This window comes from Ictalurus punctatus, chromosome 10 (assembly GCF_001660625.3).
Source record: "Ictalurus punctatus breed USDA103 chromosome 10, Coco_2.0, whole genome shotgun sequence".
Lineage (NCBI taxonomy): Eukaryota > Metazoa > Chordata > Actinopteri > Siluriformes > Ictaluridae > Ictalurus > Ictalurus punctatus.
The window spans coordinates 13,030,610-13,091,557 of NC_030425.2; the positions used below are offsets into that span (position 1 = coordinate 13,030,610).

The window sequence follows — 60,948 nt, forward strand, 5'->3', positions numbered from 1 at the left end:
CATATGCCATATCAGGCCTGCAGAGCATGTGGCTTGTCCTTCAGTGACAGTCTGCATACTTGTAACACATGCTAATTGCTTTAGTGTACTAGCTCAATGGACCAGTCCAAATAACCAAGGTTATGCCCAAGTCTCACCTTTTCTTCAGTGGATAATCTCACCTGGATGCTGTTAAACTTCTGCTAAACTAATAAAGACTGTGATGCTCATACTGAACATCATTTTAACACACTTACTCTTTGATATCACAGATACATTTGTGGAAGAGTAATGATTTACAATCTCACTATCTGATATACCCCAAAGGTTCCCTTTTGAGTCTCTCTTTTTTTTTTAGGTAAATGTACTAGCACTAAATGCTCTAATACAAGCCCTCTTTAGTATTTCAGGTTATGATTCTCCATGTACTTCAACTGTCTGTGCATTTTCGAAGTCATTCTGGACAAGAGTGTCTAACGAGTGACTAAATGCAAATGTTATTTATTCATACACTGAATATATTCTGGATCCATAACACTCAAGAAAAATGAGTAGATCCAAATCATTAGGTCCTGATGGGGGAAAAAAGTTTAATTGAAATCACGGATTCAATTACCATTATGAAATTATTTGTCCATGGTCCTATAAACTGTACCGCTGCATTTGCAGTTGGAGCATTATACTTACTGTGAACAGATGAAGTTCACTTCTGATCTACATTCAAGGAGACTGGATTCTTCTAGGATAGATGTCATTTTACTTTAATTGCATGGCATGTGGTAAATATATCCCTCTAGATAGTTCTTCTTTGGATGGTTCATAAGCTGAGACCAAATCTTCAACTCTTTCTATCAGATTACATTATAATCTCATGTTTACAGCTTAAAGTTGAAGTTACCATTTTGGTGTTCTTAAATTTCTATGTATGACATGAGAATGTGAGAAAACTCTCTCAATGTACTGATGCTTGAAAAGGAGGGTTTGAGTTCAATCGATGAATTCTCAGTGTCACTCAGACAAAGAGCTTGAAGCAGTCGTGAGAACTGCAGAGGAAAGCAACAGGCCCACAAAACAACAGGGAGGCACTACAGAAAACAACTTTTTTGGTACGAAATTGTTATGGTCTGTTTGAACAAACATTTAATTCTAGTCCCACCGTTATAAAATGATGCTTGGATTGGAATATAAACATCTTCCAAAGTTAAACCAGATGCGGCATGCAGCCGAGAGTGCCTCTTTCCTCTCCGGGCTGATGGATTTTTTAAAACAAAAAACAAATGAGCTATTTCATACAGGAAAATGAGTCAGTGGTCCTCTGGTGTCTCACCTCACCCACAGGGAACCTCAAAGGGTCATGGCATTTTACTGCACTGTCACTGGACTGTGTATAGCATCACTGAATTCCATTTGGTCAGAACCAAGGCTCAATGTCCTTAAGCCAAAACCTCAGGGGAAATCCCTGCGGTTTGCCTTTGTTGATGCTGAAAGCTGTAAACGATGCATTAACTCCCAGCTGGAGCACTGTGGCTTTCAGAGTGCGATGGACTGCAGTGGATCATGCCATGAAAACATTTAATTAGTAGTCTCCATTATGTTTAAGTGTCATTTAGTCTCTGTGTCTATCAGTAGGAAAACTGAAAATTGGCTGTAGTCACGTTAAAGTGCCATCGTATAGCCTTGGTTTAATACAAACCTTTCTTAAATGTCACTGGCAATTCTGTTTTCATCATGAACCACAAAGACAGATTACAACATAACAAGCGAATCAAGATGTCTCTTTTAATCAGAGTTAAAATGTCAGTTTTAAAATACAAAAATAAGTCGATACATTAAGAAATCTCACAGTAGATACACCACAAAGATTGCAAAAAGAAAAATATATTTACAAGGATATATGTGTGGTTCATAATTTTTTTTAATGAGTAGGCCTATATCGCTCTCCTGTCACTTATTCCCAAAGCATAACAGATTACCAAAGTACTTATGTAGAGGTTCACTAAATATCACTGTTCAAAAAAAAAAAAAAAAAAATGGTTCGCATTACGAAAATAATGCACTCAAGTACTTCACAAATGTGCACACTCATGCAACAGTAACGGCAGAACCATAAAACAGTACAATGGACTGAACATTTTTTGGACTGATCCAGCCTGCTCATAAAAAAAAACCCAAACAAACAAAAAAAACAAAAAAACAATGCCATTAGACTATAGCTGGAAATTTCATTGCTCAGCAGGCAGCTTGCTTCAGGTTTGTGGCATAGAATCAGGCCTGGAACCTCTGGTTCTATGTCTGCAAACTCTTTAACCTCCAGACGTGAGGGAGCAGAACTCAAACAGCACACACACTCCTCTTTGGCTTTATTTCTGTAATAAATAGTCTCCAGAGTGTGTAATAATGCTACCTCTCCTGGTGCATGGCTTTCTGAAAGAGGCACATCTGCGGATGTTTCTCGAAAACATTTTGGGACTTCTTTGTAATAGAAATTTTAATGCTAGAATATGATTTATCTTTGGAGTTAGCCGCATAGCAAGGCATAGCATTTCATTACATTAAAAAGTGTGACCTAATTTTTTTTACATGAGCTAGTATTATACTCTAACTGGTCTGTACATGAAAACACAATAAATATCAATTTGAAGGCAGTCGATCTGGGAATATGCAGTTCAAACGAAAAGAACTATAAATAAAAAAAAATGTTTGGAGAAGCAGATTTCTCCAATAAATAAAAGCAGTAATGTATTTACAGTATGCACATGGGCAGGTCCAAATTGAACAACAGTTTATCTCTTCAAATCTTTCATTTGTTAAAATACCATACCAGAGAGCAAGAGAGGTGCATGTACTGCATGCACCTAGCGCTTCATTTAACAGAACGGATGACTCTGCCAGGAGGTTACAACTCGCTCACATAAACTGTGCTGTCATCGGATGTACAAGCTGGTCTCATGCAAAGCCAAGATCCCTAAAAGAGCAAATTCTCCTCACTACCTTCTTTACCTGAAAGACAACACAAAACACAGTGGAACACTGATTATTACAGTAATGCCAATTGTTGACTTAAAACCATGCACAAAATGAAACCCGTCATCTCAAGATGCTCCATTTTGGAAGTAGAGGTAAGACCCAAAGGTGGAAGAGTATGTCAAATTCATGTACAAAGGTATGAAATTATTTGTTTAGGGAAGCTTCTAGAATTTCATTAATCAGATATTAGAGGATTGGTCTTAGGATTTATCTATCTAATAAAAACACAACACAAATCTGTTAAATCTGTTTATTCTTCATATGTCGAAAACCCTGTTTTAAATATCTTTGCACCCCTGATATGATCTGATCTACCGTATATGGAAGGTGTTTAATCCACAGGTGTTTAGTCCTTACTCCTGCAGTGGCCGTAATGGCGCACTCCTATGGAACGGCCGAAGAAGCAGGTGGCACGGCGCAAATGGCAGGCACTTGGGTAAGTGATGTTATTGTTGCCGCAGATGGTTTGACCACTGAGCATCGGCATCGGGCACTGAGCCGTGCGGCACATCACACAGTGGGCGCTGTTGGTCTGGTCTGTCACGCAGGTGTGGGTGCCCGGGCACACCACATTGGAGCATGACTCTGAGAACAAATGGGAGGAGTCCTAAGTTTAGTTTCTGCTAGACAATTCATTAAAAGTGAATTTAGTAAAGACTCCAAATCCTAAGACAAATGTTCAAAACAACTCACTTTTGCACTCTCCTTGGTACATGATCTCGAGGTCAGGGTGGCCTCTACAGCGGGACATCAGGAGGGCACACTCGTCTTTATATGTGGTGCCATCGCTCCCACAGACAGCATGCTTTCTGGAGATGTTAGAACAGTCTGGCGAGCAGATGCACTGAGGACGGCCGCCCTTCATCCTACACACCTTCCCCGAGCCACACTTGACCCCTTCACATGTCTCTATGAGAAACGGGGCATTAAGGTAGGCATTGAAAAAAAGATCCGCATTTCCTATAATATTAAAACACCTAGTACTCATTTAGATGGCATGACTACTGTGAAAGAATACTGCTCTGGATGATTCCAGATTGCCACCCTGAAGATTTGAAATTCCCCAGAAAAATGTGCTCAAAATTCCCCCTTTTCTGATTGGATTCCAGATGGATATTGTAGATTTGTACCCAAGACATGCTCCTGTAATCATAAATAATCATCTCAGAACACTTAGCACTGTTTGTCTTTACTCTTCTACACCTGGGTAATGATTTCTAATCGCATTATCCAGAGTCTCAAGGTTTCTTACTCATGTTGCCACTGGATTGCTTATTAGTGATCCAAATCCACATCCAGATTTCTGAGAAGCTGCTTTGGGACAATGTCTATTGTTAAAACTGTTAAACAAATAAAATAAATAATTCTCCCTGATCACATCACCATCTTAATCTCATCACAGTTACTGTCACTGGCTGGGAACACAAAGCTCCAATGGAGATACATCACAATATCTAACAATCTCACTCATGTCCTCTGGGAAATGAGTGTTGACACATGCCAAGGTCCTGAAATGCCTGGTCATCCAAAAAAAAAAACAAAAAAAAAAAACACCTCTTTAATATCCTCTATAGTTAGGAGTCACTAAATCACATACAGCAAGACCAGATACAGCTGCCTCCACTGGAAATCCCAGCATTCCTTCTCTTCATTGTTTAAGGCATGAATTCTGTTAGGTTAGGCATCCATTCTGGAATTGGATGCTCCAACAATCACCTCTGAGATTATAATGTAAGGAAATAGAGATTGAGTTAGTCAGAAAGTATGAGCTGGACCATCTGGAATACATAGAAGAAATGGTCCAGTAGTCCATACACTTTTATGGGAATGAAAGGGAAGAATTCTGGAACAGACAATAAAATCAACTTTCTCTTTTTCCTTTGGTTTTTTTTTTTTTTTTTGGACGTATCTAATGGCACTGATTGTGTTCTAAGCTTATGAGGACCAGACTCCTTGAGCATGTGGCAGCCATTTCTCTCTGTGGTGAGTTGGAATTTGGTCATTTCTGCAGGAGGAAGGCAAAACGAGGCTGTTTTCCAATAAGCACTTGGAAAGAGTGAGAAGGAGAGGGAAGGGTAGAAGGAGAGAACCTCTATTGTATCAAACACATTCCATTTAACTCGTGTAGTACATGTACAGCTGCAGTTTGGCACCTGTTGATCTTCAGCATGGGCTATGAAGCAAGGTACATAATATCAAAACTCCCTACTTTTTTGTCTGTTCTAAAGATTTATTCCTAGGAAGAAATTCCTGATCATCTTGGTGTCTTGACAATCCCTGAAGATACTTACTTACTTACAATGTCTTGAGTAACCTGCATACCTGGCCAAGGCTTACAATAGTGGACTATATTCAAACAGCTGGATGGAGTTAGAGAGAACATCTGGATTAAAACCATATGAAGTTTTTTTTTTTTTTTTTTTAAATTTAAAGAGCCCAGTCAACAGGCCCAGATTCACCTTAGACCATAGCATTTCTGAGGATAAAACGCTATCCTCTTTCCTTCAGTTTCCTCCATCTTCCTTCACTATAGCAGCACCTTTATCTAGCCTTTCTAATTCAATTCTTCATGGTGTTATGTGCAATGAAAAACAAATCTTCCTTGTTACAGTTCATAGTTTGCAATACCTGGTGAGCAAAGTCAGGGCCCATCTCTTATATCAAAGTTTATTGAGACTTATAAGAGGTTTAGGTGGTACTATTAAGTGTAATTGAATGTATATCTGTGTTCTTTAGACACAGTATTGAATTCTCAAGTGTTTGTCACTTTGGATTTAAAAAATGTCTGCTAATTGAACGAACGTACAATTAGACAATAGGTGAGAAATCAGGTCACATGGTCACATCCTCAGAAGAGTAAAAACATTTCACGGATTTACATGAAAAGTTTTAGGGCCTACCTTTGCAGGGTTTGCAGGACACGATGCCCAGGAAGCCCAGTAGACTGACCTCATTGATGGGCAGGCTGGTGTTGGACCAGGCCGTGTCCAAACGGCCTCCAGCGCAGCACTCCTCCCTGCTCACACCACGAATCAGCACCATGTCACAGCGCTGTTCTTGGCCCTGCTGCAGCCAGCATATACCCGCTATATACATGCACAACGAAACAGAGACACAGAGAGAGAGAGAGAGAGAGAGAGAGAGAGAGAGAGAGAGAGAGAGAGAGATTTACCCTGTCACTCCATGCTTCTATGCATTTCTCATTTCCATCTATGCAGTTAATTCATCATTGGCAATATCGCGATACGACACAGTTCACAGTATTGCTCTGAATGAGAAAAAGTCTGCATAACCTTACAACAAAACGTAAGACAGATGTTCCTTCAGTATCACAAGTAGCAAAAACTATCAAATCATCTCAGTTAGGATAGTAATAGTGAAAAACAAGATGCCATCAGTTCAAAAGTTTGCATTTCCCATTCTTAATGTGATATAAATATTCTTTAATAACTTTTATGTCCATACAATTTTGCTTTCGTAAATGCTTCCACCAGCTTTTGTATCCTCTGAGCAGAATCTGGATCATTTCAGTTGTACTAATCCCGCCTGACATATCTGTTATAACTGCTTGATTGCTTGGCCAGTCATTCTTTTTGATAATAACTCTGCCTTCTTCAAATCAGGTCTGGCGAGCTAAAGGGTGTTGGCAAATGTCTTTTTAAACTATTTTCTACAGAGTTTGCCAAATATTTTGGAGAGCTGTCCTCTTTAAATGTGTGTAGACAAATTGTAAAACAGATGTAAGAATCATACACATAATATGTCCTTGGATATCCAAGTGTACATATCCAAGTAATATGTCCTTCAAATAATGCATTTGGATTCGTAATGGATTGTTAAATTATTTAGTAATTTAGAAAACTGCATGTGTACTTGTTCAGAACTAGGGTTTCTTGTGCAGTGAGGTAATGATTACAGTGGTTATAGTAAGGACGTTGCCTCACAAGTACACATCAAATACAACCCGATAACTCGTATACAACCTTATAAAAACTTTATATATATATAAGCTTAATTAGCTGCTGAAAAAACCCCAATAGAAGCCATCATGGTTACCATTACAAATACCATTAAAAAACCATCAGCTAACTATTAAAACAATACCATTATTGGTCCTTAATGGTATCCAGTAGACATAACGTGCCACCAAGAGAAGACAAAAATTACCAGTAGAGACCCATAGGGACCATTAGAGTTTCCATTAAATACAATTCCCATTAGAACCATTATACATTATATGAGCAGTTCTATTGTTTTGTTTTGTTTTTCAGCAGGGGTTAGTTGTTTCATATAATGTTGGCTATGCTTCAGAGTCAGATTAAGAAAAGAACAAAATCGACCATCCTTCAGGACACAAATAAACACTGTAAAAGTTAAAATAAAACTTTGAGTTCAGTATTATTGGAGTTAACTGTAATAAATAAATAAATAAATAAATAAATAAATAAATAAATAAACAAACAAATAATAATAATAATAATAATAATAATAATAATAATAATAATAATAGTTTTAAAATAAATAAATAATAATAAAAAAGAGGCTACCTAACCGTTTTTCGCCCTTGCACCTGACAGGTTGTTCTATCTCTCAGTACATTGTACTGTTCGTTGCTTACGGTTTATTTTAGACTGATATAAATTAAATTACCGACATCACTTAAAATTTGTATTAAATTACCGACTTCTCTCACATTATTCCTGATAAAGACTTTCCTGACGATAAAAAAAACCGAAGTCTCCTAAACTTACCGTTGGCTCGGTGCTTTGCCAGAGTTCCACACAGCGAGATGAGCACCACACAGTGAAGCGCCGAAAACAAGTTCATGACGATGAGAAGTTAGTTACCTCAAACACTCAACACACAGATGTTTCGAGCAATGAGACTCCCTTTCAAATATTTACACAGATAAAGGGGGGTCTAGTCGAAGCGCTGCCCCCGTTTACGTGAATGGTTTGGGCTGGGAGTGAGTGACTGATGGCGGCCCGCCTCCGTATAAATACTTTTGCTTTGAGTCGGGCGGGCGATGGTTGTTCCAGGGTTGTTGTTGGTTGTTTTTTTTTTTTTTTTTTTTTTTTAAACCTCGCTGTTCGTGTAACTTCTCGGATATGAGGCAGAAAACTCCCACGCACTGTATCTCATTCACGCTGAAGTTAATGAAAACAGCATGTTAGACGATAAAAGCGGTTTCGAAAATATAACGGCGAAAAACCGTTTAGTCTAAAGCTACTTGGTTTGAATTCCCAACTCCCACGGTGTAAACATTCACCTCAGCAGCTGAAACCGGATAAAAGTGTGGTCCAGCAAAGAGGCTCACTCTCGTGATTTTAAATGAACTCAGGCTCCATCCTTATCCAGTACACATTCAAATAAGTGTCTAGTGGAACAGTTCACAACTCTCCTTGACAGATTTTGTGTGTGTGTGTGTGTGTGTGTGTGTGTGTGTGCTTTGGTGGTTTCAATGAAGAAGCACGGTAGTACACCTTAAAACACAATTAGGGATTATATATCCGGTCTGTAACCTATACAGCATGGTTTGCCCACTTATTGTCTTTCACTAACTTTCATTTGGTTGCCTTTGGGTTGCTGTGTCTGAGTGTAATTATATCTCCCGCTCCTGTGGTCACCAGCAATTTGCTTCCTAAACTTCTTCACGCCACATCCATGTCCTCTGAAAATATACAGCAGATGCTCCCAGATCATTACAAGTCAATGCCCACACAGTTACCCACAAAGTGACTGCGGCTTTTCCTACAGTGGTACTTAAATGGATACCTTGGGTGCCAAAGACCAAGAGAGCAATAGACACTGCGCTGAAATATTGTAATCACACTACAGTGATTTATGAGAAACATCCATCCATCCATCTATCCATCCTTTCATTCATTCATTCATTCGTCCTTCCTCACAGACCACTTCATACTATTCAGGGTCACAAGAACCCTGGGTGCAAGATTGTATCATTTCCTCCTCACAACCCCAGGGTCTCCAGTTCCTTCCCGAGTTTGGGTTACTGTCTTTGTGGAGTGTTATTTGTCCTCCCTGTATTTAAGTGTGTTTCTTCCAGGTCCTCTGGGAATGAATGTGTTTATAATGCAGTGCGAGGGGCTGGGGTCTGGTCTGGGGTTAAATCTCCCACCCAGTGTAGGTTTCAGATTTGCTGTGAACCTGACCAGCATGGAGTGGTTGTTGAAAAGGAATGAATGAATGGATAAAAAAGGAACATACATTCATACTTTAAACTGCCTAGTTCCCCTCACTTGTTTTTACTAAGTACACAATGTGTTTGGCTCCTGATTCCTAACCAGACTGGTTTGAACTGACAGGAAGACTATAGTAACTCAAATGAGCACTCTTTACAACCGTGGTGAGTAGAAAAGTATGTCAGAATTTTCTAATCTTCAACTGTCCAGATTGGGTGAGTCTGTGCTCATGATAGCCTCAGACTACTGCTCTTGGCTGACAGGAGTGGAACCCAATGTGGTCTTCTGCTGTTGTGTCCCATCCACCTAAAGGTTCAATGTTTTGTGCATACTGAGATGGTTTTCTGCTCACCATGGATGTAAAGAGTGCTTATATTTGAGTTACTATATCTTTCCTGCCTGCTCGAAACAATCTGGCCATTTTCCTCTGACCTCTCTTGTCAACAAAGTGTTTCCACTCACATAACTGTTGCTCACTCAGTGGTTTTTGTTTTTCACACCATTGAGTGTAAACTCTATAGACTGTTGTGTGTGAAATTCTCAGGAGATCAGCAGTTTATAAAATACTCAGACCAGCCTGTCTGCCTGTCTGCCATGGTTAAAGTCAAAGAGATTACATTTTTCCCCATTCTAATGTTTGATGTGAACATTAATGAAGCTCTTGACCTGTATCTGCATGATCTTTTGCATTGCACTGCTGCCACATGATTGGTTGATTAGATAACTGCATGAAATTGCAGGTTCAGGTGTTCCTAATAGTGGATGGAAAGTGTATATGTTTGCTTCATATTTTTCATGAGCAATGAGAAGGCTGAAACATTTGTGCTATTTGTCCTGTATTGACAGGTGATTCTAGTGAGCCTTTGATATGCAATGGTCTGACAGTGGGCATCATTTCCATCAACTATAACCGAAATTGCAATTATCCAGACGTGCACATGTACAGTGCTTATATACACATATATACAGTTGGATGAAATGTCAAGTTTTCAGGACTGAAATGCAACATGATATATGTACCTCACTACATTGGACTACATGCAGAGTAAATAGTTAAGACAAAACACAATACATACACAGGACAATCACAAAGCAGAACAAGAACAGCATTAGAATAAACCAGAAAGCATACAATCGCAAAGCTGAGCAGACAGTATAACTGACATAAGTAGCAGCATATGAGGGTGTAGCAGCATAAAGGACATAACATCTGGAAATACTGTCTGTACACTCACCATTGTGAGTCACAAAACCCAGTCAAAACAAATATACTTCATATAGACATTCTGTTACTAAGAAACATTTTGAATGTATTGTATTTGTGACCAAGAAAAGAATTTGACAGATCATGTTTTTATGGTCTGCGATGGACTGGTACCCTGTCCAGAGTGTACCCCGCCTTGTGCCCGATGCTCCCTGGGATAGGCTCCAGGTTCCCCCGCAACCCTGAAAAGGAGTAAGCAGTTGAAGATGGATGGATGGATGGATGGATGGATGTTTTTATGGTGATGTTGATCATAGAAAATAAATGGAAGCCATGTCACAGGCTAGTTAATAGCCCAATTCCCTAAGTGACTCTAAGTTATTCGGAGTCATTTCCATAGCCATACCATGCTGTGCTTCCTCAGTGCCAAACCTCGAGCTCCATCAATAGTTGTCATTTTTATCTGGTCATACATGGCAGAAGAAATGAGGTTGGACTAAAGTGGATGAAGCAGTAGACTCAATATACCAAACCATGACAAATGACTTAAGCATGTAAGGAATAAAACAAATTAAAAAAAAAAAAACTGTGGGGTTACCACCCCAAAACGAATAATTTTACAACAATTAAAGAAACACAGTTTTTACTTTAATCCATTTACACTGTGATTATGGAACATGTTTGTGGAAGTTGTGCAAAAGAAAAGTGTTCAGCCATTTGTGGCTGGAAGCCAAGAGAACAAACTTGGCTAGGCTCTCTGGGTGGGAGGGATGGCACACTGTCTTGTACCTGTCAATTGCAGTGACACTAGCTAATCATGGGCATATGTGAGATCATGTATTCGCCAGAGGGCAGATAGCACTTTCCACCGAGTGACGCAGCAAGAGCAGCACTTCAAAAAGAAGTGGAGAAAGCACGTGTTAGCCTTTATCCTGCCTGGTTGGTAGTTATCATTTGATGAAGGAGAGCTGGCTGGTGGGTGGGAATTGGAAGGTGACCAAATTGGGGAGAAAATGGTGAAAAATCCAAAAGAGAAAATGCAGCTTGTCATGTTACTAAGAAGCAATAAAATGCTGGAGTCTTCCATAAATGCTGTGCAAATGTCTAGAATACAGAAAACTTCTCCATATCAACAATTACACGTTATATCTGTTAAATAAACTTTAAACTTTACTATTATACTTAGATAGGGAGTGGCTTCCATACAAGTCCATGTGTAAGTTGTTATTATATTAACACAATCTTGTGATTTACTATCAGAGCAGCTGTTATAAAAATAATAATAATAATAATAATAATAATAATAATAATAATAATCAACACATCCGTCTGTGTAAAAGCAAACACAACTGCTGTTGTTTCTGATGGGCCTGAATCAGCCTGACATCAACACTGCCAACAGAACCACTGAGAATGTGAGCCAAAGTCTGACTCATCCATGTTATACAGTTTATAAGCTCACTCATGATATAGTAGCAGTTTAGTGATTTTAAATGACTGGAAATTTGTGAGGATTGTCAAAGAGCCATTGTTGATCCAGGAAGTAAGTTCAGCTCTGTGCTTGGACTGGATTATGCTTCACTTGCAAGTCACTTGGAATAAAATTGTCTGCCAAATGAATAAATAAAAATGTTTTGCAGATGCAGCTAAGACGTTGCAGCCCTGTGCATGGAATTCATCTTTTGTTTTTAAATCAAAGAACAGAACATTTTAATTTTTCTTATAGCACAGCACTATTGAATACTTGAAACTGACTGGTCAGAAGGTGTTGATTAATTTTTTTTTTTATAACAGCAGCTCTGACAGTAGATTCAGCTGCATGGAAAAGCACAGCACTCATTCTAATACATTAACATTTCTAAAGTAACAACTAGCACAGGGGCTTGTATGGTGGAGTCTCCAAATAAGTAGATTTTTAAAAGTGTGCAAATTATTGATATGGTAAAATTTTCTGTGAGGAGACGTTTATTTTGTATTTATGGAAGAAGTCTCCAGTGTCAGTGCATTTGTGACAGTCAGAGGTAAAGCTGAAACTTTAAGTTTTCCAACATGGAAAGTCTTCAGGAAAGAGGGCTTTGTGGCCTCTTGGTTACATGGCAAGTTGCATTTTTCTGAGAGGCTGGTGAGGGAATAACAGTTTATAGCTGCTATAAAGTGATAACTAACCTGCTAATATTTACTATAAACTGTAACTATAAATTGATTTTTAAAAAAAAGTATGACATCACTCTAATATATTAGTGTTGGCAAATTGCTGTACTATGAGGGGAATATAACTGCTTCACATCAGGCCACATCACACCTCACCACTGTTGATTATTTTCATATAACAGCATATCTTCTTTATATAAATGATGAAAAGTTTCAGGTGTCATCTGTTTGTTTGTTTGTTTTAAATATACACTCAGTGAACATTTTATTAGGAACACCTCTACACCTATTCATTCATGCAATTATCTAATCAGCCAATTGTTTGGCAGCTATGCACTGCATAAAATCAGGCAGATACGGGCCAGCAGCTTCAGGTAATGTACACATCAACCATCGGAATGGGAAAGAAAAAAAAACTCCCCATTCCAGAGAATGCCAGACTGGTTTGAGAATGGCCAGACTGGTTCAAGTTGATGGAGAATGGCCAGACTGGTTCGAGAAAGGCCAGACTGGTTCGAGTAGATGGAGAATGGCCAGACTGGGTCGAGTTGACAGAAAGGCTACAGTAACTCAGATAACCACTCGTGTGTTATTAAATGTGGTGAAAAGAAAAGCATTTCAGAATGCTCAACATGTTCAACCTTAAGGCAGATGGGCAACAAAAGCAGAAGACCACGTCGGGTTCCACTTCTGTCAGCCAAGAACAGAAAGCTGAGGCTGCAGTGAGCACATGCTCACCTAAACTAGACAGATGAAGAGCGGAAAAACGTAGCTTGGTCTGATGAATCTCGATTTCTGCTGAGGCACACAGATGGTAGGGTTAGAATTTGGTGCCAACAACATGAACCCATTAACACAATCTGCCTTGTGTCAACAATCCAGGCTGGTGGAGGTGGTGTAAATGTGTGGTGAATGTTTTCTTGGCACACTTTGGGCACATTAATACCAATCAATCATTGCTTGAATGACACAGCCTGTTTGAGTATTTATTGTTGATCATGTGCATCCCTTCATGGCCACAATTTACCCATATTCTTATGTTTATTTCCGGCATGATAATGCACCATGTCACAAAGCAAAAGTCATCTCAAACTGAAAGTCTAAAATTTATAATGGAGCCCTGATCATTGGTGTTTCATATTTTTTTTAAAAACATTTATGTGTTAAAGCTTTTGTTGTTGGTCTGTTGCATTTTTATCATGGACTTTTTTTCCATCAAACTGTATTTTCTTGTCATGTTTTTAATAACAAGCAACACTTTTTAAGTGACTAAGCCAACTCCAGTAACACCACAGTATTACAACTGTAAATACGTAAATGAATAATCATTTATCTTTAGATTTTCTTTTACTTATGCACAAAATGTGTTCACCCATAATAACCTAGGACTCCTGTAATTCCTAGAGCCTTTAAGGTCTTCTGAGAAACATTCTGCACTCTGAGATCTGAATAAAAACTCGAGTGCACATATTGCCAATTTCTTTTCTGAAGAAAGTTCCTGAAGGATTCAATATCTTCCAGCAGCTTTCCCTCTTTTCCCCTGCCTCAGCTTTGCTCCAGTATGATATTGCATGCTAATATTTTGTCTGCCTTCCCATCTGTCTCTGGCCTTGCCAAAGGCTCTTTGATCATGAGGGTGGGTAGAATGGCCTGAGTGGGTTGGGTGATTTCTGGGGTGAAGGAAACACATGTTGTTTCTCTGGGAGTTGTTATGAAAGTGTGTGTAGGGGGGGTGCTGTTGATGTACATCAATCCACATGACAGTGGTGGAATGCTGACCTTGTATGTGGTGCTGGCTGTGGGTGGGCCGATGATGGAGGCACTTGCTCAATCATACAGCTCACATGGTTTGGATCAATGGGCCTCATCACTGAGGAAGGAGAAAGAACGCACAGGATCTACATTTATCCCAGTAATGCTGTTAATGATGCTTATGAGCAAATGACACTGGCACCTAACTGATGAAAATGCTCATGACCTATGTTTTAAATTAATGTTGCCACCAAAGGTTTTACAGATCCTCTTCTAGTTTTCCTAACTTTCCTATATAGACTTTGTAGATCCTTGGTGAAATTTTTCACTGTTTTAAATTTTAAAAAATAAAATAATGGAGCTTATTTTTTTTTACAATCTATTTAAACACAATTGACATTATTTTGAAGAATATATGGTTTACATAACTGTGACATAGCCATTATAAAAAGCTTAAACTAAAAATGAAGACTAAACTTGTGAGTATGCAGTATTAAATCACGGGCCCAAGTCATGCGGAACACAGATTGTCCACATTATTATAAATTTAAATATAGTTCTTTTTAGTTATAAATATGTTTTGTAGCTCCACATTTATCACGGAAGACTGATTGAAAAAAGACACAGTGTTCTTGAAGATGAGTTTTCAAGCTCCTTTAAGGCAGGAATATGTTTCTGATGAACGACTGAGAATGATGGACCATCCCTGCCAGTTTCCCAAGGCGTTTTTTGTGGAATGTTTTGGAGAAGGTTGATCCAAGAACACTATCTTCTGTTGCAACCACTGACTGTTGTAACTCTTTAGTAGTCAAAGCAGGCCTGCAAGTAGCTTCTTCCTTAAGAAGCATCTTTACATCATGACTATGCTGAACTTAACAGGACGTTCAGTGGTTATCATTGTGTCTATTTAATTTTGCTTCTATATAATCATGTCATAGACAGTTTTCTTTCAAAAGCACATTCAGAAGTGTTCACCTTATCACTGGGAGATCACAAGTTAAATCACGAGAATTTCATAATCATCCATGGCTGGGAGTCAAAAATTGTTTGTGTTTATAGGATGGCATTACTGTAAATCTGGAATGGGAAGCACATAAACTGATTAGACATAATATTAAAATCAACTGCCTAACATCATGTAGGTCCCCCTTGTGTCATCAATATAGCTCTGACCCATTGAGGCATGGACTCCCCAAGACGTCTGTATGTGTGCTGTGGTATCTGGCACCAAGATGTTAGAAGCAGATCCTTTAAGTCCTGTAAGTTGTGACTTGGAGCCTCTATGTACCAGACTTGTTTGTCCAGCACATCCCACAGATGCTTGATCAGCTTGAGATCTGGTGAATTTGGAGGCCAAGTCAACACGTTGAACTCTTTGTTATGTTCCTTAAAAAAATCCTAAACAGTTTTTGCAGTGTGTCAGGGTGCATTATTCTGCTGAAAGAATGAATGCCAGGACCAAAGGTTTCCAAGGAGAACATGGCCCAGAGCATTACACTGCCTCCACCAGGTTGTCTTCTTCCCATAGTGCATCCTGGTGCCATCTCTTCCCCGTCCACATGATGTAAAAGAAAACATGATTCATCAGATAAGGCCACCTTCTTTCATTGCTACATGGTCCAGTTCTGATGCTTGCATGCCCATTGTAAGCACTTTTGGCAGTGGACAGGTCTCAGCATGGGAAATCTGACCGATTTGAGGCTATGCAACCCCATACACAGCAAGCTGTGATGCACTGTGTGTTCTGACACCTTTCTATCATAGCTTTTTCAGCAATTTGTGCTACAGTTGCTCTTCTGTGGGATCTGACCTGCCAAGCTAGCCTTCACTCCCCATGTGCATCAGTGAGCCTTGGGCGCTCATAACCCTGTTGTTGGTTCAACGGTTTCCTGGACCACTTTTAGTAGGTACTAACCACTGCATACTAGGAACACCACACAAGACCTGGCATTTTGGAGATGCACTGACCCAGTCATCTAGCCATCACAATTTAACCCTTATTGAAGTTACTCAGATCCTTATGCTTGCTCATTTTTCCTGCTTCCAACATGTTAACTTTGTGAACTGACTGTTCACTTGCTGCCTAATATATCACACCCCTTGACAGGTACCATTATAATGAGATAATCAATGTTATTCACATCACCAGTCAGTGGTTTTAATTTTATGGCTGATATATTTGTGATGAATATATATGTGTGATGGTCAGGCATCCTCAAACTTTTGTCCATATAGTGTAGATGTTGAGTGATACGGGAGAATTAGCTAATAGTTGGGAATTAGAAAAACCAAACTGGGTAGAATGAGGAGGGCGATTAGATATGACTGTGCTGAAGGAAATGTAGGCTGAAAGAGCTGTTCACAGCAGCAGGTCATTAATAAAAAAAAATACTAATCAAATGCCAGTGTTATTTGCTGTAGCATATAACAATTTTGAATATTCACAAAACACATTTAATACACTCTATGCACGATCACTTCTGCGTTTTTTCTCAGCCAGCTCACTTACATCCGGTGCCGTGCCAGAAGATGTTTCGCTATTGGCGATAACTATGTTAAGATGGCGCAGGAGAGTATGACATATTACACTCACTGTTTATAAGAGCTTCCCCAGCTTACTGTGAATGACGTTAATCGTATTGTGAGGCAGTCAGCTGTTACACACAACAGTAAGAAGGAGAAAGGATTATATAGTTTAATCGTTGTAAAATTAATCGTATGAAAGAGTTTTGCCACTAATACACTTCGGTATATGAATGCTATACAGAAGTAAAGTCACTGGCTGAGATTCAACTGGAAATACGTACGCAACATTCCTGCATGGAGTCAATTCTCTTGAAAATCTCTTAGAATTCTCTTAGAAGAAGAAAAAAAAAAATAGCCCTTAAAGTTTTTATTGTCCTGCTGGGGGAATCCCATAAAGGTTCTATGTAGAATCAATCAAATGTTTCCAAGTCGGTAGGCCTACTTCATAACTCTCTTTCAGATCCCACTTTTCAGGATTAAATGGTAAGAACCCTATCCACAAACTATCCAAAGAAAATATTAATGCTTTATTTTTTCCTAAATGTGTAGCCTTTAGTTATATTAAATACCAGATGGGCAACATTACAATAAAGCAACTTGGAGGATTAAAATAGTATGTTGATCAATAACACTAAACATTGTAACATCATAATAAAGTAAAATTTTAATATACGCTTCTAGGAAAATGTTTCTTTGGATAGGTAAAGGTTCTTAACATCCTAAAGGGGATCTACTTGTAACCCGCTCTGATATGGAAACGCTCTGTAGGGTTATTTTATACAAGCTTTTAGGGTTCCTGGAGTGGGACTAGCCAAATGACTTTTGAGGTATTTAGATTTAAACTTGTTTTGTATAGACAGGCATCTTACAGATGTATAGACAGGCATATTACAGATAGACATCATGTAATTTTATTACACATGACACTAACAGTTACAGTGATGCAATTCTTTAACACAATGCTGCTCTCTACTGGTTATTCAAATACTACAAAACTGTAAGAGTCAAACAGATCACTCTCAAATATTAATGATTATGTATTAGCATTTCCATTGTGATTAGCTGATTTAAATGATAAATAATGTGAAAATCTCTTTAAAAATAAGGGCTAAATAAGTGTGACGGCCAGTAGAGCCATGAGATCTAGGAGTCAGAATAAATGAAACACAGACACAGCCAAGACAATAAGTGTCAACATTCAAACATTTGTTACATTAAACCCATCAAACAGTCACAAAGACAACTATTCTTGTGATAAACTGTCCAGTCCGCAGTCCCAACCCCCCCACACATATTATATATATATATATATATATATATATATATATATATATATATATATATATATATAATTTTATTTATTTTTTAATCACATTGTAGGTACATTTAATGTTGTGGTACATCCACAAACCCACCCAATTTTATCAAAAATTAATCAACACCTTCTGACCGCCTTCTGTTCTACCTGCCTAGTATTTCAGAAAGCGTCCCCTCTAATACTAGTATTCACTGATGATCTAGCTTTGACAGGATCAATGATGTTGGCATCTTTTTGGATTTTAAACAAGCTTTAACTAGCTTCCATTCAAATCGGACTACACCTTTAATATAAAGGCTTACATACTGTAGACTTGAGCTCTGTTGTTCAGTAATAGTATTTAATCCAAGAGCCCAACAAGACATGTACAGACATTTGCACCCAATTCAGGCTTTTATACATGATCATTTACAGTATATGAAATAAAATCTTGCAAATGAACAGAATAAAACTTCTATCCTCAGAGTGTCCCTTATATCCCAGTGTAAAAAACGGCTTCAATATAATAACAGTTTTCACCACATAAAAGAAAAGCTAAAGCTTCCAGACACACAGCGACATTCATGCTTCTGAAACACTCTTCTGCCACTTATTCATGGAATTTTTGATGTGGAAAAAAACAATGATGCCATATAATCATTATAAATTATGGCACTCAGGAACATGACTGGATGTAATGTAATCGTTAACCTGACACTTCAGAACAGAGATAAAGAATAAAACACTGCTATAATTACATATACAGTGGATATAAAAAAAAGTCTACACACCCCTGTTAAAATGGCAAGTTTTTGTTATGGAAAGAAATGAAACTAAGATAAATCTTGTCAGAACATTTTCCACACTCAGTGTGAAATTTCAACACATAAAAAAGTGAAAAACCATCAGAAACCTTTTAGGGAAAAATAGGACAAATAAAAAATGTACAATAAACTGGTTGCATAAGTGTGCACAACTTTATATAATTGGGGGTGTGGCTGTGTTCATAATGAACCAATCACTTTCAATATCATGTTCAAAAGTCATTATCATACAGCTGTCATCAATGAAATTATTCCGATTAACCCCAAATAAAGATCAGCTGTTTCTATAGGATTTTCTTCACATCTTGGTTTCATCTGACTGCTGAAGCCATGGTTCACAAAGAGCTTACAAAGCATGCATGGTATCTCACTGTCAAAAGGAATCAATCAGGAGAAGGGTGTAAACCAAAACACTAAATGTACCATTGAACACCGTGAAGGCCATCATCAACAAGTGGAGAAAATGGAGCACCACAGTGACATCACCAAGAACTGAACAAAAGGGGAAGACATAAACTTACCAGGGAGGCTGCCAAGAGACCTACAGCAACATTAAAGGGGCTGCAGAAATATCTGACAAGTATTGATTATTCTCTGCAAGTGACAGCAATCTCTCATATACTTCACATGTCTGGGCAATGGGGTAGGGGGGCTAGAGGGAAGCCCTTTCTCATAAAAAAAAAACATCCATACTCAACTAAATCACCCCAAGCCATGTAGAAAATGTGCTATTTCAAAAGGTATAATAATTCCATGATTCCAAAAGGTTTGTTTGGTGCAAATAATGCACATCAACTAAAATGTACTTACCCACGTTGAAGCATGGTGGTGACAGCATTATGCTTTAGGGCTACTTTTCTTCAGTCAGATCTGGGGCTTTAATCAAGATGCAGTGAATCATGAATAGCTACAAATACCAGTTTATTTTAGTGCAAAACCTTCAGGTGTCTGCTAGTAAACTGAAGATGAAAAGGAATTTCACCTTTCAGCATGACCCAAAGCATACATCCAAATCAACAAATGAATTTCTTAGCAAAAGAAAATCCATGTTTTTGAATGACCTATCCAGAGCCCAGATTTTAATCCAACTAAAAATCTGCGGGGTGACGTAAAGTGTGCTGTGCACAGGAGCGGTCCTTACAATTTGATGGCTCTAGAATGTTTTTGCAAGAAAGAATAGGAAAATACTGCCAAGTCAAGATGTGACAAGATGATAGACTGATAGACTGAGTAGGGTAATATAATCAAAAGGTGTTTCAACAAAGTTTAAGGGTGTGCACACTTATTCAACCAGGTTATTGTACGTTTTCCCCCCTATTTTCCTCTTGTTTTTCACTTAATTTTTATCTGTTGTAATTTCATATTGAGTGTGGAAAATGTTCTGGCAAGATTTATATTAGTTTAAATTTTTCAATCACAAAAATGTGCCATTTTAACAGGGGAGTGTGGGCTTTTTATATCCACTGTATGGTACATACACACTCTGAAAAAAGTGTTAAATATAGTGATGATGGGGTTCTTTAAATTGTACCTGAAAAAGAAGAGCTCTTAACTATCCACAAAACCCCAAACTGGGCAGTTGGGCAGCTGTCCAGTTTCAATGAATCTGCCCAATGTAGCCTCAGAGGAGTGGAACCCGATGTCTTCTACCCATCAGCCCCGTGTATACCTGTTTGCCAATCGCCTGACCTCTTGTCTGTTTATGAATTACGTTTTGGATCACGTTTTGGATTTGTCTGCCTGCCTGTCTCTTTAAATAAACAACTGTTATCCTGCACTTGCATCTTCCTTATCTCTGCTTCGTATCTCTGCTACGATGTGTGACAGTGGAAAGCAGTGCATCCTTTGAACAGACTGATTGTTCTGTCCTCTGTTCAGTTGCAATTGGCCTCCTTCTCAACACCCAGTCTGACTAAAATCTCCTGTCTTCCACCCACTGTATCAGCCAGTTTACTCCTAATGTGTGTTAGTCATCCTATGGGCTGGAGAGAGCAGCTAAGTGACACGCTAAAATTCATTCAGTCTAACCCTGTCTTGCTCCCTGCTCTTGATGAAGGATTTAATCCCTGTACTGGGCTCTTCTTTCTGCCATGTGGAGCATGTACCGACAGAGTCGTGACTAAAAGGGAAACTCCCTGTGGCAGAGCTGGAGGTGTATATTACCTCAGTGTGCTTGGTGCTGCTCTTCAGTTCATCTGTGCTTACTGTAAGCAGGATGGAGCGACATTGATACAATTGTTAAACAGTTAGATGCTTTTGTTCCTTCTTGTAATTAAGGTGAAAAAAAAAAACCTTGAGCACAGATGAGGAAGTGCTTATTATTCACTACCTATAGCTGTACAACAGAGTTATTTATACAGTATTGATGAAGTCACAGCTCATTGAATAGCTCAGTGTCTGTTAGGTCAGTGTTTCTCTAAATGGAGTCTGGGGACCCCCATGGGGTCTGTGAAGCATAGCCAGGGGATCTATGTGTGTGTGTTTTTTTTGTTTTGTTTTTTTTTTTTTTGTGGGTGGGTGGGGGGGTTTACAATCACACCCCACCATAATCAAAGCTATTCCCTATATGTTCTCATAGTTGCTAGGCTATTTACTTGATCACTTGAAAGGTTTTAATCCAAACCTCAATTATTCAAAAACAGGCAGCCTATATGTAATGTCAACTTGGGCCTAATGTGTTCTTTTAATGGAAAGTTCAGGAATATAAATTTCTATGGCTTCATACACATTTGCATAATGATCCTAATATTTAGATAGTTGCTTTATATTCATAAAATATATCTGTTCTGTTGGGATTGTGTGAGATATATTTTACATTTAAAGGGGTCCCTGGCTCAAAAAAGTGCAAGAACCACAGTGTTAGGTTGAGTGTAACACAAAAGCACCACAATTAAAATTAGAATGGTGCATCTCCTGTGCTATGCTATAGATGGCACTGTTCTGGCACTTCTGCTCATTCGGCATGATTTGGCATATCAAAAATACTGAACATTATTGCAAGTGAAAGGAGTGGGTGTGTAACAAGAAGAAACAGGATGCGATCAACACAGCTCTAAAGATGGAATTAAATCACCCTGAGGAATGGGTTAGGCTTCTTGGTATACTTTCTGCCTTTGTTTGAGATAAATGCCGAAGTGGCCCTCTTAAATCAGTTTCAGTTCAGTACAAATAAAAGGTTGCTCAAGGGTTGATTGGCTGGTTAATGGTGCTCGCTTTGTAAAGATGATCTATTTGGAACCTTTTTTAAAATGGAAATAATCAATTCTATGGCTTTCCCTAAAAAAGGACAAAACAAAGAAGCCTATATGGTGCTAGACTGAACTTTTTCCTCTGTGGTAATCTGCTAATATGATCCCAATATGAAGACTTTAAAGCCACTGTTTTAAAATCAAGTGCAAATGTTTTAATGTTTTTCATCCTATTTTAAACAAATGTGAGGCAGCCTCAGAAAACCCTTCATATGGTGAAATTTTTTGATATTTTCTGAAAGCTATAAAGATTCTAAAGATTGGCACACTTGTATTGTTCTCTGCTTGATATATCGCTTTGCTTGTATCTTTCTCATTTGTAAGTCACTTTGGATAAAAGCGTCTGCTAAGTGAATAAATGTAAATGTAAATGTAATGTTAAACTGGTCCCTTTGGCTTGGGCCAAAATCTGATTTTACTTGATATTGCATCTTTTTTGGCTCACTGTTTTCCCAAACCATAGACATATGTATAACTGGTATAAGAAGGTGCCAAAACATTAGTTATTCACAATGTACAGTATATCAGCTTAACTGAATTTTGCTGTCATCCTACATTACCTCTTGTTATTTATTAATGGGGTCACAATAGAAAATTGTGTTTGTGTGATGTTCAGCATAACACAAGAAGGAATACAATAGCCCACTTGAGAACCCTTTTGTTTGCTGTGCAACATGTTATTCAACTGAAACAGAGAGGGATGAAATAAACATTAATGTCACATTACAGGTCTGTGGTTGAATTACATGATGTTAAATGAACAGTGGTAATATACCCTGCCTCTCAAAAGTCGAAAACAATATCCAAGGCCTCATTGGGTCCATCTAGTTATTTAAAGGACCTATATTGCACACTTTTCCCCCTCCCCAGCCCACATGTAATGTGCACCAAAAAATCATACTTCTTTTTTCATGATTCATGAAGAGGCTGTTCATATTATTGTTCTTTTAAGAGTGATAGATTTAAATAACCACTTTGGTTCTGTTTGGTTTACCTCTTTACAACCAAAATGAGACACCCAATGCTAATGTAATCCAGGGTAGCTAATCACAAACATAGTGACAGACAGTATAGCTAATCTAACCTGAATTCTAGGCACACTGCCACTAGCAAGCTGAAAATGAGTTCATTTACTCCTGGAAATTCTCAAATGATAGGCAGTCTCCTTGAAACAAATTCCACAACAATCCAAGTTTACAAATCAAGAAACCCTTAAAATTGGCAACCCAGGAACTAACGAGATCATGAATCTGTAGCATGCTTAGCTAGTGTAATTCTGTTGAAATATACACATAACTAGGCAAATGGCACTATGGACTAATGAATTAGCAAGAATTAGCATCACTGTGGGATCTGAGTTTTGACAATATTTATTCATGCTTAGCGATCAAGGGCAACATTCCTGACTTCTTTGAGGTTGAGTCTCTGATCCCTGAGGTTGTTGTTTGCAAGTTGCTAGCCTTGTTTACAGCATGGTAGTAGCAGCAAACTACACATTGCTTCAAAGTAAATAGTCATCAATAGATAAAATAGTAATGAACTATCACAGTTGATTGTGGGTTTGCTGTTGAGTCTAGTGTATTAGACCATTTTCTAGCAGTAATGGCACTTTATTGTGCTTCATTTAAAAAGTAGGAACACCTGAAAAACAATCTTCAGCCACATCAGGCATATTTTATGCACTGATCTCCAAAATATGGGTGTTTTAACAGATGCAAATTAATTTAGCAATAATTAAAATAAAAACACTAATTATTTGAGATTTTATCATAATAACAGTAGCAACAACAATAATGATGATGATGATGATGATTGCAGTTGTTGTTGTGGTTGTTTTTTATTTAATTTTTCCCCCCTCAGTTTGTACTCAGCTCCTGGGGGAAAATCAGTCATGTTGACCTTAACATCTGGTTCTTTATGCAGCTCCTTAAAAATCTGCAATTTCCATGTGAGGGCATATATGGGCTGCAGTTGCCTAGGCAACAAATGACAAGGGCTCCATTTTCTCAAAGCGTAATGATTATTGTTATGTGGAAGATACACGCTTTTCCCATATTAATGATGATCATTATGCTACCCTGCTTTTGGCTAACCTCACATGTGTCCTCACACCTTTCAAGCTAACTGTGTGTGAGTGTGTGTGTGTGTGTGGGTGGGTGGGTGTTGGTTGGTGGGGTAGTAGTGTGAGTTCTCACCATTTTAACATGATGCCATGGGTGATGTTTCCAAAAAAGTTCTATCACAATTCATTGTTTTGCTGATGTGAGAAAGAAACAATGATGAACCATTAATCACCCTACAACACTACCCAGCTATATACAGTGCGCTCCACTAATATTGGCACCCTTGGTAAATATCAGCAAAGAAGGCTGTGAAACATTGTCTTTATAGTTTAACCTTTTGAACTTTTGCTAAAAAAATTCACGCAAATACTCTGCTCTCATGGATATCAAACTATTGCAAACATAACACAGGTTTATCAAAAAAATTGTTTTTTTGTTAATTATAGGTGTTCAGCAATTATTGGCAACCCTATGAATTCATATGAGAAAAATATATTTAACGTATAATCCTATTGATATTTAAATTTTTTTAGTACACTTGGGTGACTAGGAACAGGAAATTGTTCAACCATGGCTATAAATATGAGGTAACATATGTGGCAAATTCCCTTAGTCACTCATAACAATGGGTAAGACCAAGGAATATACAGTATCTCACAAAAGTGAGTACACCCCTCATATTTTTGTGAATATTTGATTATAACTTTTCATGTGACAACACTGAGGATATGACACTTTGCTACAATGTAAAGTAGTGAGTATACAGCTTGTGTAACAGTGTAAATTTGCTGTCCCCTCAAAATAACTCAGCACACAGCCATTAATGTCTAAACTGCGGGCAACAAAAGTGAGTACACCCCTAAGTGAAAATGTCCAAATTGGGCCCAATTAGACATTTTCCCTTCCCGGTGTCATGTGACTTGTTAGTGTTACAATGTCTCAGGTGTGAATGGGGAGCTTGTGTGTTAAATTTGGTGTAAGTGCTCTCACACTCCCTCATACTGGTCACTGGAAGTTCAACATGGCACTTCAATGCAAATAACTCTCTGAGGATCTGAAAAAAAGAATTGCTGTTCTATATAAAGATGGCCTAGGCTATAAGAAGATTGCCAAGACCTTGACACTGCGCTGCACCACAGTGGCCAAGACCATACAGCAGTTTAACAGAACAGGTTCCACTCAGAACAGGCCTCGCCATGGTCGACCAAAGAAGTTGAGTGCACATGCTCAGCGTCATATCCAGAGGTTGTCTTTGGGAAATAGACGTATGAGTGCTGCCAGCATTGCTGCAGAGATTGAAGGGGTGGGAGGTAAGTGTTCAGACCATACGCCACACACTGCATTAAATTGGTCTGCATGGCTCTCGTCCCACAAGAAAGCCCACAAACAGTTTGCTGAAGACAAGCAGACTAAGGACATGGATTACTGGAACCATGTCATGTGGTCTGATGAGACAAAGATAAACTTACTTAGTTCAGATGGTGTAAAGCGTGTGTGGTGGCAACCAGGTGAGGAGTACAAAGACAAGTGTGTCTTGCCTGCAGTCAAGCATGGTGGTGGGAGTGTCATGGTCTGGGGCTGCATGAGTGCTGCCGGCACCGGGGAGCTACAGTTCATTGCGGGAACCATGAATGCCAACATGTACTGTGACCTACTGAAGCAGAGCATGATCCCAGCATGTATTCCAGCATGATAACGAACCCAAACACACCTCCAAGACGACCACTTCCTTGCTAAAGAAGCTCTGGGTTAAGGTGGTGGACTGGCCAAGCATGTCTCCAGACCTAAACCCTATTGAGCATCTGTGGGGCATCCTCAAATGTAAGGTGGAGGAGCACAAGGTCTCTAACATCCACCAGCTCCGTGATGTCGTCATGGAGGAGTGGAAGAGGACTCCAGTGGCAACCTGTAAACTCTGGTGAACTCCATGCCCAAGAGGGTTAAGGCAGTGCTGGAAAATAATGGTGGTCACACAAAATATTGACACTTTGGGTCCACTTTGGACACTTTCACTTAGGGGTGTACTCACTTTTGTTGCCTGCAGTTTAGACATTAATGGCTGTGTGCTGAGTTATTTTGAGGGGACAGCAAATTTACACTGTTACACAAGCTGTACACTCACTACTTTACATTGTAGCAAAGTGTCATTTCTTCAGTGAATGAATACACTCCTTCATTCATAGGAACAATTTAGAATAGCTCGTATGTACCCTATATTAGTAGTGCTAGCTGGCTGGCTTAGCACATAAATTAAAAACAATAATAATAATAATAATAAGCATATGTCCTGTAGTCACCAATTATTTTGAGCATACTGTATAATTTTTGCAGTTTGTTCTGGCACCACATACATGTTTGTTTGTGAAATTGGTTTTCTCTGGCTTCTAGTTCCATTTCTTGGTTATTTCCTGCTTGTTATTTATGCCAGTCCTGTTATTACTTCCAATTATGTCAACAAAATCAATCTCCTCCTCAAATACAGGGCCACATCATCACTCAACAGGATGTTAGTCAAAGGTTGAAAGAAGAAAAAATATACTTCATGAATATTTAAAGAAGGTAAAGGGCAGATGGGTCTTTCAAATTAACAGCACAGCTTGATGCAGATATTAACATTAAAGCGAACTGCAGGGGGATAATGGCACCATGCTGTAATACATGCAGTTTTAATGATTCATTGTTGAAAGTTTCATCTTGAGGAGCGACGGAAATGACGGCAAAAATTAAACTGAAGCTTGCACTAAGAATGTGGCAATGAAACACACGATTTAAAGGGGTTTCCTGGCTACCTTATGTAGCGAGGTGAAAAATAGTGTCCTTATTTAAGTTGATTCATTCATAGAATAAGTTATTAAATAGATTTAAAGGGTTAAAGATATTATGTGTGATACTATACTATCTGTATATTTGGGAGTGGATGTAAAAAAGGGTCAGTTTGATTTGTTGTGTTAATGGACCAATCAGGAGGGAGTTACAGGTCACCGGAAGGTTGAGGAAAAAACAACGCGAGAGAGAGGGAGGAGGGTGAAGTGTGTGTGTGGAAGAAGTGTGAATTCGCTAGCTGCGGGTTTTTTGTTTCTTCCAAGTACCATCACTGCGAGTTAAGTGGTCGAACAGAGCACTATATATAACTGTAGTGGTGTAATAAGCTATCTGTGGAGAGTATAACCTCGGAGAGACGTTATATTACCGCGGAAAAAGTATAATAGCTAAGAGCTAGCTGTTAAGACTTGGATACTAGTGTACACGTAGACTTTGTTAATAAGTTAGCAAACAGCCGACTGGAGGAGCAGAGACTGTGCTTGTCACGGAGAAAGGAGCTGTGGATTTCGCGGATGACTACCTGTGTGTAAATCTTCTCTTCTTCTTATCTTGCAACGACACTGCGTGACTGTGACCCCATTGTTGATCAAGGTACCATTTTTTTGCCCTTGCCCTCGTGGTGAAGCAGCCATTTCATTTGAGGCCTCTATGCACACCAGCTACATTCAGGCCAGCTACATTGAGGCCTGCAACAGGGAACTAGGTACTATTGTTTTGTTTGTTTATGGGGCAACGTGGATTTTTTGTTGTTTAATCTGGGACATTTAAAACTTATTAAGGGATTCTGAGAACTGTTTATAATATAAAACTGTAGTTGAATGTTTGATGACTGAACTTTCTTGTTAAATATTGTGCCTATATTAGTAAAAAAGGTTAAAGATTTAAGCATTGGTTTGATTACGAGTAAGTGGTTGGTATTTCTGTTTATAAATAGAAAAGAACTCAGGGTAGCTCCCCAAATAAAAGGTAGTACACCAAAGGGGCACTACATAAATTGGAGGCACCACTGAGATATATATTTTTTTTGAGTTCCCAACCACAATTCCATAATACTAATAGGCAAAAGTAGATTACCATGGAACTTCAGTCAGTGAAATTAGAGCTGGTGAAAGAGCTTAGAGAGTGGTGTCAAGGGGAGTCTCTCGATCAAACCCACACATTGCTAGCAGTTGTCCCCGATGAGTTTGAAGTTGCTCAGGTAGAAGAAACTCTGAAAACTATCAAGGCTTTGGGACGAGTGCGAGTTAGAGGAAGAAAGTTTAATACAACACTTGACCGACTAACAGTACTTTCTGAATGTAAAGAGAAGATCCAACCAAGGTCCCGTATGAAGCAATGCACACCCATACCGATGAGGCTTGGCCTATTGTCATGGCAACTGAAGCTCCAGCTTTAGATGAAGATGCACAGACTCCATTGAAAGTCCTGCTTGAAGCATCAACATCTAGTGGCTCTGCTGAGTCCATCATTCGGGCTGTTGGTGACCCGTTGTCCAAAATAGAGAAGCCTTCAGGAGAGAACAGTAGTTATCGTCACCTGAGGATGTTCTGTGGCACATTACCAGCTCCTCCAGGGGAAGAAGTGTTGGAGAATTGGATCGAACAGGCTCGCTTGATGGTGGAAGAGAGTGACTGCTCTGACAAAGAAAAGCAAAGGAGGATTATGGAAAGCCTTAGAGGGCCAGCTCTAGCTGTAGTAAAACCTGTGCGGACAGCTGATGCCGACGTTACACCTCATAAATGCTTGGATGCTATTGAGAGTGCATTCGGAACAGCTGAATAAGGTGAAGACCTCTACTTTGATTTTAGGCTATTGCAGCAAGGCCAATATGAGAAACTGTCAGACGTGGACAGTCGTCTGACTGACTTACAGAGTTTGAAAGCAGAGATTAAAGAGCTGAAGTCGAGGTTCACCACAATGACATCAAAACCCCACCAAGAAGTGGCAGAAGATAATGGGACTAGTCCAGTAGCCAAAATGCCTGGGTCTGAAAGCTATGAAACTAAAGAGGTAGCAGCTTTGAAAAAACAAGTCAAAAGTTTACAGCAGAACATGTCATTGAAAGGGGCCAACGCCGCTGGTACGCCAACCAATACATTGAGGGTAGAACCATTAAAACCTGCTCAAAACAGCCAAAAGTCATATGAGCCTTTTAGAGACTCAGAAGAACGCATCTGCTACCGGTGTGGTGAAAATGGACATTTTAAAGGTAAAGACACTGGGCATGAGGTAAAGACATTCCTCAAGGGTTAATAGGTACATCCTCCATAGTGCACTTGAGAGTGAATGGCCAACAGTGTAGTGCCTTGTTGGATAGTGGCTCACAAGTAACGAACGTCTTTGAGGACTGGTATAAGCAGTTCTTGTCAAATGTCATGATTCATCCTGTATCTGGCCTGACTATATGGGGTCTAAGTGAAACTAGCTATCCCTATCTTGGCTATGTAGTAGTAGACATAGAGTTTCCAGAGAGTGTTACTGGGTCCAAAGAGTCCATCTCAGTCCTCGCCCTTATCTGTCCTGGCCCTAGAACTCCAGACCAGATTCCAGTTATCCTGGGCACCAATGCCAGTCTCTTCAAGTGGTTAGCTAAACTGTGTAAAGAGGCAGCCGAGCTGGATATTGCGCAAACCTTAGGTATTCGAGCTGAAGACCCAGCCCAGAGGGTGGTGTCAGTTGCCTGGGAGGGAGAAGAGGAAGTAGGATGGGTCAAGTGGATGGGGCCTGGCCCTTTGTTCTTACCTGCTGGTGGTAACCGCCGTGCTGTATGTAGGGTAGAGTTAGAGAGGCCCTTGGACAAAGAAGTGCTGATGGTGGAAGCTTCACAAACGGTCCCACTGCCGGCTGGGGTGCTGCTGCCACCCATGGTAGTGCCTAGTTCAGAAGTAAATGGAGAGCACTTCACTGTGTTGGTGCACAATGAGTCAATGAGAGATACAGTCCTCCCAGTTGGGACAATCATGGGTAACCTGTGCTCTGCTGTTTCAGTAATGCCAGCTTTTCAGCCAAAACCTGCATTCAAAATAGATGAGACGTTACCAGAGTTTGACCCCCATTGCATCAACTTTGAGGATTAACCCATCCCCGAGCGGTGGAAAACTAGACTCAGACAAAAGCTGTCAAAACGAGCCAGTGTGTTTTCTCTACATGAGTGGGATGTGGAACTAGCGAAGGGTGTAGATCATCATATCCGACATATCCGAGACTTTTCCGAGAGCGGCCTTGGCTTTCACTTACATTGAAGATGTACGAACACACTTACAAGATCTTCTGAAAGCTGGTATTATCATTATCTTGTATTATCTTGTAGCCCATACGCCTCTCCAATAGTCGTAGCGAGAAAGAAGAATGGAAGTGTCAGAATGTGCATACAGAACACTGAATAGTCGAACCGGTCCAGATCAGTATACCACTCCCTGCATTGATGATGCGCCTGACTGCTTGTCAGGGAGCGAGTGGTTTTCAGTCTTAGACTTTCGAAGTGGATATTACCAGATTGCAATGTCAGAAGCTGATATGGAGAAAACGGCCATCATCTGCCCACTAGGGTTTTATCAGTTTGAAGGCATGCCGCAGGGCATCACTGGAGCCCCTGCGACATTTCAACGACTGATGGAGCGAGCAGTGGGTGACATGAACCTTCTCCAGGTACTGGTTTACCTAGATGTCCTAATAGTCTTTGGAAAGTCATTGGAGGAACATGAAGAGAGGCTTCTCAAGGTGCTGGACAGACTGGAGGAGGTAGGACTAAAGCTCTCTCTGGACAAAAGCCAGTTTTGCCAACCCAAGGTGAAATATGTGGGGCATATAGTATCGGCAGAGGGCATTGGTACAGATCCCAGAAAAGTTGAGGCTGTCACCCACTGGCCTCGGCCTACTGATCTGAAGTCTTTGAGGTCTTTCCTGGGATTCTGTGGATATTATCGGAGGTTTAAAACCAACTATTCAGCTATTGTCAGACCACTCACAGAACTCACTAAAGGGTATGCACCCACGCAAAAAGGAAAGAAGCAAGCTAAAGAAAAGACAAAGACCTATCTGAAAGAGTCTGAGCCATTTGGTGACCGGTGGGACCAGGCTTGTATTGATGCGTTTAACCAGATCATCTAGTGCCTCACCAATGCGCCAATGTTAGATTTTGCAGATGCCAACAAGCCTTACTTTCTCCACACCGATGCACCTATTGGTTTGATTACGAGTAAGTGGTTGGTATTTCTGTTTATAAATAGAAAAGAACTCAGGGTAGCTAACCAAGTAAAAGGTAGTACACCAGAGGGGCGCTACACTTATATCGGTCTGTACAGGATTTACAGGAGTATTTTTGTGATTGTTGCGGCAAAAAATGTTTAATTTTGCTGCGGCTTTTTTCAAACTTTGTGATGCAATTTGAGTTTTTTTGTGATTTTTTTTTTTGCAGACAACTGGTTGAATTGTATCACGATTTAGAGGTGGAGACGGATGCAAGTATAGATAAAGGTTTAATACCATTCAAAAACAAACACAAAAGAAGCTATAAACACGTGCCAAAAACACTAAGGTGAGGAATAAACATGGCAAAAGGACCAGAACAGAAACAACAGCAAAGTGAGACAATTAAATGCTTAAATGCAGTGCAAACTGTGGCTATATATATATATATATATATGTGTGTGACCGTGATGTAGTGCAGTGGCTTTTGGGAGCTGTAGTCCATAGTAGCCTAAGGGATGTCCATGACAAATTGCCAAAATTGCAATTGAACAAAATTGTTTTGCACGGTCTTCCGCAGTGATGTTTGTTGGTAAATTAGACCATTTATCTTTACTTATGTTCGACACACGTAATCAAAAAGAGCTTTGGCTTAATGCATGTTGTGATGACGTGACATTATGCATCTTGGCCCAAATCTGTGGAAAATCTGTGGTAATTAAAAAACATTACAAGCTTCTCTAAATACTTCGGAGTTTGCATGATTTTGCATTAATTTTCTGTGATCGCAGAATCACTAAATTCTGGTGGGACTGGTATATTGTAGGTATGGGATGTAAGATTTTGGAATTTCACCCTCTCACTGGTGTAATATCACAGCACAGTGCTATGAAAGCTAGCATCTATCCATTTTAGAGTGGCATAGCCCACTAACTCTAGCTAGCTATGTAAAGTACAGCATAGAGAACAAAACTTAGCTCTGGTCTCTTCTAATGTGTGTATTTTTAAATTCATTTTCTCAATGTATTTTATTGAGAAACTGTGTATTTTTTTCTCTAACCTGTCAAAAAGTTAGCATGCTAGCTAAAACACAGCGCAACATATATAAGTTACACACTGAGGGTGTGCCCCAGATGCCCCAGAAATAAATAAAAAAAACAGAGACAAAAATACAGAGAAACACAGAAACACAAACATGAGTTTTTTAGCTAAACAACTACATAACTGGGTAAAAATACAAATTCCACAGCAAGAATAATTGTCTGACTATCATCTATCATTTCCTAGGTTCCCATCAAACAGAGAAGAAATAAATGCCTTACTTGTTCAGCAACAATAAAAAAAAGCTAAAGGCTACAATAAATATTAATCTTATAGCATCATACTGACACTCTAAGTCCTATTTGTTTACTCTCTCTCTCTCTCTCCCCCCTGATTGGCTGGAGGCTCCTGTCTGTCACTAAGTAGTCAGACTACTTTCATGCTTGAATCTGTGCTGGCATATGATGTATGCGTATAAATTTCTTGCCAATTCCAAACAGACACTAACTGTGCTTTACTATTACAGGATTTTCAGGGGCAACTCACAGCAGCCTAGGAATGGCAAATTATAGAGTATTTTTTATCCTCTTCCTCAAAAAAACTAATTTTTGAATTATTATTAAAACACTGTTGGTTTAAAATATGTTTACTTTATGAATTCATTCTCCAAAATCTAAGGACCCTTCAAAATAATACAAGTAATATAACAGAAATGTAATAAGACTGCAAATGTAATTAATTTGACAGCATCATTTCACACATTTCTATACATTTATAGTTACGTTTGCTGTTTAGGAATGTCCACAAAACAAGTTTGTTCCTGTTATTGCTTTAGATCACAGCAGCTCTGGAGCATCATCTATACAAGTTCCTGTGTAAGCTCTTACCATAGAAGTGATAGCATATTAGAACGAGTACATTAATATAAATGTTATATTGAATAGCTATTGGAACTCTTATCAGAGCTGCTGTTATGGAAAATTAATCAACCCCTTTTGACCAATCAGAATCAAGCTGTGATTAAATAATAAATTTTGTAGTCAGAGCTTCCTCAGTGACACAGACTAATCTTCCTGACCTTCCTATAGTCGAGTACAAAGAAAGACCACCTGCTTCATTATGAAGCTGTGAAAAATCCTCAGTTTTTGTGGAAAAAATTAAACAGCATAAACGCACAGGAAGTTTTTGATGACCTTGGTTGTCTCCTGCTGTCTTCACATGTTCTTCAATTTTATTGTGTTCTACTAGCAAATTGCATTATTCAACAGTACAATAGACTAGATGGAAAAATAAATGGAGTTGGCTTTGGATAGAAACACAATTGGTTAGAAAATTACTTCCTGTCATTCACTTCTCAGCTGGAGGTCATCATACATGGAGGCAAAAAAAAAAAAACTGAATAGTCTTTCACCATGCTGGTCTTGACTTTAAAGTGTGACTCATCTCCTTTTAATGGGGAAGAAAGAAATAACCACGTACAATATATGTTAGTGATGATTTGGTACACTCTACACCTGTTCTCCTATGATGCACCGTCTAAGTTAAATGATGCAAGAAAGTGGTAATGGGGGACCATGCTTCACTAACCATAGTGAGCTTTTTTGTTTTCAAAAAAGAAAAACAGGCACATATAAAAGGATGAGTCTATATTAGGCCCTTTTATTTAGAAAAAAAAAAGACTAAAACTAAGAGACTGTGATGCTGCTTAAAAGCATAATTGCATCATGCTAACATTGACAGGCTTTATTTCACTTGATAGATATAGAAAGAGCTGTGAGAGATGTGCATCTCTAACTGTGCTGACTGGATATTAGCCTTCTGCTGGAAGCTTTGCAATCATCAGACACTGAGGTTGCATAACAGTCTCGTTTTGAGTAACAGTCTAGACTTCACTTGTCACAAATCTTTGTATTCTTAAAGGAAGAAGATGGTCGAATACTCAGATTTACACACAACACACACAAAATCCAGAACATACACTAGGAGAGAGAAGGAGAGAATAACATTTCTATGATCATCCTAGTCTTTTATCAGCAAAATTCAGCTTCAGAAATAAAATCAAAGCTGTAGATAGATTTGTTGAACTCAGTGGCTCTGGTTATGAAATCTGCAATGCTTTCATCCTGACCACTGAGAGGTTCTGACATCTAGAAGCAACGGACGAGGTTACATGTGTGTGGGCAGGTGCAGTTACTGTGCAACACTGAGTCACTCTGTGCAGGCAGCAGTGATGAAAAGTACTTTCACTACTCTACAGTCCAAACTTTAATGCACTTCGGAAGTCTTAGGTCATAAGATTGACCATTTTGGGTTTAAACTTCATCCACATGCGTACACAGGATATTAATCCTTTCATTCGATTAAACTTTCAAACACAACAGCAGGAAATCATGGTCTTGCTTGATTATCTGTTAGAACTGCATAAAAAGCAGGTTGTTAAAGTCATTTGTAAAGTCAGACCTTGGCTTCATGCATCGAGTAATATTATTCTTTAATTTAAAATGTTATGCATAATAAATCATTACCAGTACGCTGATTCGTGTTAACAGAATGATGGTTAGGCAAAAATTTATTTGGTGTTTGACAGCAGTTTGCTGTCCATTTCCTCCTCTTGATGTTTTAATCAGCAGGGATTCCTGTGTTGTTTTGTTTTTCTTAACCATAATAGCCGGAGGTTCTGAAATGTTTTTGCGGCCAGCCATTTATAGTGTAACTTAATATACTAGATCATTAGGAATATCTAGAATCCAGCTATTCAAATGTTAGCTACATTATATAGACGTTAAGCAACATATATTTACTGGAACCATTACAGCGTTTTTATTCCTTTACTTAAGCAAAACTAGTCACACCATTTTCATGTGTTAACACAAATGAAACATTTTGGGTCATATTAACAATGTTATCCCTAGCTGCACTAAAATGAATACATTATTTATTCAGTAAACCCCTAATACATTATGCTTCCTGTACAACACACATTATTGTAACTGGCATCTTTCAAACCCATTCGATTAAAGTGACCAGTTGATCATCATTATGAAGAATGATATGATCTTAATTAATTTGCACTATAACAACTATAATAATATTAGCTTATAGTGATCTCCACAATTATCACATCATTAGAAGAAGTAAATAATAAAATCATACCTCTAGGAAAGCCACAGATATAGTATATGTATTGAAAGTCTTTTTAAACAGACGGCATGGTGGCACAGTGCGCATCATTGCCTCGTCACAGCAATTTGTAGACTCAGATTCCAGTTCTTGGCTGACAGGAGTAGGACTCAATGTGGTCTTCTGCTGTTTAAGCACATCTGCTTCAAGGTTGAACAAGTTGTGCATTCTGACATGCTTTTCTGCTCACTATGATTACTAAAAGTGGTTATTTGAGTTACCATAGCCCTCCTGTCAGCTCGAACTTTTCTGGCCATTCTCCTCTGACCTCTCATCAACATTATATGCAAATTTCAGAGACTATTCTGCATGAAAATAAGATTTTCAGGCAGTTGCTGAAATACTCAAATCAGCCCATCTGGCATCAACAACCGTGCCACAGCATAAATATACATTATGAACATGCCTATTTATTTGTGTTATAATGTATGTCTATCTCTTACTTAAATAGTTATTCAAGGCTTCTGTTATCAGCAGCAATTCTGCTTCTCTCTTACTTATTTAAAAGTACAGTATTTGAAAGTATCGTTCATGTAATTTTAATTAAAAGCGTTTCTAAAAAATGTTCATCTGTTTTTAAAATTGACAGGCTTTAAATGGTCATTAAACTCTGTATATATAAACATGTAAATAAGCCCTGTAAAACTGGACAACAATATATAAAGAGCTTTGATTTATTACTTTTCTGCACAACACAGAAGCTCATAATAAGCCCATAAAGACCCATCTGCAGTGTATTGCTGTATTTGCACTTCTCTGTTCACAGACACGCTCCTTTCTTAGAATCCATGCTGAGCTGTGTGGTCAATTTTCACTAGCTCCTCTAAGCCAGCACTGTTTTTTTAAACTACACTTTGCCCATGGCACGTGGTGTATTCTCTATCACCTCTCTCTCTCTCTCTCTCTCTCTCTCTCTCTCTCTCTCTCTCTCTTTCCCTCTCTTTCGCTTCTAGCCTGTTCACATTGCTGATTATGGGCAGCCGAGTGGCGCCGTTGCCACAGCAACTGTGAGTCATTCTGCGGCAGTTGGTTTAGTCACACTTCCACTGGAGAATTCGCTCCTCCACACATCTTTCACTCTCTCACTCCATTCTCTCTTTTGCCATTCTCTGTGTTTCTGTCCATTTCCAGACATTAAGGAAAGAAACGTCTCAGGTTTTGTTGCAAATGCATAAATAATCAGCATGAGCTATTGCACCTCAATGTCCACTCTGACTGTGCACCTAAGCCTGCTGTTTGATCTAATGTTAGATTTTAGCCAACACACATTTATGGTGATATGGTTGCAGTGATACTCAGATGGATGTGTAATCTACTGGTGATGTGATACAGGCAATACAGATGTGATATATATCAATTAAAAATGTAGTCGTATCCACCAATATCAGAGCAAATAGACCAGTATTGACAGATATATTTGTTAGACAATGTGGAAAAAAAATATTATCGCATTTGGTAAATTAAAAGGAGGCCTATCAAAGGATGTTGCCAAAGTTGCCAGAGTATTGCATCTGATAGCTCAACTGGTCTATAAACAATTTAGGGCCGCGAAAAGACCCTTAAGGCCTTCAGGTGGAGTATTTGGCTGGCTTACACAAACAATATGATGTAATTGTTGAGCAACTATAACTACAAAGTAACACTATGTCTAGAACATAACACTATAAATACAATGTAACACTACAAATACAGTGTAACATTAATGTAACACTACAACTAGGGTGTAACACTATAAATAAAATGGGGCACTATAACTAGAGTGTAACACTACAACTACAACATAACACTACAGGTACAATGTAACTATTTGTCTACAACATAACACTATGGCTACAATGTAACACTACAACTACAGAAATACAGTGTAACACTATAAATACAATCTGCTGCCATCTACCAGGATGATGAAGATGAGACCTGGGTGGACCTTCCAGCAGGACAGCGATGCAAAGCATACAGCAAAGGAAACTCTCAACTGGTTTCAGGGAAAAAAAAATCAAGGTGTTAGAATGGCCCAGTCAGTCACCTGACTTGAATCCTATTGAACAAGATTTAAAGACAATATGTTTAAAAGAATCGGCCAAAATCACACCTGAATACTGCGGCCCATTAATTTCTTCATACAGGAAGCGTCTTGAAGCTGTCATTACAAACAAAGGCTTCTCCATTAAGTATAAAATACATTTCAGTTAGCATGTTCAATACTTTTTCCCCCCACTGTGTCTACAACATAACACTATATAAACAAAGTAACATTAGAACTACAACCTAACATTACAATAAAATGTAACACTGTGTCTACAACATAACACTATGAATACAAAGTAACACTACAACTAGAATGTGATACTATAAATGAAATGTTATCTCTTGATAAGGGTAAAAACTTACAATCAAACCTGTTTTGTGTTTTGCAGGTTTAATATCTCGGTGTGATATTATCAACATTTTGATGCTTGCATGCCCATTCTTGCTTGTGTGTCGGTAAAAGTGTAATATGAACACAGATTTTATAGAGTCGTCTGATAATTACAAAGTCCTCTTTCAGTAGGTGGCAAGGACATTATAAAAGTGCAAAAAAAAAACTTCCCATACTTGTACTAAATGTTTTTTGAAAGCACCTGGACATGACAGTTCATTCCCCTGTCTGCTGAAAGAGAGCCCAAGGGCACTGTGTTTCTAATCACGAACGGGGGAAGCTGCGGCAAAGGAGAAGGAGGGCTGAATGACGCATGAGGTGAGAAGAGGAGCCCCACGCTCAGCCCGGTGAGAGGAGGAGGAGGAGGAAGAGAAGGAGTGGGGGAGGAGAGCAAGAGAGGGGGATGTGTGGGCGTGTGTGTGGGTGGATGATTCTCAGTGCTAAATACCTTCCCTAGAATGTATTTTCTCTCTGTTTCTCTCAAAAACAGAAACACGCTCACACACACACACACACACACACACACACACACACACACACACACACACACACACACACACACACACACACAGGCATAGTGTCACTATGATACACTCTGAATATGACTCATTCATGACAGCTGGCTTTGGTTTCTTAACAATCTCCCACTATGTCCTGCATTCAGTCCCGCTTCAACGGTGAGATATCCACTATAGTTGCACTGAAATATGACAGCAACACATAGGAGTCTCCGTCTTCTGTTTGTTTGTTTTGGTCAGGTGAAAAAAAAAGAAATTTACACGATTTTCCACTCACGCTAACGTCAAACAGCCTGATGTCGGACATTTTTTCCCCTTGATATTGCTCTGGAGCTGTGAAATGTAACTAAGAACTGAAGAAAGTCTACCTAAGGCAAAAAATCTTGTCATAAATAAATGCCGATATACACACTGGCCACTTTAATGGGAAAACCTGTACCCTTGCTCATTCATGCACTTATCCAACTAGCCAATCCTGTGGCAGCAGTGCAGTGCATAAAACTATGGAGATACAGGTTGAGAACTTCAGTTAATTTTCACATCAGGTAGCAACAAAGTATGCTTTTGAATAGATGAACATGTTGTCTACCCTTTTGTGTAATTTGTATTCCATTTGGACAATGTGTGTTCAGTCTATCGTCATTTACTTTCTCTTCCAAACTCCTTTTTTTTTGGGGGGGGGGGGGGGGGGGGGGGTAAATGATCCACCTCATTCACATTCATTACACATACAACTATATTTCATGTGTGACTTCTCAATCACTGTTGATAACATGTTATGGATTTGTCAGTGAAGGGGACTGAAAAATATCAGTCCAAAAGGGGATAAAATTTAAGGAGGGCTTCACTCTGCATAATCACCTGACATGACTGTCACTGAGGCATGAATCTACAGTCTGGGCTAGAAAGTAGTCAGTCCCAGCCTCACTTCTTCATACCAATCTGTGTATTTTTCTTAACACTGCTGGTTGCACTGTTCAGGTTACTTCTACAAAAATCTAAAGTAATCCACTTTAAGATATTTACTTACAGCAAGTAATCTGATGTTGATGACATAAATGAAACCTTATATTGTCCTTTTATTTTTGAAAGACAGAATGGGCTTAGCCCTACTAGAATATTTACAAAAGCTACCCCTGGAAAATATCATGAATTTCACATTGACTAAATTAAAACAAATTGGCAAATGCTTGTCTGGAACAGCATCGCCCTACCTCAACACTCTCCTGAAGGCTTATGTTCCCTCATGCTATCTGCAATCGGTTAACGACCGACGCTTAACAGTGAGGCTCAAGGTCCCATTCCAGAACCTTCACACTAACTGTCCCTCAGTCGTGGAATGAACTTTCAACCTCAATCCAGACTGCAGAATCTGTCACTATCTTCAAAAAACAGCTAAAGACCCACCTCTTTCATGAGCATGTAACTAACCCCTAAAATGCCAACCCCACATTATCGATATATCGCTTTGCTTGTATTTCCTTATTTGTAAGTCGCGTTGGATAAAAGCGTCTGCTAAATGAATAGATGTAAACGTAAATGTAAATGTGGATGAGTCAGATGTTTAAAGATTTCCAAATGAGATGGACTAGTTAGCTTCATTACCTTCATAGCGTTAGTCTAAAAATTAAATACACTAAAGATATTTCGACTGAACCCATAAAAAGGTTCATTTTTCTTGAGATTTTTCCATCATGAAAAATGTACATGAACTTTCCAAACAGAATGCACTGTTTATTCTCAGATGAAGCTTTCAAGCTGAGTGGTGAATGGGTTTGCATTTTTCAGCACAGCTTAATTGGAAAGGAGAAACTGAACGGCCTTCCAATAAATGTGTGTGCAGAATCCTCCCTCTGAGTCACAGATGTCTCCCACACACTCTCTGTCTCTCTCTGATTCGTTAAAAAGGGCTATAAGCAGAGCGCTGGTGGTAGGGATGGAAATGAGGAGGAGAGAGATCTCTTTAGAGTAGATGAGATGTCGAGTAGCATTGCTGTTGTTTAATATTTTAAGTGCTTTTCTGTTTCCAATGACTCACTCATCACCTATGTTTAATGGATTATACGGTATTGGGCTTCAAAAAGAACCTCTATTTCCACTATTAGATACCCATGCCTTAGAATAATATACAAACAAGACGAGCAATAAAAAAAATAGATATCTACCCTTAAAATATAGATTGGAAGCTAGAGGAACCTCAGAGGAAAAACAAGCACGCTGAACTGAGGCGTGTATAGTGGGCCTGGCACAAGAAGAAATCCCCATGGAGAGCATATGTGCTGCCATTACACTGCAGGAAAAATGCATTGCATGAATGTCTGCTCCCAGCCAGCAGGCCTCACACAGCAACCATCGAAATGGGTTAGACAGAGCACATGAGTGCTGTGTCAGTATCTCCTTGTCTCTTTGAAATTATTTTTCCAAAGACCTCTTAAGGCCACTGCTTTTGTTTTCCAGCTGTGAGCTCTGGATATAACGTGAGGGTTCTCTCACACAAGACATGGAAAATTCTGAAATACTTCCAGTATCATATCCATAAAAATATATACACTCATGTATACAGGTTATTAGGAATATCTATACACCTGTTCATTCAAGCAGACAATCAAGTGGCAGCAGCACCATGCATACAGTAATGCAGATAAAGGTCAAGAATATCAGTTAATGTTAACCTAACCCTAAACCCTAACCCTAACCCAAAAAACATCAGAATGGGGGGGGAATGTGAGCAGAAAACCATCTCAGAATGCAGAACACTTCAAACCCTGAAGCAAATGGGCTACAACAGAAGAAGGCTGCATTGCGTTTCACTTCCTTCATGCCATAACCAGAAATCTAAGGCTACAGGCTCACCCCAAAATAAAAAAAAAACATTTAATAATGTTACCTCATGTCTTTTCATTTGCAAATGTGCAGGTGTTCCTTATAAAGTGGTTGGGGAGTGTATATCTTAATTTCTAATGATATTATGGTTATCAAAAATTATAAGGACATCTAATATTGTAGCAAGAGTGAAAAAATGTAATTAGTGATAACGCTTCCATAAAGGTTTCTTTACATGCCATTATTAATGCGCATTAACTTCAGCTTTACTAAACCATAAGAATATTAATTAAAACAATTTATACCTCAGCACTGTTGAATTTTTTATTCTGATTGAGCAGAACTTGATTGTCTCTTGTCTCCAAGAGACAATAGTGGCTGGCTGCAAGGCAAATCACAGGTTTACTTTAATGCACTCATTCTTACATTATAGTTTCCATAGTAGCAAATTACACAGGAAATTGCATAGCATATGTGTTCCATAAATGGATTAAAAAAAGAATCCATGTGTTTAAGGGCTGTGCTTAAGGGTTCGGCAATTAACACAGGATAAATCCCCTCCCACATTCGACTTAATTTTTTCTTTTTTTCAAAGCAAAGTTATGTTTACTTTTTGTATATTTATGTCTTTAGGCTATCTTTAGCTCTTTAAGTTTAATATATTTTATGATATTCAATTTAATTTTATTTGTACAGCATTTCTAACAATAGGCATCATCATACCAAGCTAGCTACCAAAAATAATTTCCAAATATCGATGCAGAATATCGGTGTAAACTGCATGCAGAATATTGGTGTTAAATTAATCCATTTGAAAACCTTCAACTGATATTTAAGATGAAAAACAATGTTTGCCTCTTTTGATTCAAATGCAAGACACACATTATTTTGCAATGTATCCTAAGCAGATTATGGCCATATCCTGGTAGTCATTAAATTTGAACTCGCAACCTTCAGTTCATGAGCACACTGAGCTGTAAATGAAAGCAATGCAGCCCTATACACAGACTATTTTCCTGCTTGTAAGTGAAGAGATTTAGGTCTGTGCAGCAGATTTATCCAGCCTTGATCTTCTCTCTGGGTTTTCTTCTCAAGCTCAAATACCACACAGCATTGATTTATTATTCTTACTGGTGTTTTCAGCAGAGGTTGATCGAAACATGTTTCAAACATGCTTTATAGGGGCTGAGCACTACACTCAGATGCCACGTAGAGCAAAGATTAAATAATAAAATGAAAAATATAAACAGAAATATTACAACCCTCTCAGTGTGCAGTGACATTATTATAAATCCAATTCTCCTATACCGCTCTGTATCCATGGCACGGTTTTAATACCATACTGCTTTAAGCTTATCATGAATCATTTCCTTCTGAATGGAAAGTAAGTACAGGAGATGGCATCGGTTATTTGTGTTCTTGAGTTGTTGATTGATAATCATTCCCATGGAAGTGGAAGGGCCTCTCTGCCTGGTGACACCCAGGTTGCTATTGATTTAGCATCATAATTACTGCACAGCCATTCTTAATTTATTAGCCTGGCTGATATGAATATTTGATGTTCCCACGGGGAGTTTCGGCACCTTCGGGAGGTGGAAGGAAGGGACGGCAGCTGTGCTATAGTTACACAGCACCATGTTGCTCCCAAGGATCAACAGGAAAAACAGCATGAAGTGAGGATAGTGTATAGCTCTAGTGAATTATCACTTGTAGTATATATATATATATATATATATATATATATATATATATATATATATATATATATATATATATATATATATATATATATATATTAAACAAAATGACACATTATGCACAAAAATAATGCATTTTTCTTTATTGACTAGTTGGAAAACATAAACCCAAAACAAACATTTCCATCAATTGGTCCCTCAAGGCTTAAGTGATTGAGGTAAACAAAAATTGTTCTGAAAAATTGTATTCATTCTTCCTCACATTTTTTCCTCATTATACTGTTTAAATATCAAGCAATTATACAGAAATATGTTTTTCCATGGAAATACAGCAAGCAAAAAAGTTCTCCAGTGGAAATATATTAGCAAAGTAAAAATATTTTTCTGCGATGGACATATTCTTAGCAAAATCTCATCAAGGCATACTCCTAAAATAAATAGACTCCATAAAATATTTAAAAACTATCTCAGAACAAATATCGTTCTGATTTCTGTTTATTTTATGCTTCAAACAAGCATCCATTAGGCATTATCTAATTTGGTGCTGAAGTTCAAATCTGAATAAAACAGTTATCTTTACTAAAACTGATTCATCTCATGCAAAACTATGCACACTAATGCATCGACGCATTAGACAAGCTACTTGATAGCACACAAAACATCACCCAAGCGTCCGGCATTTAAGTCTATACCTAAGTAAAGACTAATGTATAACCTGCAAAAGGAAGCGATTGTGCTTGTATACATCTCAAAATTGCCCTCTGTACAAATGTACTTGTTATGTATGATTGAAATTACGCTGACGTCGTCTGGAACAGAGCAAGCAGCAAGTATGTAGTGAATTTAGTTATACACTAAAGAGATACAGATGATGGCAAAGCATATCAGCATATCAGTGGTAGATGATGTTTTATGCACAGTTTATTGAAGCTTTTTCTGTCCTATTAGCAATCCTGAGCATGATTAAGCATGCAATGCCATTCTAAACCAACATATCTGTCTTTATATTATGTATATATTTGTAGCTCATTTTAAACAACCTCCCTCAACTAAAATAAAGGCTAATGGTCTTTTTTATCTCAAGTGACAATATGAAAAGGAGGGAGGAAAAAGCCAAGCTGAATCCTGCTCTTAAAAGGTTCAAATACATCATTTAGCATCTGTAGTCTGAGAAAGTCTGGTCTGCCACACAATCCACAAATGGCTTTTTACCAACAACAGCTGCTAATTGCATCTACTCTTCCCATGAATACTTTAATTGGAATTTCTGCCTTTAATCCCCTTGATTGGATAATTGATATTGACTAGAGCTGTGGCGTTTGTAGCAAGATCCACTTGCATGCCGTTATTTGTTGATATAGGATTTACCACAAATGACACACTGTAATTTCTCTATCAAGGCCGGATGAGCGGTTAGCCTTGGGGACACTTTTCTCCCGTTGTCTTCGCGTGAAAATGAAATGTTAATGAATACATAGTGGCTGGTCTATGACGAGCATTCAGGAAGCAGCATGCCTTCCTCATTAAATCTAATAAAACACATCTGACTCTGGAGACACACTGGAGCATAGGCCTCATTTAAACCCTCGGTTTATCACAAAAAAAAAATTTAATTATTTTTTTATTATTATTATAATGTGATAATCAGCTTATCTGACCTAATGATTTGGCACCTACCGTTTAGAACATCATACACAAAATCTATTCTCTTTCTTGAGACACTTAAAAAAACACATACATTAGCATTAAATATTAAAGCAATAATAAATAGTATGGTTAAGAACAAAAGCTTGTAACATTACATGTATTGCACAAAAGGCAGTTTTTCCTCCCATACCAGTAGTTCTAGTATGAACCACATCACACTGTGACAAAGACACTTAATGACACTTAATGTGGTTGAAATCATGAAAAGTGCATGCACAGATTATTGTAGTGCAACATACATAGCTCATTTCATCATTATTCAGACATGATTAAAGCCAAGCAGACAGAATGGGCTAGAAAGTGTTGGAAAAGAGGAACTGAATCTATAACACACATAAATCAAAAGATGGTTATATCAGAGACAAAGGTTATATCATGGATTAGTGCGTTCTGTCGTCTAATTTATGAGATTAATGGACATTAATCACAAGTCTAGTAGCACCCAATTTCACAGTGGATTACCTAGTGCAGAGAAAATATTGGCTTTTAAACTCAACACATAACTAAATGGAGCCTGACTAAAGCAATAAACCAAACAGATACCATTCAAAAATGAGTTAATGCCATGTCAGATGTGAGGTAAGGGTCTTGATCTCCACTTTCTCAACACTGGAGATGATGGAGAATGACGTTCCCCTTAAAGGCTGACCAAGGTTCCACTCTCTGTGTTCTGCTGCTGTGATCCTAACTCTAAAATGACAGCCAAACCTGGTCCCAGATCAGTGTCTAAGGGTAATTTCTACTGAAATTTTGATATCTGAAGCCCTGTTGAGATATCAGCATAGAGTTGGTTGGGATGAGTGGAGCCATGTGCTACACTGGGCTGTGGTCGGGTGAGGCATGCGTGGCTGTCAGCAAACTCTCAGGTTGCTCCCTGGTCCTGCGTAAGTCAGAATACAGACGCTCTTCAAGGGTCACAGATAGTTTATCACTCAGCTCTGCCGTGATTGTCTGAGGACCGTACCCAGTTTCACCCTGTGGGGGTGAATGCCTGTCTGTTGGCTCAAGAGGCTGGACTGTGAGCTTGGACTCTTCTCCAAGGACTTCTGTTTGACCCAGAGTACTCTCAGTCACCGTAGGGAGTTCTGTCTTTTCCTTCAACTCTCCACTGGTGTCAGAACTGGAAGAGTGCTTTGTGTGGTCATCTTTTGGAGATGCAATACTCTTATCAGTAGCTCCCAAGTGCTGATTGGCCTTAGGCATCGCTGCAAGGTTGGCAGTCCCATCACTGTTTTCCTCATCTGGACCGCTGACTATTCGAGGAAGTGTGCTGTGGTAGCTACTTTCCAGAGGGTAGTTAACGGTCTCTCCACGGCGAAGTGGGGTGTGATAACGGTCAAAGGAGGAATGGAAGCGCTGGCCAGGATCACTATACTGCTTGGAGCGCTGCCACTGCTTGCGTAAATGCACACGAGAACGGTGCTTTGAGCGCACTGGTGACTCCTGCTGGTCAAACTGTGGATCATGGCGCAGAAACTCATGGAAGAGTGCGTCTGTTTTTTCGTCTATGCTGTAGTCCCGGCAAGACAAGGCTGGGACACGAGATTGAGCGTCAGACTGTGTGAACATCTGCCCATAGGGTGACCACACCAAACCACCCTCGTCCAGTTCCATCACTGAATCACTACCTCCACTAGCTCCCCCAAGTTCTTCTTCAAGTTCTTCATCCAAGATGTCTGTGTCAAAGCTTTCACACACTATTCCACTGTATCCAGAGCTGGTGAAAAAGTGTCTGCGTTCCATGGCTGATCCCGATTCCTCCTTGCTACCACTGCTGCTCCGGAACAGTCGTACCTCTTCAGGACCACGAGAGGGGGCATCTATAGATGCATAGCCGCTATCCATTTGTAGAAGCTTACGGGTACCTGATTCATCGCTCCCTTTTTCAGAGTCCACACTGTCTTGTTTTCTTCTTTTATCCAGACCCTCACCCCCAGGAATCTCTGTATCCCCGTCTATCCCATCCCCAATGTCCTGGGAGGGGTAACTGGGCAACCCACCCTTCTCTGTCCTAAGCCTAACTGAAGACACGCTGTCTGCATCACTATGCACTGAGTCTTTGTCATTGTTGCTGCTCTGGTCAGAAGAGATGTACTGCTCCAAAGAGGCACGCAAGGTCCAGATGTCACGATAAAGGCTCTGGTGTTCTGTGCTCTCCCGATGACAGCCCATGCCAGGAGCCTCATCTTGGGGCTCAGCACTCAGACCAATCACCCCAGGCACCATTGCTCTGCTGCAGTTTGGCTCCACCATCACCTCCACCTCTAACCTGCAAAAAGCAATGCATAAAGCCCGTCAGATACAATCACACACTTGACACAGACGGTGTGATGGGAGCTTGCACAAATACAAGTGATACACTGTAGGTGGTCTGTAAATATTTTCCCTCAGACAGCCATAAAGGAGATTCAAGCAGATGTTACTGCCAAAGCACAGATGGTGTACTGTAGTATGGCACACAGAGTATTTAATATGAGAGTAACAGTGAACAGCCAGCAATCTCAGTAAGTGTAAATGTAAAAGCACTGATGCAAACTATGAAATCGTCATGGACTAAGCAATGGCACACATCCCATATATATATATATATATATATATATATATATATATATATATATATATATATATATATATATATATGGTTATTCAAGAAAGCTGCAGGCCCTTCCCAAGCAGCTCTAATCTTCAAAAGTGCCCCAAAACTATTTGGCCCATCTTCTAAACATCATAGGTGCCTGCAAGGTCAGCAAGTCTTAGAGTACCCTTCAAAGACTCACTGACATCGCTCCAGCATGGAATGGCTTGTTTTTGCGTGCAGGAGAGGTGGATGATTGCTGCAGCAGACAGATGGGGTAGAGAATTAAAGATACCTGCCGAGGGACGGTGGGGGTGTGGATGGGGGGGAAAGGAGATGTGGCGGGCAATAGGCCACATCCTTGGTGCGGGCGATGTACTGGATAAGGTCGATGTGGTGGGCACCATTCTCCTCCTGGTCCATGCTTTCACTGGCTGCTCGCTGCCTCTGGAACGGCCTCCGTTTGGGGGAGCCTGCTAGACAGAGTGTATATCATCAGCACATGCCACAGTTAATCTATGGCTACTGTACTTCTTTATATATATATATATATATAATTTTTTTTTATTATTATTATTATTATTATTATTTCATAAAAGTATGGTGTCAATAAGATGCTTAACACTAATTCTTTTATGAATACGCTATGCCACTGATTCTTATTATGCCAGATGATGGGGCATATAGATGACATACAGGAAAATAAGCCATGACAGGATGGTGTGATGCAACCTGATTCAGAGTGAATGTATTTTGTTCCTCTCATACTGCAGTGATGTGGCAACTATAAAAAAAAAAATATATTTATTAATGAAAGACACATTGTGTTTTAATCAGTTTATAGTTACATTTAATGTGGAATGCCCACAAGACAAGTTATCACTTTTGTTCATATTATCACTTATTTTATATCAGTGTTCCCCGGTGGACTAGTGTCTAGCATGCAGCCTGGGTTCTGGAGGGTTGCGCTAACCAGTGCACCCTCAGTGTTGGTCCCAAACCCGGAATATGGGGAGGGTTGCATCAGGAAGGGTATCGGGTGTAAAACAGTATCAAAATATGTGGGCGTCTGATCTGCCATGGTGACCCCAAACGAGAACAGCCAAAAGAGGGACAAAAAAAGTAAATCACTTATCACCAGCCTCCCTTTTTTCTTTCTGAAGTTGATTAATAATGAATAACTGATGGTTAGAAAGCACTGACACTTCAGACTCCTTCTATAAATGTTACATAAAGGTCTCCTGATAGAAAGCTTCACCATATCAATGATTATATGTTTTTATTTGTTAAATAATAAGACTTTTTTATCCATTTTTATTAGGCTTAGATTATGTAATTGTCCACCACACAGCGTGAACTGCTGTTACTACGGAAACAACAAAGTGTTAGAGCAAGTGCATAAATTTAAACATGCCATTTGAATTACAGCCTGAACTACTGTCAGAACCGCTGTTACAGTATGTAAAATTATATATTATAATACCTTCAGATTTGAGAATTCAACATCACTGTGGTACAACAGAAACTAATATAGGTGTTACAGTAACTATATAATAAATAAAAATTTGCATATAACTATTGATGTGTGATTGTGAAGTCCACCCAAGGTTTATTACCTGCTGGTCCAACACCATGAAACATTGTAGGACAGAAATAATACAGCCATTCTAATAAATGCCATCCCCTTTATTCCCTCTGTTACATTGCCTGAACACCCATTCCTACTGAACCCATTCCTACTGATATTCATAATACAAAATGGGTTTCTAAATACAGTATAGGTTCCAGAGCAGTGGAACTGCAGTGTGAGCTGAGCTTTGTGTATCTCACCTCTGGTGTCCAGGCTGGAGGCTCTCTGGCTGCTGTCAAGCTTCCATCTCTTGATCTTAAGGTAAGGACTGGCTCCTTCCAGACTGGCATGCCGCCGCAACTTGGTGAAGAAATGTAATACTGGACCCTGAGGGGCACCGCTTGAGGAGGAGACACCCGAGGCTGAAGCATGTGCTGCTTCTCGCCCACTGCCCGGGCTGCCACCATTCCTCAAGCTTGTACCTCTACCTTCCATCTGGGTGAGAAAAATAACATTACTGCAAAATGTGAAAAACTGGACAAATTGGGAAAATTTCGCTGTTAATACTTGGTAACCTATTTTGAGTATAGTCAATTAGAATTTGACCTTGGGTTTATCTTACCAGTTTGGATCTTAGAGGCTCTGGACTGGGAGATGGTGGACTTTCACAGAAGCTGGCATCCACAGTGGAGTTGAGGGAATCACCTGGCAGAGCTGAACTGGAACTTAGGCTACTAAGAGCTGTCTGTGGCAGTGGGCGCATTGGAGGCTAAATACAGACAAAAGACATCACAGCATTGCCTTTTTAATTATTGTAATATTTTGAGATACTGGATTTTTGGTTTCCTTGAACTGTAAGCCATAATCATCAAGATTAAAACAAAAAAAGGCTTGAAATATTTCATTTGATGTGTAATGAATATAGAATACATGAAAGTTACACTTTTTGAATTAAATTATCGGAAAAAAATTACTTTTACATGATATTCTAATTATTTGATATGCACCTGTAATTTGCAGTACACTGCAGTATCCCTTTGACACCCAGAGTAATTCTATAATCAGAGCCTGAACTCTTCTCCCTAATTAACACTTATTCATACAGACAGCTAAACAGCACCCCAGACCTACTGCTTATAACTGACCCAATGGCATGGTCATTGCTGTGACATACATAGTATTGAAGCCTTCTATGTGTCACCTGGAAGATGGAGAGGCTGGATTTAGTGACAGGCCGTGTTGTCATGGCAATGTTGTTCTCCGATGACTCACACTCGTGGATGGTGACGATCTTGAGGGCTGCCGGTGGGAGATGGAGGTGTGTGAGCCTGGCGTTCTTTAGGTGATGGAAGTCACCCTCAGTGAGTGTGTACCTGAAGGCAGAAAGGCAGAAGGGGCTGACATGTCTGACAATACAATTACTGTAACCTGTATGGAGAAAAAGGAAAGCTAAAATGAATGGTTGAGAAATGTGAATTGTACTGTGTGGGTGTGTGTTTCATATTGTTAAAAGCAGCCTGCATGATGATTCACATATTACACATATGCTCCTGTAATACAGACTGCCAGCTCTTACACACAGATGATTTTTATATATATCAATGAATTTTATACGTATTAGAGTATATTATTCATAATGAACAGATGTGTTCTTTTCTGAACAGATACAAATACAGATATTAATACGAGGTGCATTATTGAGACGGGCTTGCCAGTTCCAGTTTACACCGCTCCCACTTGAGGTTTAAATGTGAATGTAGATACGGATATCTGGAGCACGAAATACAGACAATGGCAATGGTTTTTACCCACTGTAATATATATATATATATATATATATATATATATATATATATATATATATATATATATATATATATATACACACACACACACACACACAGAGCAACAGAGATAGCTGAGGTGAGTATGAGCAGGTTTCTGACCTTCGGCCTTTCTCCTGTGCCTTCTTGCTGTGGTCGAAGAGGGCCGCCTCATTGAAGGACACACGCCGACCTGTGCTTCCTGTGGACAGGAAGCGCTCAGTCTCCATGTCATGAGAGCTGACTGCTGACAAACACTCTGACTCATCCACACGGATCGTGATTTCTGCATGGGGAGAACAAATATACCCCCTGCTTCATTTATGTATGAAACCCTGTATGATACTGAATGCAAAAATGTGCTCGACTGTTGCTTCAATATGAACCTTAGCCCAGGAGGAAGATCAATAAGCTATTAGAAAATGTGTTTTGTATAACACCAGCATTGTGATGATGAATGCATATTTTTATTCTCTGATTTTAATTTATTAGGATTTATGGATATTTGATAAACTCCTATTATAACCTAACAATATGGGTTCTAGTTGCATGCAGGTGCAAACATATTGCTAATTTGGTTGGGTGTGAAGCACTTTATTCCTGTCTCATAATGGTATTATCTGACTTGAGGTGAAACATTAAAAATCCTGTCATTTCTTATAATCTGAGTTTGTAGTTCTACACAATTTATGTCATTCCTCTTTAATAAATAGGCTCATTCCAACTAAGTACAACAGACTTAAGGATTTTATCCTTATACCATTGCACTATTGAATGCTCAATTCTTATTGGACAAATGGTCTTGATTCATTTTCTATAACAGCATCTCTGACAGTAGTTCTGGCTGCAAGGTATATATTATACGCTTCTTTTAACACTTCATCGTTTATATAGTAACAACGTCCACAGATACTTGTTTGGCAGTTGCACCACATAAATGGATTAAAAACATGTGTCCTCTGTGTCAGCACTTTGTAACAGTCAGATGTAAAGCTGGAGCTGTAGTTTTCCAACATGGGAAAGTCTTCAGGACAGAGAAAAAGAGAGGCTGGTGAGGGATGTAAGTGATAATAGAAAAGTTTGAATATTTCACAACATTAGCTATAACTATAGATGTATAAAATATATGACATGTCATGCTACAATTAATAAAAGAAGGAAAACTAAATAAATGGTTTTGGAAAATGGCTGTGGAAGAAGAGGAATAAAACACTTTGGGACTTGCTGTTATTGGAAAAGTACTGTTATTCGTTGCTGATTATTTTTCTGTAAGAATACGCCCCAAGTGTTTTATTCTTTACTTAACAAATATGAATAAACAACTCATTTGAGGCTACAGAATATGAATCAAATAAGAATATCTAATTAATCAATCGTCATCTAATTAATAGAATAGAAAATGTCTAACAAGATTAATTAAATATCAGATTTGCCAGTTTTTTTGCATGCTACCACAGGGATAAGAATTTTGCTGATATGGAGGCTATGTCAGATAGTATTTATATATGCGAGCTGCTTAAATGCACAAGAAGACAGAAAACTCAGTTGGGTATTTCTACCAGTAAAATATCACAGTGAAATCTAACTGTTTATCTTCATAAAAACATGACTGCTGAGCGTCTAGTACAAACTCACTTAAGTAGAGTGAAAGGTTTGCATATCATCTAATCACACATCACCTTCACGAATTTTACGTTTAAACCACTTTCTGTCAGGTCTTGCCAGTAGCCACAAATATAGTGCTATAATATGATGCCAATTTTGGGTTATGAGCACAAAAACAGCTTTTTATTTACGAGAGACTAAAGAAACCAAGGACGTTTTACCATGCACCGGCTGCGTTTCCTCAATATAGGAGGTGGTCGTCTTCTCCGGATCCTCACTACGCCTGAAGCAGGGAATGAACCTTAGTACAGACATGTAATAAGAAAAGGGCCAAATTTAGAGCCTTCATCACATGTCTACATGACAAGTCAGATGAGCTCAGTCTGATGTATTCAGCCCACTGTGCTATCTGCATAAACGATACGCTGATTACAGGAGACAGTTTGTCTGTCCATATGGGACCGTGTAGCAGTGAGAATAAACTGGGGGTGCTTTTCCAGCCAGACGTTGTGACTCATCAATGTGTGTGTGTGAGTGTGTGTGTGTGTGTGAGTGTGAGAGAGAGAGAGAGAGAGAGAGAGCGAGAGAGAGAGAGAGAGAGAGAGAGAGAGAGAGTGAGAGAGAGAGAGAGAGTCGGAGCATACTCAACATGCCAGGAGAGATTAATCATTGCTGATAGCTGCTATGAGATCTCATTAGTCTCATCATTTGTGGGAGACTGCAGTGCAGGCACAGTTAGTACCTCTCAGATATTAAACACTGACACACACATACAAACATATGAGGATAAAGAGAAAATGTGTAGGATGGTAACACCTCTGCCTCCAACAAAACAAGATCTCTGGAGCTGTAAGTCATCACATAAGGAACAGTGTAGTAGCATAAATAATACTCTGAGTTACCACATAAAGAACCGTTACATGCCACATAAAGAACTATGAGGTACCACATATGAAACTGCGGTACCATAGGTATAACTGTGAGGTGTTACATATCACAGCTGTCTCTCAAAGTCTAACATCTGCCCGTGATCAGCTAGTGTTTTGCTGACTGAAAAGGGGAGAGAAAATGTCATTCTGTCGCTCATATAACCTTCTGCTTCACCATTGTGCTCTTTCACTTATCAGCATTATTCCTGCCTTCTTTGCCAGTATTGTTTTTGCACAGAAATTCATTTCCACTACTCGCGTTGCAAGGCTGTCATATGCATGCATTTAGTTGAGTCATCAGGTGGACAATGTCCATGCACATCATCGACATAGAAGACTGTGTGTTCAATGGAATTATCTACAAGGAATACTGTTAGTGCATTTGAAATAAGAATTACAAACTCAATCTCAGTCTTCTCTGAATTCACCGATGGATTGTTGATCTATGTTTTACGTTCATATCTTCACCAAGCATACAGATTTTGCAAGCAAATTCTTAAATTGTGCATTTCAATGGTGGGGTATCAGTGAATCAATGAGTCTGTCAGTCAGTCAACCAGCCAGTCAGTGAAACAGTGAATCATACAATTGGTCAATGAATTGGTTAGTGAGTCAGTCACTTACTCTGTCATTCAGTCAGTCGGTTGTTCAGTCAGTCAGTCAATCAGTGGGGAGGTTAGTCAGTCTGTCAGTTAGTCGAGTCAATGAGTCTGTCAGTCAGTCAACCAGTCAAACAGTTAAGCGTTCAGTCGGTCAGTGAGCCAATGAGACAGTCACTCACTCTGTCATTCAGTCAGTTGGTCATTCAGTCAGTCATTCAGTCAGTCACTGAGGAGGTCAGTCAGTTAGTCAATTAGTCACTCAGTGAGTCAGTCAGTGAATCAGTCAGTCAGTCAGTAAGCCAGTGAATTCTTCACTCTGTCAGTCAGTCAATCAGTCAGTCAGTCAGTGAGTGAGTGAGTGAGTTAGTCAGTCAGTCAGTGTGACAGTGAGAATGTCAGTCAGCCAGTCTGTCAATGAGGCAGTCAGTAAGCCAATCTGTGAATCAGTTATCAGAGTCAGGCAGCCTCTTCTTGAAAAGGCAGATCATCATCATTTGGAATTAATTCAAACTAAAATAGAGGTTCATTACTTGCGAGAAGTTTCTGTTGCGATGGTGAATAAATGTATTATCCTGCTATTTACCTGTCAATTACATGTTTGCGTTTGTAGATATGACAGGCTTTTGTCTCACCGTGCATAGTTCCGGTCCCCCTTGCAACAGTGGCGACAGGCAATGAACAGGGCAAACAGGAGGATGAGCGTCACTGAGAGGAAGATGGACAAAAGAACAAGCTGGAGGACGTAGCCATCCTGCACCCCATGCTCCAAAGGGAGCTCCTGAGTGAACAGAACAGAGAAAAATTGCTTTACCAGACTATCTTCACAAAATTTCTCAAAATGCCCACATGCAGATATTTTGATGTATAATACTACCAGCCATTTTAAAGCACAGGAAATTGACCCCGAATGGACTTCTGGTTAATTACAAACTTCAAAAGTAGATTTTCTTTGATATTGAAACTTTAATTTCCATTGAAAACAAAGAGACACACAAGTCACTGAGAGTTTGCATGAAAGCACTTCACGTCTGCACCATGGCAAGCTCTCATCTCTCGGCGTGTGAGTGAGTGGAGACCGTGAGGAGGACACAGGTGCATGTTGAGTTAAGTGCAGTGTTTGCTGCTCCAGAGGGTGAGAGAGCATTTGTGAAGAGTCACTGGTGCAGACCTGAGCACAATAGACACAAAGCTCTTTTCTCAAAGGGATCAAAGAAAAGAAGCTGCCATCTGCACCCATGTTACAAAAATAGAAGTGGAAAATGAACAAGTCTTTTGGCGGAACCTACAGTATAGCACCTTTCAGTTCCCCTCCTACTCCTCTTTTCAATTTCATAGCACAATGTGTCCTTGATAACTTAGCAACTGAATGTATTACTTACTTATCTGGCAGGAAGAGGCATAAAAATCAGTATTTATAGCTGAGGAGCTCAACTCCAACATAGTTGAATGATTTCCCTGATATAATACACCTACTAAACCTGGTCTCATGTCTCTGAGCAAAAAAAAAAACCTAACTGTACTGGACTCAAGCTCTTTGGGCAGTTCAAAAAATGGATTCATTATTGGTTGGTCCAGGTTGGATCTAGAAAGGTCAATCGTCAAAGGTCAAAAAGATCTGTTTACACCTGGTCAATTTATGCATATTGACTGTCAGGATTGTATTCACACTGGAATTATTCAAATGAAAATGCAGGTGTAAAGGCACCAAAGAAACATTTAAAATACAGTGGAGGAAATAAGTATTGAACGCGTCAACATTTTTTTCAGTAAACATATTTCCAATGAGGCTCTTCACTTGAAATTTTCACCAGACATCGGTATTAACTCAAGAAATCCAGAAATATAAAGAAATCCAAACATTAAAGTCCATAAATGAAGTTATGTGTAATAAAGTAGAATGACACAGGAAAAAAGTATTGAACACACTAACTGAAATTTATTTAATACTTAATGGAGAAGCCTTTGTTTGTAATGACAGCTTCAAGATGCTGCCTGTATGAAGAAATTAATGGGTCGCAGTATTCAGGTGTGATTTTGGCCGATTCTTCTAAACATATTGTCTTTAAATCTTGTTCAATTGGATTCAAGTCAGGTGATTGACTAGGCCATTTTAACACCTTGATTGTTTTTTCTGAAACGAGTTGAGAGTTTCCTTTGCTGTATGCTTTGGATCGTTGTCCTACTGGAAGGTCCACCCATGTCTCATCTTCATCATCCTGGGGGATGGCAGCAGATTCTTCTCAAGAATCTCCCAGTAAAGGGCTCCATTCATTGTTCCTTCAATTATATGAAGCCTGCCAGTACCATGTGATGAAAAACAGCCCCACACTATGATACTTCCACCTCCAAGCTTCACTGTTGGTATAGTGTTTTAAGGGTGATGTGCAGTGCCATTTCTTCTCCAAACATGGTGTGGAGTATGACAGCCAAAAAGTTCAATTTTGCTCTCGTCTCGCCAGACTACACTCTCCCAGTATTTCATAGGCTTGTCCAAATGAGTTGCAGCAAACTTTAAACGAGCTTCGACATGCCTCTTCTTTAGTAATGGAGTCTTGCGGGGTGAGTGTGAGCAGTGGAGTGCATTGCCTATTGTTTTCTCTGTGACGATGGTACCTGCTGCCTCCAAGCGTTTCTGGAGCTCTTTCTGAGTGGTCCTTGGCTCTTGAGCTACTTTTCTGACTATTCTTCTGACTCCCTGGTCAGAAGTCTTGTGAGGAGCTCCTGTGCATGGCCGGTTGATAACGTCGTGATGTTGCTTCCACTTGCAGATAATGGCTCCAGTGGTTCTTACTGGAAGATTCAGAAGTTTATGTCTGTATCTGATTCCATCAATATGTTTCGCAACAATAAGTTTGCAAAGGTCTTGGGAGAGCTCTTTGCTTTTACCCATCATGAGATGTTTCTTGTGTGACTCCTTGGTAACGAAAAGCCTTTTTATAGACCACCAATTTACTAACCCAGCTGATATTAATTTGCACAGATAGGCACTATAATTGCTTTCTAACTACTTACAGACTTCAGCTGGTTCCTTGCCTTACTTTGCCTTGAGAACTGCTTTTTCTTAGCGTGTTCAATACTATTTTCCTGTGTTGTTCCATTTTATTACACAAAACTTTATTTATGGACTTTAATGTTCTGAATTCTTTATATTTACGGATTTCTTCAGTTAATACTGATGTCTGGTAAAAATTTATTTCATGTGAATAACCTCATAGGAAATATATTTTCTGAAAAGAATGTTGATGCGTTCAATACTTATTTCCCCCACTGGATATGCGTGTCAGTCTGGGAAAATCCATGGATGTTGTTGTTGCTAAATTCTGGCAAAGATTCGATTTCTTTCAACCAATAATATTTGACACGTTTAAGAAACCATAAATATATTTCTTTCTTCTTATTATTTTTAATATTGCCCAGGGTACCTTCCTGCAACGATCATGTTGGTAAAGAAGCTAGTTTACTAACAAACGCAGTAGTCTAAAAAGATGTCTAAACCTTGTTAGCTAAGTGTGTATCTCTCACACAGTGAATGTCATACATTCATCAAGTTGTTGGATAACTATGTGCTATGTGAGAGTTACTGTGTGACATAAGCCTAATCAAAATGTCAAAATGTACGCGCCAAACATTTATTCAAACAGGAATAAAGTAACAGTCTCTATTTGTGATGTACTTGAGCAGTAGACATTGAATCGTCTGTAGCTAAACAAATTCCAGCTTAAACACAGCCACTGATTTCCCTCATTAATAAAATAATCCAGATGATGCCGGTAATTGAAGATACAGCCTGCACGTGATGTACATTACATTGGCTATCTAAGCCAACTTGAATCTGACTGAACGTTGTCTTGCAGGGCTAATCTGTTTACATCAGGCCATGAATTCAATTACAGAGGACACAGAACAGGATATTTTCTATTTACATGTCTGAAGATGCTTCTAGAGAAAGAATGAAAGCAATGAGAGAGAACAGTACAGGATGAAGGACAGCAGCAGAGATTAACCCAATGACACATCAATGAGCGAAAGGAAGAGAGATATGTACTTACTGTGGGGTTCTCTGTTAGGTTTTTCCAGATGGCAGACTCATTGCTCATGGTCCACGTCAGCAGGTGTGCCCTCCTGAGAAAGACATGCAGCCACTTTAAAGCTAGAGTTAACTTAATCTATCTTTTACCTGTTGGTCGTCCACACTGTTCGTTTTTTCCCCTCCCATTTACAGAGCCTGATACACCACAGGGACTGGATATTTGTCTCCAAGCTGATTTTTTCTTCTTCTTCTTTTTTTTTTTTTACAGTTACCATTTTTGCCAAATAGTTCCTACAGTGCTCTAACTTAAATAAACACACACACACACACACACACACACACACACACACACACACACACACACACACACACACACACACACACACACAAACAAAAAAAAACAAAAACAAAACATTGATCTCACATTTAAGTCTAGCGGGGCACTATGGGGCCATTTTGTTTCCAACTCTCCAGTATTATACAAACAGATCATCAGAGATCATCTCAAATAATCATGCGGTTCATATAATATATATATAAGATATTACACATAGTAATGCTGCATCACACATGATGTCATTTTACACCTTACTCAATACAGATTCCTACAGAACACATGACTTATTATGACTCCAACATGTAGCAGTAGACAAAGAAAAGCATTCATTTAAAAATTTAGCTTGAAGCCTATTGCTATGCATGATCATATATAAGTCCTGTTCTTAAACTCCCCTCTCTCTCTGATTCTCCATATTACAAGCCATATTATCATCCTAGCTTTTTCTGCAGCTGAGGCCCTGCAGCATGTATTCCCTACCAGATAATACCATTAATGCTGCAGCTTCTACCCAAAACCCATAAACCTCTCACTCTCTTTGTTTTGCACTCCCTTTTCATCTCCATAATTGCTTTTGCCTATCACTTATGTACACATAGATATAAGCACAAACACACATATAAACTCACCTTCCAAGCACTTCCTCTCTCTCGTATAGTAGGGAAAAGGCAACATGCAGAGCGATGTTTGTGCAGTCCCTGTTCCTTCACTGCTGAGATGCTGTCTGAAGTAAGTGTATTTATATGTGTGTGTGTGTGTGTGTGTGTGTGTGTGTGTGTGTGTGTGTGTGTGTGTGTGTGTGTGTGTGAGTGAGTGAATGTGCAATAAGCAGCATTCAACGTGTGTCTCACTGCAAAGCCCTCAGTTACTGCTGCATACTTAGCCTGTCCCTGCCCACCCACAGCCTCATAACAGCTCGACATTATCTCTCTCTCTCTCTCTCTCTCTCTCTCTCTCTCTCTCTCTCTCTCACACACACACACACACACACACACACACACATGAAATGACTATAGCTTTATTGCCTCAATGATGCCTGATACTCCACATCTAATCAAACAATATTATGTAACTGTTATAAAAATGAATCCTGCACATTTTCCAATGGTGATTAAGACCAAGGCTGTTAATAATCCAAACGTGTTTTGATATGGAGCAGAAAATATTTATTGAAGGACTTTTGTCCTTGTATGAGTTAAATGAGCTGAACACATGAATGTTCACATGTTCTGTGATTTTAAAGGTGAAATCAGAGCACAACATGGATCTAAAAAGTCTACACATCCCTGTTAAAATGGCAGATTTTCTGTGATGTAGATTAAATAAAATTAAATAAATGAAACCGAGATCCATCTTGTCAAAACGTTTTGCACCCTCAATGTTAAATAACAGCATATATTAAGTGAAAAACAATCTATGGAAAAATAGTAGAAATAAAAAAAAGTTACAATAACCTGGTTGCATAAGAATTTGTTATTTCACAAATTAATACTTTGCTGAAGTACCTTTGGATTATATTGCACCACTCAGTCCTTTTTTTGCGTAAGATTCTATCAGCACAGCATGGCACATCTTGTAATTTCACATTAAGGGTGGATTTTTTTTTCACATCACAAAAACCTGGCTTTTTAACAGGGGTGTGTAGACTTTTTATATCCACTGTAACTGCTGTGTTATATCACATCAATCAGATAGTAAATATTGGCCAACTTACTAAACTTTGCATTTTTTTTTTTTTTTTTTGCAGCGCTTTGCATTCTCTGTACTCTCCTTGTAGAGCTGTAGAGCTTATTTCTCTAAGACATTCATTTTAACCAATGTGAGTGTATTAAAGCAGGTGTATAAGATGACGAAAATCTGTATAAAATCACTGTAGTGCATTGCAGTGCAGGTGGACTCTGAGACTAAAACCAAACATACTGTTAAAGCATATCCTATTACATGAATGTTACATAATATGGAAATCACAAAGATCCCCCAAACCAACTGGTTGATCATAAAGAGATTTATAAGCTAAGGTGGCATTATTAATACTGTCCTGTTCAGCACCAGTAGTGAGGAGCTTCCAGATATCTTACATTCTTGACATGCACATGATCACATAGTATATAAAGTGAAAAACTCTGTTTTTAGGAAAACTCCCATTTCACCCATTGCATAGCCTACACAGATTACATAACAATGCTATTCAAATGCATAGCAGATAAATCACAACAACAGTAACGTTAAAAGGACACGCCTGTGCAAGCTTACCTAGCTGTAATTTGCGGGATCCATGTAAAAACGTCTCAGCCAAAGCAAGCCAGCTTCTCGCAGCGCGTTTATTTCACTGTAAAGACGTTAAGTGGATTTATGAATGAAATATGCCGGCTGTGGACACGCCCATTTTGGAAAGCACCGCGTGACGTAGAAGGAGAGACGAAGAGGATTGAGCTCCTTCAGGAATACATAATTAGATATGCAGACATTGTCATTGTTATGGAAAAGCGATAACCCCCAACAAGTGCCAAATACACTAAACGTAAGGAGTTATATTTCACATCAAATATTTGCTACGCAATTAACTGACACCGTAATGACCAATCACGGATGACGTCATTCCGTTTCGTAATGATGTATTTACCGTTGTTTTTTTATTATTTGCTTTGGTACTATTTTCACAATTAAGTGGTAATTTTTAAAAACTCTTAGTACAAAACTCAAAAAAACAAACAAACAAACAAAAACTCACACTTGTTGTTACACAGCTAGTCATGATTTCATTACATTTATGCATAATTTCTTTCCACAAAATCATTGTTTCAAAA

General features: G+C 39.0%; 2 protein-coding genes across 4 annotated transcripts; both read right to left on the reverse strand.

Moving 5' to 3' along the window:
• Window positions 1-1,744: 1,744 nt before the first annotated feature.
• fstl3 (follistatin-like 3 (secreted glycoprotein)) lies at window positions 1,745-7,986 on the reverse strand. 2 transcript variants are annotated; one of them, XM_017479001.3, is made up of 5 exons: window positions 7,758-7,986; window positions 5,907-6,092; window positions 3,700-3,915; window positions 3,364-3,591; window positions 1,745-2,979 (listed from the first exon to the last, which is right to left on the reverse strand). In XM_017479001.3, the coding sequence occupies exons 1-5, from the start codon at window positions 7,831-7,833 to the stop codon at window positions 2,945-2,947; spliced, it is 741 nt and encodes a 246-aa protein (XP_017334490.1). In that variant the 5' UTR covers window positions 7,834-7,986; the 3' UTR covers window positions 1,745-2,944. The 2 variants fall into 2 exon arrangements, with proteins under 2 accessions (XP_017334490.1, XP_017334491.1); XM_017479002.3 differs by having other exon boundaries at window positions 3,322-3,591.
• A 35,107-nt stretch (window positions 7,987-43,093) lies between these two features.
• cbarpb (CACN subunit beta associated regulatory protein b) lies at window positions 43,094-60,472 on the reverse strand. Of its 2 annotated transcripts, none has more exons than XM_053683376.1 (10): window positions 60,395-60,472; window positions 57,824-57,896; window positions 54,407-54,552; window positions 52,465-52,544; window positions 50,762-50,924; window positions 50,017-50,188; window positions 49,438-49,584; window positions 49,076-49,310; window positions 47,541-47,718; window positions 43,094-46,939 (listed from the first exon to the last, which is right to left on the reverse strand). In XM_053683376.1, the coding sequence occupies exons 2-10, from the start codon at window positions 57,869-57,871 to the stop codon at window positions 45,484-45,486; spliced, it is 2,625 nt and encodes an 874-aa protein (XP_053539351.1). In that variant the 5' UTR covers window positions 57,872-57,896; window positions 60,395-60,472; the 3' UTR covers window positions 43,094-45,483. The 2 variants fall into 2 exon arrangements, with proteins under 2 accessions (XP_053539351.1, XP_017333671.1); XM_017478182.3 differs by lacking the exon at window positions 60,395-60,472 and adding an exon at window positions 58,771-59,011.
• Window positions 60,473-60,948: the final 476 nt, after the last annotated feature.

Bases quoted from the DNA above. Each gene is read 5' to 3' on its own strand.
- cbarpb (XM_053683376.1), bottom strand. From the start codon at position 57,871: ATGAGCAATGAGTCTGCCATCTGGAAAAACCTAACAGAGAACCCCACA. The intron at 50,925-52,464 runs GTAAAACGTCCT...CTCCCCATGCAG, and splicing joins GGAAACGCAGCCGGTGCATG to AAATCACGATCCGTGTGGAT. The intron at 46,940-47,540 runs GTATCTTTAATT...TGCTTTTTGCAG, and splicing joins CCCCCACCGTCCCTCGGCAG to GTTAGAGGTGGAGGTGATGG.
- fstl3 (XM_017479001.3), bottom strand. From the start codon at position 7,833: ATGAACTTGTTTTCGGCGCTTCACTGTGTGGTGCTCATCTCGCTGTGT. The intron at 6,093-7,757 runs GTAAGTTTAGGA...GCATGTATATAG, and splicing joins GGCAAAGCACCGAGCCAACG to CGGGTATATGCTGGCTGCAG. The intron at 3,916-5,906 runs GTAGGCCCTAAA...CGTTTCTCATAG, and splicing joins GTCCTGCAAACCCTGCAAAG to AGACATGTGAAGGGGTCAAG.